General features: G+C 40.6%; 3 protein-coding genes across 5 annotated transcripts in view; all 3 read left to right on the forward strand.

Annotated features, from left to right (window-relative positions):
* atp5pd (ATP synthase peripheral stalk subunit d) overlaps positions 1 to 212 on the forward strand; it is a 3,669-nt gene extending 3,457 nt beyond the window's left edge. The window contains exon 6 of the mRNA XM_084005853.1: positions 29 to 212. Within this exon, the coding sequence (XP_083861979.1) occupies positions 29 to 160 (132 nt within the window). The 3' untranslated portion in view covers positions 161 to 212. The remainder of the gene's footprint in view (positions 1 to 28) is intronic.
* A 697-nt stretch (positions 213 to 909) lies between these two features.
* Positions 910 to 30,200, forward strand: pnpla6 (patatin-like phospholipase domain containing 6). 3 transcript variants are annotated; one of them, XM_084005565.1, is made up of 37 exons: positions 910 to 960; positions 5,057 to 5,145; positions 7,210 to 7,266; positions 7,938 to 8,025; positions 8,141 to 8,223; positions 8,394 to 8,485; positions 8,602 to 8,742; positions 9,059 to 9,218; positions 9,503 to 9,583; positions 9,984 to 10,112; positions 10,281 to 10,361; positions 10,605 to 10,740; positions 10,897 to 10,968; positions 11,596 to 11,696; positions 12,074 to 12,253; positions 13,019 to 13,096; positions 13,280 to 13,485; positions 14,053 to 14,184; positions 14,309 to 14,432; positions 15,055 to 15,168; positions 15,248 to 15,323; positions 15,446 to 15,595; positions 15,775 to 15,838; positions 16,121 to 16,289; positions 16,415 to 16,597; positions 16,797 to 16,915; positions 17,160 to 17,316; positions 17,519 to 17,635; positions 17,777 to 17,846; positions 20,478 to 20,594; positions 22,428 to 22,544; positions 24,361 to 24,509; positions 24,684 to 24,836; positions 26,079 to 26,195; positions 26,315 to 26,402; positions 26,685 to 26,830; positions 28,325 to 30,200. In XM_084005565.1, exons 2-37 carry the CDS (start codon positions 5,098 to 5,100, stop codon positions 28,397 to 28,399), a joined length of 4,170 nt encoding a protein of 1,389 aa, XP_083861691.1. In that variant the 5' UTR covers positions 910 to 960; positions 5,057 to 5,097; the 3' UTR covers positions 28,400 to 30,200. The 3 variants fall into 3 exon arrangements, with proteins under 3 accessions (XP_083861691.1, XP_083861693.1, XP_083861692.1); XM_084005567.1 differs by lacking the exon at positions 22,428 to 22,544; XM_084005566.1 differs by lacking the exon at positions 20,478 to 20,594.
* A 4,439-nt stretch (positions 30,201 to 34,639) lies between these two features.
* On the forward strand, positions 34,640 to 38,409 carry LOC311010826 (ependymin-like; the record flags this gene model as incomplete). Its single annotated transcript, XM_084005470.1, has 6 exons — positions 34,640 to 34,715; positions 35,105 to 35,139; positions 35,245 to 35,379; positions 36,761 to 36,944; positions 37,458 to 37,545; positions 37,995 to 38,409. 6 exons carry the CDS (start codon positions 34,640 to 34,642, stop codon positions 38,143 to 38,145), a joined length of 669 nt encoding a protein of 222 aa, XP_083861596.1. The 3' UTR covers positions 38,146 to 38,409.
* Positions 38,410 to 61,118: the final 22,709 nt, after the last annotated feature.

A 61,118-nucleotide genomic window follows, 5' to 3' on the forward strand; every position in this document is an offset into this window, starting at 1 on the left:
TCTCTGTTCTTTCGTGTTTTGGTCTCAGCTGGATGTATTTAAGAACATGATCCCCTTCGACCAGATGACTATCGAGGACCTTAACAATACCTTCCCCGAGACCAAGTTGGACAAGGTCAAACAACCCTATTGGCCCCACAAGCCCATTGCTGAATTGTAATCCTATTACTGGAAACTCACCTCACAATAAAGTTTATGTATTTAAAAATAAATGTTCGATTTTGTTATTTCACATACATTTGGTTTTCAGGTGTTTATCACAGTTTTTTTTTTTTAAGATGGATCAAAGGCAGTTTGAGATATTATAGGTAAAGCCCACGAGGGGGCGATGTCGTCTTAGTTTTACTTTCAACGGTAAACTTCTTCGTTCAAAATCCCTTTAAAATGCACTATAATGCTGTTGTTAATCTACTCCATTGATATGTATAACCACTATGTTAAAAGATGTGGTACCAGGCAATGTGCTTTGTGGGTATTAAACATTCACACTGACAAGATACTTTTTGTAATTCAATTAGCAGTTTTGAGACACAGTAGAGCACAGGGCTCTGATAAATAGAATTGATGTAATCACTTTATTCACTGTAGTCGATGATAAAAGTTAAATTACATATACATTTACGGCGCGTTTTAAATCAAATACCCATGTCGCAGGTCGATTTCCGAACGATTTAGATTGAATCTCCATTTATAGGTTAATGCTGTGTCAATCATCCTGAAGTTATCCAATCATGGTTCGACTGGTAGCCGCCTCCAATTATCATTGGACGCCTACAATATATTCACATATATATAGTCCATTCGCCCCAGCTTTGCATTTTGATTGGTCCATCGTTACAGCATCTCAGCTGTTGATTGGCCAAGATTTGGGTTGAAGTAAAAGAGGAGGGGCATCATCAGAGATGATTTCCGTTGTATGTTATTTGACAGTCAGTGACGGTTGACGGGAGTACAGCTCAGGTAAATGCTTTTTTTTTTAACAGCTTATATATAATTTAATGACACGGTTTCAGTACGGTTGGGGTTAGCTCGCGGTATTGTGCTTAACTGGGACTTTTCATTAATTCAGTAACTAGTGACAGTCAAAACAAGGGGCCACCCGTTCAAATGTGTCAATAACGGCGGAGCTCAGTCTTGAGGTCAAAAAGGCAAAACGAAAAAAGCAACAAAACACATTCACATTTCAACATGAATCATGGCTTCGAGTTTTATTTCCCCATGACGCAACACGCCACAGTAAAATTGCCATAAGTACCGTCGGTAGCTAGCTAACGTCAACGTTATCCAGTGACAGCGTTAGCCGCGGGGATTACGTTATGGATGGGATAGTCAACCAGGTACTCCCTGTCCTGGATGGATGGTTGATTCTGCTATTTTTAACCCCACGAAGCTAACCTAAGAACATACGTTAAATCACGTTAAACGCCTTATGTTTCACCAAGTGGAACTCGCTCATCTTACACTCGTCCAAATATAAACAATAAGGCCTAACTAATCTATTTTGCCACAATTCCCTATAGGCTTCGTGTGACTGTTAGCTAGCTTGGCTAGCGCTACACCACTGCGTCAAAAACACCCACTACTGGTGTGCATCAGCTAAAATTCGTACGAGCTGTGGGGGTTTATTGAAGGAAAACGCAACGTCTCGATGTGTTTACAACTCGACTGAACAATCTTACCAAAGGATTTACGAGAGGTCAGTAAGGCAACACCTCTGTGGGTGCAAATTATGCAAAACTATTTTGGCTGGAAGGAAATATGAGCTGATGTCGACCTCTGAGTTCACCTTGGTCAGTACTTTGCTGCCGCTTGTATTTTGGAGCTTGTATTTAAGACATTTAAAAAAAGTGGAATTAACAGTTTGGCTGGACTTCCAATGTCAAAGGTGACAGACCAGCATGTGTCTAAAATAGTTGGCATAAGTGTTTACAGCAGCACACTCAACCAAAGTCATGTTTCTCTGTGGCCGTCTTCTTCCACTGTAAAATCATTAAAATATGGATGTAGTGCAGTTTTTTGTACCTTGTTGTGTTTAACATTTTCCACATCTTCTAAATGTTGGGTCCAAACTTAGCATCTTCCTGGAATGTTTGTTATTGTGAACCTCATGGCCCAGAAGGTGTATTGTGTTAGGGGAAAACAGACATGATTGTGTTAGTAGTCGGCCCAGGTCTGCCCCTGGACAGTGGAGTCAACACTAGCATCATTGTTCATAGAGAACAATGGGAATAGGCCTGCATGGAGGGAGGCACTGCTAGGAGGCTAGAGGCTGGATACTGTCTCATCTCTAGAGGATAGCAGGCCTGTCCTTTTCTTATAGCCTTATCTACCACACCATGGTGTGTGTAGAGTCAAAGACATCCAACCTAAAGCAAATTGGACATTTACATTTAGGGCATTTAGCAGACGCTTTTGCCCAGAGTGACTTACAATAAGTACATGTGGCGAAAGATTGTAATGTGTAGCAACAAGTTTTGGTTAACTTTTTTTTTATCCAGAATAGCAAAAGTTTGGTTGGGATTGCTGCACAAGAGACAGGGTCAGAAAGGTTTTACAGCACTTAAGGGACAACAGTAACATCCCCAAATTCACAAGCTAGGGTCAATCTTTGAACAGCCAATTTTCAGAGTTGAAAAGGATTTCCAAATGATGGCTTGTTGCCTGCCAAAGAGCAATACATGCACAATTCAACTGCACAATTTGGCTGGTGTTGATTTCGCCACTGAAAGATTGAGACACATATTGTGGATCAAGTGATGATGTGAAAAGCACAGTTTTCTACCAATGTTAATAATAGGTGCCGCAACATTAATGTCCACACTTCCCATATGAGAGATAATGGCTTTGAAACTGCGTGTCCTGTGTAGCAGCATCCTGTGGTTTGTTTATGACTCACAGGGTTACTTCATGTAACAAGACACTGCATCCTCAACCTTTCAATGATTGAATTTCATCCGTGCAGCAGTTCACCCTCCCTCTCCCAGCCACTTATGTTATAGATTTGAGCAGGAAATATCAGATGAAAGATGCAGCTGATGCCAGCCTGTGTTGTTACCTCATATGTAGGCTAGACAAGCACAACACATAGTCATTGTTAATTATAAAAAAATATTAGATTAGAGCTGAAGCATTTTATGAGTTAATTGCTTACTCGATTGACAGAAAAAGAAGTGACAATAATGTTAACGTTTGACTAAACATTTCAGTTATTTTTTTCAAGCAAAAGAAGGATAAAACACTAAACATCTGTATAACTGTAATGTGATTATCTTTGGGTTCTGGATTTCTGGTCAAAGCAAACAAGATTTGAGGACATCACATTGGGCTCTTGAAAGTTGTTATGGCCTTTTTAAATAGTATTTTTATTATCCTTTATACACTAAGCAATTCATCAGTTATAATTATTATTTACATTATCCGTTAAGTTGGGGATTATTGAAGAACTTGGAGCCAATCTTTTGGTATTTGTGCTTTAAAAATAGTGATGCATATCAAGCCATTATTTTTTACTCTTCATCTACCAATATTTACATGCATTCAAACGTCTTTTAGGGTTACTTGGGGCACAGAACAAGAGGCCTGTTTGTAGTCTATTCTATGGTTATGGTAATGTCTTTTCACTAATTGCCTTGAACTTTTGGTGATTAGCCATAAGGCACTTGCTTGTTTATAGGCTTCTTCATGCTAGTGTTGTAGCCTACTTTGTATGCCCTCAAGCAAACAGGGAGTGTGTTGTTAGCCAGCTTGTTTTCCCTCCAGCCTCACTTTCTGCTGGAGTCGTGAGACCGCGGTGGAGCTCGGTGAGCTAAGCTAGCATAGCCATTTATTTGTCCATTGGCAGTGAATGAAGCTTGTTGTCCCAGCTGCAGCACATAGGCCTGTGTCAGCGAATCATTCTGTACTGGCAGATGTGGGCAGAGAGGTGGTATGTAGCCGGCCTGGATGAACTTTAGGAATTATTGCTTGAGTGCAGTAGCTCAGTGATGAGCTCATTCAGGTTATACAGGGCTACTCCCACTGCTTAGATGAGTGGTTGGACATAAGGGAATGAAAACTGATTGCACAGTAAAGGAACAGGCATTTCATGTAATTTAAAATCATAATATTCTGCTTGTCCACAGCTTTTCTCACAAAGCCCTTAAGTTTTATGCTGGTGAAAACATTTCCATCACTCACACATAATAATATACAAACTATGCTCACCAATCCCCAATACGAGTGGTACCAGTTCAATAGGACAGTAAGAAGATCATCCCGTATAGAGGTGTATGGATAAAAAAGAGGGGAAGGGGTTACCATCTGGATAGGTTTTTATCCGTTGTCTATAGCCTGCTGTGTTTGTGTGTATGACAGAGACAAAGCCTGGCCTGGTGTCCTCGCCAGTGTGCATGCTGTAGGACCTTTCTCAGATTCTAGTACTCAGTTGAAGCAACATATTTTCTTGATAGGATTGCTGAGGTAATATTGTAGTTCACAGGAAATGGGAAAGGTCTTATATAGCCAGACACTGGGCAGCAGCCTTAAAGGAAATGTGTGTAGGATTTAGGGGGACTTATGTACAAATGTAATATAATATTTATGTTTTCATCCATGTGTTATCACCTAAAACTAAGAATCATTGAGTTTTTGTTATCTTAGAATTGATCAGCCGTGTTGTGCCTCCATGTTTATCCAGTAGCCCCCCCCCCCCAAAAAAAAAAACAATGCTGGCTCTAGCAATAGCCTTTTGCTTTTCACCTGAAGGCTACCGTGGTGGACATACTTGGAAATTGCAGGGTGAAACTCTGCTCAATCCTTAGGTGTGAATGGATGTTTGTGGATGTCAAGTAATGGATGTGGATGTCCATGGATGCCCCTGAGAAATTAGGGAGATTTACATTTCTGTATGTGATGTGTATGTTTGAGTATCAGTGAACCTATGTATGTTTTCACCTTTTGATAGACCATTTTCACACCAGACAGTCAACCATTCAGCTTTGCTTTTCCTACTGTGAGGAGTCAAAATGTCTTCCATGAAAAAGGCCTGTTTAGTATGTATGTCTGTCTTTATTTCCAGTGGCGGTTGATGGACCATCCCTATGAAGAAACAGGGTTACAATGGGACAGAGTACCTCAGAACAAGAGGTCCAAGGAGACACCAGCGAGGTTAGTTTGCTCACTGATTTATTTGCATAATGGTAAAACACATGTAGGAGAGCAATAAAACCTAGTTATAAACAAGTAAGTGAACTGTGTGGGACCAGGAGTTCATACTGGGGCTAACAGAAATGGGTGTTACAGAAGTGACAGTGCATGATTTTTACTGCCGAAAACAAATTTAATGATCAGTGAACAACCATAGTGATATTACACAAAATGGAGCATACCAGCCCACCAGCTCAAAACTCTGCAAAAGTATCTTGTAGTAGTTAATGGGAAAATTAACTAAGGTTACATGTTTAATGGCAATTACAATGTGCAAACTAGCAGCACAGCACACAATAGCAGCTCATAACTGACATGCCTTTTCCCAAACTTTGTCCAGATGAATGTGGCTGGTATTCTCAGGACTTCTTTCCCAGCTGAATTTGAGAGTTCAAACAGCCACATCCACAGATCATAATATTCACACAATGACGCAGCCTTCCCCAAGTCACTGGGGATTCTGAACCCTCTGAACCCCCAATGAACCCTCTTCAGTTTGTTGCACTCCAGGTTATCAATTTATTGGAGCCATCACCTTTAGACTGTGTAAAGTGTACACTACACACTTTTATTATTTCCAAACCCCAACGTGCCTCCCTGAAGCCTCTACCTAGAGTATATTTCTGTGAGCACATCCTGTCTATGCACTCACCCATCTGTTCGCCCCACTGTCAATATCCCCAGTGTCCAGCTTAGGCCTTTTACCGCCGAATACCATTAGCTCACGCTAATCAATAAGAAATGATGATAGAGATGCAGACATCTGGCTGAACACTGACAGAAGAATAAAAACACATTACTGTTAATCTTGCAATGCTGTATCTGATGGCTACACACACAAACACCGCAGACGTAAACAAACAAGCTTATCTTGGCCATATGATCTCCACTCCCTGCACTTACGGCCTTGTTTTGATGTCTAAAGAAGTGCTTAGTGTGATGTTCATTGAACCAAGTCTCCTAAATTTAGCCAAATGGAGTAACTGCACCGCTTTCTTTCATTCCTCCGTTTAGCTGCTTGATTTTGGAAGGAAATGCACATGAACAGACCATTTCATACTTGCCCCTCATCGTTCTTGGTTACTTTCATGCTTAGTTGCTTATTTGTCCTCCTCTGCCTCGCCCAAAGTCCAGCTGCATTAATTCTTGTTGTCAGCCCATGGGCTTTGTCTGTATGCAGAGAAGCTACACCCCCTGATGGCAGACCTTATTATTATTCTACATCCATGTGTGACTGACATGAACACATTTATGTGGGTGGAACTCAGTTAGGACTAGATCAGTATTATAGATATGTTTATGTCTATTCTAAGGCAGACTAGACTGCCCCTACCACTGGAGTCAGTTAGGACTTAGGGAATCTATGGGCCTGATATTCAACACAGATTATCTTCTCGTGACTCACACTGTGGCCTTTCTGGAGGACTAAACACCAAGCCTGATCTGGTATTCTTTTATTATCATCTTATTCGTCCCCGCTAACATTAAGAATTCATTCAAATTCTGCATTATTTGGATCTATTGTAGTAAACACAAGCTCAACTTGGCCACAGGACCTGTGCACTCCCTGCAATTACAGTTTTTTTTCCCGAACAATTATGTACAACAGGCCTTGTTTGTCCATCGTTTGTAGCCAGTGAATTTAACAGCTACACATCTGGAATCTTCTGTCTGAACTCAGGGAGCAGAGTAAGGAAGCTGTGATAGTCAGGGTGTTTGGCAACATAGTTGGAAGATACATGTAAGGGCACGAGCAAGGAGAAAGTCAGATATATTTTTCCATGTTCATCCCCTTCTCCTTGTCACTGAAAACAGTTAGACATTTCTGCCTGCAGGGCAAATCCCTTATTGTCACATTCCATTACACTTCAATGGCACTGAAACCTTCAGGCCCACACAGTACTTCAGTCTCAATGCACTGTAGGTTTGCAGCCACTGGGTACGTGATTAAGCAACTAAAACGTTGTAGAAGTTTTTGTTTTTTGTTTGAAATAGTAATTTCTCTGTATTTCTCTGTTAAATTAGGACGGGCTTAATCAAAACATCAAAATATTTGTGGAGGAGGAACTGCAGACGAGCATGGTGAGTGCAGAAAATTGCATTACTGCCTTCCTTGTCAGTGTTGCAACGGATCACGAAACTCACAGTTCATTGATGAGCCATATTGGACAATACAGATCATTTTTTGTTGTTTTGCTTTGCTTTAGCAGCTGTAAGACGAGGCTTGATAATATTTATTTCACCAATATCCTGAAAAATGATTCCAACCACTATGAAATCATTATTACATTATGTATCCGAAGCTGCTTAAAGCTAGTATTAAAGTTTATTAAACAGGTCATGATTCCCTCTCTAATATATTTGTATTGCTGTGTGTATAGCTATAGTTATTCAGGTTTACCACCCAAAACCAAATTCTACAAGATAACACATCATGATAACGTTATAATTTACCTTCAGCCAATTCTCATTTTTACTGAAAAGAGCATGAATGGAGCCTCTGTATTTAGTGGTGCAACGGACCATTACACCTCTAAATACCACACACGTTTCACCATGGGAAAAGAGTCAGAATATAAGAAAATGATATAGCTCAATAATATTTAGAAAGCACACGCATGTAAATTAAATAATGAAGTTGTACTTATAATACATTAAAACTTACTTTTTCAGCCATTAGCTTTTTTTCATTATGCAGCCTTTGACCTTTTACACACATCAACCCGCCTCCTTTGTTCCTCTTTTCTCTTCAGATGGTGGGGATGGTGATCGGGGCAGGCATCACCATAGTCCTCATTGCCATCCTCATCTTCTTCATCTTGCGGAGGATCCAGCTTCGAAGTCAGTAATTACTCAGAACCTTTCCTCACCAAGCATTGAGAACACACAATGACAGTCATACAAAATGCAAACTTGCATGTTTTTCTTCTGAAATTCGCCATTTCTTATATTTCAGACATCGAGGCACAGGAGGCACCAAAATATCGCTTTCGCAAGAGGGACAAAGTCATGTTCTATGGGCGAAAGATCATGCGCAAAGTGAGTGTATGATGGAAAATGACAAAACAGTCAGGTTGCAAATTAGCACTGTAGTTATCATGGGCTGGCTTTGAACTACAGCCAGTCCCATGCCATTGCTCTGGCTTTTTAATCTACTGCAATGGCTATATAATGGGAATACCTTTTTTGACCAATATGTTTCGCAACAGGTCTCGCAGTCTACCTCTTCCCTGGTGGGTACATCCTCTTCTTCTCGGCCACGCCTAAAGAAGAAGCAGAAGATGCTCAACATTGCCAAAAAGTACATCAGAATGGCCGCTCTCATAGACAATCCATCTTCTACTCCTGTCATGGCCAGTTCACTGCTGGTGGTTCACAAACATTCCCATCTCATCCCACTCTCTTTCTGCTGTGCAGGATCCTGCGCTTTAAAAAGGAGGTGCCCATCCTGCAGGCCAAGGAGCCCCCTCCATCAGTACTGGAGGCTGACCTCACCGAGTTCGATGTGGCCAACTCCCACCTCCCCTCTGAGGTGCTCTACATGCTCAAAAATGTCCGGTAGGTTTGTCTTCTTTTGTCATATGTAATTGTGTTAGTGTTCGAAAGTTGATTTGAATGATTTACAAGCAACTCCTGTGAGACATTAACATTGCTCCCACAGACATGCCTTTTGAGGCGTGTGGTGTTGTTGTGCAGTGGTTGCTGAGCAAACTACTCATAAAAGCTCAAGTCAATAACATTCCTCACAACTGAACACAGATTTTTAAAAAAGCCCTGCATTTTCAATATAAAAACAGATTGGTGTTCACACCTGTACACACCTGTGTGCGCGTGTGCAGAAACCGCCTAACCTCTCTGTTGTCCTTCACTGCAGTGTGCTGGGTCACTTTGAGAAGCCCCTCTTCCTGGAGTTGTGTAAACACATGGTGTTTGTGCAGTTCCAACAAGGGGAGTACGTCTTCAGGCCAGGCCAGCCTGACAGCAGCATCTACGTGGTTCAGGATGGGAAACTAGAATTGTGCCTTACTGGAACGGTATGCAAGCTTGTGTGTGCATGCAGGCCCTTTTATCCTGATAACCTGTGAATCGTCATAGATGTTTTTGTGCTTGGGGGGTTATCTGATGTGTAAAAACTTACTTCACCTGGGAGCAAATCTACTAAGGGGCGTAACCATGGCAGAGCTCACTCAACTCATTAGCATCTATTAACATTTGACTCGGATAATCTCATTAGAAAACTAAGGGGATATGGCTGTCAGCAAACATTACTCTCTTAGTAACAAAACACAAGTTAGTTGATGTGTCTTTTTTCTTTCAGGATGGCAAAGAAAGTGTGGTGAAGGAGGTTTACCCGGGAGACAGCGTCCACAGTCTCCTCAGCATCCTGGATGTCATCACAGTATGTCACACTTGTGTACACACACGCCTCTTCAGTACACACACAAATATGATTCAGATAGTCCTGAATAACATGCGGTCGTGGCATTCACTCTGTGTTGGACCCCACCCAATTCCTTGCTTCTCATGTCATTCACATTAACCAGCTGACTCATCCAACCAGCTCCACTGGCATACACGCAACTCATACATTGATCTGTAGTTTAATGAAAATCCTGGATGAAATCATGATTTCAATGCCCATCTTAACTGAATGGTTAACATGATAACAAAATATTTTATTTTTAAAAGTTACACCAAAACATTACTACAAGAACTGACTAGATGAAGCAACCTCTCACATCAGAGCCTCTTAAAATATGAACATTTTCTGAAGTATTCTTTGGGATCTTTCTGTCCAGGGCCACCAGAAGCCTTACAGAACTGTGTCGGCACGGGCTGCAGAGGTTTCCACCGTTCTCCGTTTACCTGTAGAGGCCTTCCTCTCTATATTTGAGAAGTACCCTGAGAGCCTGGTGCGGGTAGTACAGGTGAGTTGTGTGTGTAATTCTGTTGATTCCTTTTTTGGATCTCTCTCTCCCTCCTCCCCCTGTTTCGCTCTACTGTTGGTTAGAAGTGTATGCACTCATAAAACTGAAGTGGTTTTGATAGTCATTTTGCATGTATGGGAAATGACACTTCCTGTGGTATCTGTTCAGATTATCATGGTTCGTCTCCAAAGAGTGACAGTCCTGGCCCTGCACAACTATCTGGGGCTCACCAATGAGCTCTTCAGCCATGTGAGTTTAACACGCACACACAGACCACAGTAAACCAGGCAAGTCATGCAAACATCTGCTGGTGATGTGGTTTGGCATTCGTTAGGAATTCTGCATCATTAGCTAAGTACACATGCTGTTTTTATTATTATTTTGAGTTGCTAAATGCTAATGTTGTGTCTCTGTTTCCACTCTCCCCCATCACACACACATACACACACTATACCACCATACAAACAACTATACATACCACTTGTCCTATAGGAAATGCAGCCCTCACGTCTACCACCTCCGTCTCCCCACCCGACTCGCACCAGTCCCATCCGCCATGGTAAGCGCTTTGGCAGCCTGACTGTACCCGAGGAGCAACGGGAAGCTGCCATTAAGGGTGAAGCCACAGGTGGGGAGAATAAAATAGAAAACAATTAACTCTTCTGTCAGTCTGAGATGTGGAGAAAATTAATTTTATATTTAGTAGGCTCTCATTTTCCTCCAGTGTTTGTTCTGTGTTTGGTTTCTTATTAAATGCTTTAAATGTGCTTTCCTGTACGTACAGGGGAACAAGGGAAGGATGGAGCGTCAGTGCCAACTCTTAGCAGGACCATCTCCATGCCTGTGGACATTGCTGGTGAGAGATAATATTTTATTAATGTTCTTAAGTTTACCAATAAGAGGATATGTTTGAACTCTACCACAAACAGTACTTGAGATGAAATATTGCTGAGATACCCGAGAAAAAAGGCCTAAAACTAGCCCATGTGGCTCTTTTATACCTGTCCCAAAGACACTATACCTGAGGCCTGTACTACGAAGCAGGATTGGTTTCAGTCTTATGGTTCACTTCTTATCTGGTTGGATCGCCATGATACTTGAGGCTGCACACCTTACCTATACCGGGCCAGTTTATGTTCACGATAACAGCTCGTACCAAAGCACTGCCTTCTGATCAATCAAAGCTCCATCTGCAGATTGTGAGATAATATTACACAAATGGAACAAAGGTCCCAAGGCTGGAATTGGACTTGGACACTGGTGTGTCCAACATGGTAGTTTATAGTTGATGAAACCCATAGATAAAAGATTTAGGACCATTTTGAGTAAACCTTGCTACACATTGATACGCACACTTTGGATTATTTAACTATTATTTTTTTCTGTTCAGACATAAAATTCACTGAAAGTTAAGATGTAGTTTTTTCCACTTAACAAAAGCAGAATGCTGATTTAAGACTGAAAATCTAATTTTTGACTGCAGGTATACAGAAAAGTCTGAGATCGGACTTTGACATGGCATATGAAAGGGGACGGATATCTGTGTCTGCAGAGGATGGCAACACCCCTCCTACGTTTACTCGGGTTAGTACACCACAGACTCCTGAAACACAAATGAGATAAGGTTGACTTAATTGACCTCCTTATCAAATTTTGTAACGGCACCAACTGCCACAGGCCATGAATTGCAACAAAGTAATATTATCATTAAGGATTTTTTTCTCTACACTTTGTGATATTAAAATATTTATTTCTTCCAAAACTTTATATCGGTTTTGAACATGTAAGCGTGAAAAAAAATCATATATTTCCAGATTTAATGCTGAAGTCTTAGATGATCATCTCATCTTGATAATTCATAGATACTTCGTAGTTTTTTTCCTTTTTTTTTTTTTTACTGGAGGAAGTCCTACTTTAGATTGAGACTTCTCAAACTTTTTCTTGTATGTGTACCATTCCAGTCTGTATCTCAGGACCAGCGGGAGAGGAGGGTGACCGTCGATGAGGTTCCCTCAGGGATTTATCTGTATCCAGAAGAAGAGCCAGGAGTAGACAATATATTTACACCGATATCCAGTCGATCCAATGCTGCTGTGTTTGAAGAAGCTGAGAAAGAGATCCTCAGACTCATGAAGATTGAGGTTTGTTTTGATTATTTTGCTAATTAACAGGGTGTTAAGGGAAACACAATAAAGCATAACTTCTTGTCAAATCGTTTTCATACACAATGTACACAGTGTATACATTTTAGCATTGAAGTCAAACACAGGGACTGTAAACAAAATGCTTTTTTTAAATCACATGCTTTTTTTTTGTGCATTTTTCAGCTGTAGTACAGCAGGATCTTAACATGCATACATTAGTGCAATGGTCTCCCAGACATCATACTGTATACTGTAAGACCAAATTCTCAGGGATTAAGAAATAATAATAGGCTCCTTACATGAGTGAGCACATTGTTGCAAATATAGTCATCGGAGCATCTGCTGGCAGATTATGATGTGGAAACTGGGTCAATCAGCAGGCCCACTCTAGAGGAGCTGGACCTGGTCTGTAGATTAGGGGAGGGCGGGGTCCAGTGTCATGCTCCGGTACTAAGACATGAGCTGTTCCTGTGTTTTTGATAACGCATAACAAAAATATGCATGCTAAATAAGCTTAAAACACAATTAAAATCCAGAAAAAAACTGTTGAATACACACGTTTTGTGCAATATGTTGTAAACCCTCTCTGTGGGCCTCTGAGTTGGTATTGCTACACTTGATATTTCAAAACATGATGTTGGTGTTGCAAACTAATGTTGCAGGTTAACAAAGTGGAATGAAGACATTTCATCCACAATGTTCCTCCACGTTGTCTCCTTTATTTCTACTTGATTTTTTTACTGTCTTTCTTCTTAAATCCAGGATCCATCGTTGTTAAATGGGAAAGTGACTCTGCATCACGCAAAAGCTGGAGCAGTCTTAGCCAGACAGGGAGACCAGGTACTTATAACACAAGACATACTGGACCCATTTTTCTGAAAAGGAAATTGATGTGAATGCCTTGTAAATAGACTAACTCAATCATTGCAAGAAAGTGTTTTAAAGTGATTTTAAAGTGTTAGGTAATACAGCAGCAGTTATTTTTATCTTTTTGGTTTTTGTTTTCTCATTTCACTCTTTTAGGACGTGAGTCTACACTTTGTCATGTCTGGCTGTCTGCATGTCTACCAGCGGATGATTGATAAGCAGGAAGCCGTCTGCTTGTTCGTGACTCATCCAGGGGAGATGGTGGGCCAGCTCGCTGTGCTCACTGGAGAGCCTCTCATTTTCACCATCAAGGCCATCCGTGACTGTACTTACCTCAAGATCTCAAAGTCTGATTTCTACGAGTGAGTTGATCTCTTAGAATGTAGGCGAACAACAATGACTGTTATTTGTTAATTTTTTTTTTTTTTTTTTACATTCCATATTCAGCAGGAAAAACAAAATATATTAGTAATTATCCCATTATAAGTCCTACAAGGCAATTACACATTCATCCAAAGCCTTCAAATGATCAATTTCTAATAGAAGCTTTCTATGCAGACTGGTTGATTTGATTAGATTTTATTTTATTTTCAGAAAATGTAGCAAAATATGTCTTTTGTCCTAAAATGAACATTGTTTTACATAAATACAAAACATTGCACCAAACAACCAAACTATACATCAGCCAGTAGGTAAAGTGGGTTCACTGCAAACTATGTAATTGCTCTCCTTTACATTCAGTGTTTTTTTACACCCAGGGACACTGAAGCCTATGTCAAAGCAACCCATCATTTTTAAATGTTTTCCCTTATCTTCCATAAATGCTAATTTTTTAATTCTTTAATTTGCTATAAATCATCTGCTTACAAACAATGTGAACACTGTATTGCCAGTATTGCTCATCCTGTGCTGTATGCTGCCCCCTGCAGGATCATGAGAGAGCAGCCCAGTGTGGTGCTGAGTGCAGCTCACACGGTAGCCATCCGCATGTCCCCTTTTGTCAGGCAGATGGACTTTGCTATCGACTGGATGGCTGTGGAGGCTGGCAGAGCCCTCTACAGGTATAAAGAGAATGTAGCTTCCTTTTTATGAAACTGTGCTTGGCCGTTGCCCTGTTTCAACGTCTCATCTCTGTTCTTAGGCTCAGTGTCATGGCTACTGTAATATCTGTGTTTATATCTGCAGACAGGATGACCAGTCAGACTGCACTTACATTGTTCTGAATGGGCGTCTACGTTCAGTTATCCGCAAGACAAATGGCAAGAAAGAACTAGTTGGGGAATATGGCAGAGGAGACCTCATCGGTGTGGTGAGAACATGTTTTTTCAAGTCTCATCCTGCCTGCATGTAAAAAAACCCTCTGCTATCAAAATAAAATATGGAGCTAAAAAGGAAAACAAATGAAAGGCTGATATTTCGAAGCCTTGATGAACTGCTGTTGTGAGTAAAATAGGATTTTATTGGAACAATTTTATCAAGATGTATTTTTTCTACTAGATCAGTTGTTGAATCAGAAATGTATAGTGAATACTATCAAATATTTTTTCACCATTTTGACTGAAATGACCAGCCCAATCAATCTTGTTGTTTGAATTGTCCACCGTTATTTATCATTATTATTATTAATATTATTAGTGCTGTACATTCAAAGTTTCTGTTGCGGTTTAAAATGAAACTGAAAAGGGGGAAACATTTATTTTTTGGTTGTCATGGTTATATAACAGCCATCCTGCCCCGTTAATGATACAGGCGTGCCTTCCTTTGTGTGCGTGGGAAACAGTTTTTTTCCTGCAGTGAAATTGTTTTTTTTTTTTTTTTTTTTTTTTTTGCGCCCTTTGCCACTTTTTTACTGCCCTCATTATACCGTTTTAACTAAAATTATATTTTTTTAGTTCTGAAACATGTCATGGTGAGCTTGCCCCATACTTTAGGTGGAGGCCTTGACCAGACAACCGAGAGCCACCACCGTCCACGCTGTGAGAGACACAGAGCTGGTCAAACTGCCCGAGGGAACACTGAACAACATCAAAAGGCGATATCCTCAGGTCAGCATCTTTCTCTTGATCTGGTTGTGGCTGTTGTGGTGTATGGCCGAAATGGTACTGATTCTTGATGTCTGTTAAGGTGGTGACAAGGTTGATCCACTTGTTAGGCCAGAAGATTCTGGGGAACCTGCAGCAGGGCCGAGTGCCCTTTTCAGGTAAGATGATCATAAGGATTTTTTTTTTTATGTTCACACAAACATACTCCCTCGCTAAGTCTTTGTGAGTCCAGCCTGATTCATTTGATGCTCCATTTGAACACTGTGGTCCTGTTTTCCAGGTTCATCCTTGAGTCTGCCCACTATGGCAACCAGTGCTGATGTCACCAACCCTGCCAGCAACCTCTCCACTGTGGCTGTCCTGCCTATATCTGATGAGGTGCCAATCAATGCATTCAACCTGGAGCTCAGCCATGCCCTCAGTGCCATTGGTAGGCCTCCAATGTTTTCATTTATTCACAACCGCCTCTGTTTAGTTCTTTGTTATACCAGACGTATACATTACTCACTGGGATGATGAAGTAAGGCAGATTGGAATACACATGGTTTTACATTGTTTTTTGTATTCACACACCTTACACTGCCCTTCTCTGTTGTTTGACACTTGCAGGGCCCACGCTGCTATTAACAAGTGAAATAATCAGAGAGCGACTTGGTGCCTCTGCTTTGGACAGGTCTGTTCTTTTTCAGATCGGTTGTGAGTCTCATCATCACAAAAGCTTTTCAACTGCAACTTTTCTCAATTATTTCCTCCTTTTTTTGGCCCTTATTTAAATTTTTTAATTATAGATCACTATGATTTCCACTCAAGCTGTTCTTCCTGCCTTTTTTCTATTACATATTCTTTGGTCCCCTGTCAGTTTCTAGTCTGCTCAATCACTCAGTCAGTGTCTGTTTTTGGTCTATTATCACATGATTTCCCATAACCTCATCCCTGCTTTTTTCCTCTCCATCAGTATCCATGAGTACCGTCTCTCTGGCTGGCTGGCCCAGCAGGAGGACATCAATCGGATCGTCCTGTACCAGACTGACATCAGCATGACCCCGTGGACTCAGCGCTGCGTCCGCCAGGCTGACTGTATCCTCATTGTCGGCCTGGGCGACCAGGAACCTGCCTTGGGTGAGGTATGTGTGTATCTAGGAAAGGAAAGGGGGTACAAATCCTGGCAACAAACAGACCTTTTAGATACAAATGCATACATCTCCTCTATCTGCCAACTTTTGTCTCATCCTCTTTTCTTCCCCTTCAGTTGGAGCAGATGCTGGAGAACACAGCAGTTCGGGCGCTGAAGCAGCTGGTGCTTCTGCACAAAGAGGATGGGCCGGGCCCCTCCAGGACCGTTGAGTGGCTCAACATGCGTAGCTGGTGCTCCGGTCATTTGCACCTCAAGTGTCCCCGCAGGGTCTTCTCCAGACGCAGTCCCAGTAAATTAGTACGAAGCAAACTTTACTGTCATTTCTATCTGTTTCTTATGAGATTGTGCTACATATATATGCTATGTATCTGTGACTACATTGAGCTTTAAAAAAAAACTCCAATCCAAATCACAATTGGCGTTCTAACATGAAATATGTGCATAGAAAGGTGTTGCTTGTACTGTATTTCCATGTGAATTTTCTATGTTTGTTCAGAGGGATGTATATGAGAAGGTGTTCGAGAAAACTGCAGACAGGCATAGTGATTTCTCTCGGCTGGCCCGAGTCCTGACTGGAAACAGCATTGCGGTTGTGCTGGGAGGAGGGGGAGCTAGGTGAGAAGCCACCCACCTGACATGAATATAATGTAATGTGTCAGCAGCCCTAAAATCCCCTTCATGTTACCATTTTGTAAGGTAATGGAAGGGAAGGGTTTTTTCTAATGTCAAAAAAACATTTGTCTTATCTTAACTTAATTCTGATCATGAAAATGTACTCTTTATCAAAGGAACTTCACAAGTTTTTTTGTACCACTCAGCTTACAATATTTGAAGTCATCTAGTGTTTTCCACCGTACAGAGGCTGCTCTCATGTGGGTGTGATCAAAGCTATGGAGGAAGCGGGGATTCCTGTTGACATAGTGGGTGGGACCTCAATTGGCTCGTTCATTGGTGCACTGTATGCTGAGGAGAGGAGTGCTGTCAGAACCAAACAGAGAGCCAGAGAGTGGTCCAAGGTACAGCAAAAAAATCTATATCCATTCATTGAATTTTGTCTTAAAATGGAAACGGTTACATTTACCCAACAACCTTCAATTCATTGTCCATGTATTAAAAGGAGAATTAAATGGTGATAAGCGGAAACCCAACTTTGCAAACAATAATAGGTCATAGACAGTAGACTTGTGTCCGATTTCTCTGTAATTTGTCTTTCAACAGTCAATGAACTCGGTATTCAAAACAGTCCTGGACTTGACCTATCCTATCACCTCCATGTTCTCTGGTTCTGCCTTCAACACCAGCATCTATAAAGTGTTCCAGGACAAGCAGGCTGAGGTGAGGGATTGCTGTACAAAGCAAATTTTCAAGTTCATGCACTAAGGTCTGCCTGAATACAACATGGTAGTGTTTTTAAGCAGTCACTGGGAAAACAATTGTGACATGACAGTGATACTGAAAGACCCTCTGTGCCCCCAGGACCTGTGGCTGCCGTACTTCAACGTCACCACTGACATCACAGCGTCGGCCATGCGTGTTCACCAGGATGGTAAGTGACAGCTGAGCTGACTGCAGTGGCCGCCGTGCCCCTTTATCATATCGCTATTGTGATTGGCAGTAATTATTTCTTTCTTTTTTTTAAAGCTTTATAAGCTCCTTTTGAAGTAGAGTGTTTAAAAGGCTCAAGGTAGTGCTAGCTCTATGGGGAACACACAGAAGGGCATGAGTAATTGCTTATGTCAACATTTAACACAGCTCTTTTAATAATGCTGCTTCGAATGACAGAGATCTAATGTGTGTTTTAATTTTATCAATCTATTTTTCAAAACAGTACACACAGCAGTCCGTAAGAAGTACAATAGCACAGTAACTAAAGCTATAACCTAAGTGGATATATGGCATGCGGCACTGTAGCATTTTTACTTTTTATACAACAAGGCACAACTTGGGGCAATAAACAAAACATGTACTGACCTGTGCATCGTCTAGAGTGACGGAACCGCATGCACATAGATTTATGTTTTCATGTGGATACTAGGTAATTGTGTCCACCAGCTAGAAGACAGGTAGACAATTTAAGTTCCTCACAAAACTTGTAGTATACAAGTAAAATGTAATGATTATAATCTATAAAACATAAGGTTCAGAGGAGATTTTGTAAAAGAAACATATTATGGATGTAAGGGAGTGTGAAATAACCCAACTGTATTGCTTCATTTTAGTTGAAATCACACTATTTTGCAGTAAACATGCCACTTACAATCCTGTTTGGAGTATGCCACAGCCAAGGGCTTCGATTTCACTAAATATGTATGAAAGACAACATTGAGGAGATGTCTCTACGCTTGTGTCCGTATTTACAGAAATAAATGTCTTCTGTTTGACTTGCGTAAAAAAATGCACCATCACTAACATTAAAGTAGATCCTGAAAGGACCCTACCACCAACCCCGCAAATCCAGTGTGCTATTTGCTATGCCATGAAAATTTGTAGCATAATCAGTGGAAGTCCAACTTGTAATTTGTTGTGTTGTGCATCAAATAAAGCCACTGCTAATTTCTTTCTAATGGCAATATTTTGAAATCAGAATTGAGTTATAATTCAGGCTGATCACTGGATTTGAGGGGCTTGCTTATGTTTGCGTCTTGGCATGTAAATTAATGAACTGCTGGAGCAAAGCCTTTTCCTCTCATTGTTCCCGTCATCTTCCTCTCTCACTTATACTGCACTAGTTTCTTCTTTTTTTTTCTTTTGCTTTCTTTCATTTTTCCAATCGTCCTATATATTGATTTTCTTTTCTGCCTCTATTGAACTTTTCTTCGTATTCCTCCTTAACTTATTAATTTTCATACACTAAATTATTCAAGCTGTAGATTTCTCAGTGTTTTTGTCTCCATCACATTTATGTCTAAAACTCCCAGATTATGCCCTATATATTTACCTTAGATCAGGTCTTTCTGCACATAGAGAGCGAGACCACCGATCCATAGGTTACAGCATAGACAAAATAACGTGTAGTCGCTGACCCCCCTCCCATGTCTGTGTCAACATGTAGGATCCAGAACACTCCACCCTGCTTTTTCATCATTGCTCCTTAATGACATCCCACATTGCTCACTCATCACCATTCTGTGCTTTCTGTAGTTTTTCTGGTGTGTTTTTGTCAAACATCGTTGGCTTAGAGCTATTCTGAATGTCACTTTAGCTCCAGTCATTGGAAAAAAAAATTGTAGGAAGAATTGTACGTTGTTTTGATGGGTGTAAGGCACACAGTGTCATGAGTTTTCATTACATCCTGTGGTTTTTTTTCAAAGAGAAAAACTACCCGACTGACAGCCTGAGGTCTAAGAAAACGTATGCACAAATCGCAAATCTTTCCTTTTCCTTTCCTTAATTTGCAGTTTTCTCTTCAGTCTGCATTTTGAAGAATTTAGTTTAACGCCAAACAGCACTTCTTGAAATGACGGGCTCTCTCTCTCTTTCTCTCCTTTATCTTTCTCTCTTGTGGTCTTTTCTGTCTCTCCCTCTCTGCTTGTCTTTCTCCCACCTTGCTTGATCGGACAAGTTACCTAACAACGCTAATGCTATCTTTTTTTAATCTGATTAATGAACACATCAAACCAACATACTGTTTTTAGGTTAAGCCACTTTACCTGCATCTTGGTGTCATTCATCTGACACATTTGTTGTCATTTATATCAAAGCCTGGTTTTGTTTATACTGAACCTATATATGCCGTTTGTAGTCAATGTTATTGTGTTGATATTTTGGTATTTTGTCATCATTCTCAACAAAGTCTATCACACTTCCTTAATCAGCCTTTCAAATAGTTTAATTTAGTTGGCCATAGAGCATACTTTTATATGTAATTGGCTTCCCTGAAGAATTCCCTGCATTTGGTTAGAAACCGTAGCCATAAGTGAACAATGTTGTTGATATTGTATTCCCCTTCCTCTCTGTCTTGCTCCTGGCAGCCTCTTGCACTCTTCTTCTCTATGTTGCGGGCGTTTCTTTCTCTCCATTTCTTTCTCTCTCCCTTCTTATTCCTCTCCTTTTCAGCATTCATCTCTCTCTCTCTCTCTCTTTACTCTGTCTTTCCTGCTCTCTTTTTTTTCATCTGTGACATGAGTCCGGCCCATATTTGATGTGTTCCTCCTTCTCCATTTCCATTTCCTGACAGGTTGCGTCTGGCGATATGTTAGAGCCAGCGCCTCCTACACCCCCTATTTACCTCCCCTGTGCGACCCCAAGGATGGCCACTTGCTTGTGGACGGTTGCTATGTTAACAATGTCCCAGGTCAGATTTTAAACACCCGCTCACCAAAACCTCCTCCCCCATCCCCGAGTCGACAACCAGCCACTATGCTATCTTCCTCCTCTTTCTTGTCCTCACCCTCCCAAGTTCTCACTTGTAACAAACCCCACCCTGACCAGGTGGACATTGGAGCCCATGGTTTGGAAGGAAAGACTAAATCCACTTTTTGTCTTAGAATTGATCCAACTAGTGCCTCATCTTTCACTGGCCAAAAGTACATACTATTTACTCCAATTGGCTTTGAGATTCACACACATAGCACACTTTCTCCAGTTTGCTTGGGGCCACCTCTGAATATAATCATTGACTTACACTCACTTTCTTAATAGGTGTGAGGTTATGTATGTCTTGACATCCATGGGTCATGGAGAGATGCATGTCTTCTTCTGGACCCCTATATTGTTAAACATTTACCTTCACCTTTTATAACTACAAAGCTGTGGCTTGTAAGCATCACTTCACTTGCTTATTTTGATATATTTTTACAGAAATGCAGTTACTTAAAGGAAGGTAGCTCAGCATGGCTGATGTAAATCAAACTAAAGTGGTTTTGATTTAGCTGTATTTTCAGTGTGAGATCGGGTATCAAGACTTGACAGTAGTTTGATTCAAGGAACGCTGAAGCCGTTGAAGGTGACCCTCCCTGGAGATAGAGAATGCCTGCACCATGTCAATACCGCATCTGTCTGTTGTTGTGAATCATTGCGCGTTTCAATGGGCCTGTCCTTTGGACTTAGCTGCAGCTTGTTTCCCATGAGGAGGTATTTGTGAAATTGCTACCATTTAATTTCCATCATCTCTACCTACAAGAACATGTCCAGTCCCTCCTACACAGCACCTGTCCTCTCCCCTGGCTTTGCTTGCTTCTATGTGCATGCCAGTGTTAAACACTGTGAGCCAATCATTCTCATATATATATATATATATATATATATATATATATATATATATATATATATATATATATATATATATATATATATTCATTCATTCTCGTTATTATTTATTTATTATTACTCAGGAATATGTGTTCTGGATCCTGCTGTTGTTGCATTGTAGCTCCTTTACAAATGGAATAAAAACTCCAACAAACATATTGAAAGCTGTAGGTAGTAATTTACCTCAAGTCGTATTTCAGTAAAATACTTCTTCCTCAGCATTTACACATACTCCGTGCACAGATGCACCCCTCGCTTTTCTCTGTGGTGCTCCTTATCCTTCCAACCCATGCAGCACCTGTCCTGCTCCTGCCCCCTGCTGGCACTGAGCTGGACTGCAGGACTGGGCAGGCTGGGTGCTTTCCTGCCATGTTCATGGTGAAGGATCTCCAAGCATTGTCACAACGTCTGCTGCTGCTCTTGCTCTGTCTGTCCATTACAATATTTCAAACTTATTTTCCTCAGGTTATGATTGGTTTCAATTTTAAAATTTAGTATCTGCGGATTATGTTTTTAGAAAGAAGTAAATTCATATGATCGCATGTCATAAAGCGTGGATGTTGGGACACAGCTTGGAGATCCAAACAGCCTTGGTGCTCTGTGATGGTTGCCATTTACTTACCTTACCTTACGCACAAGTCACACAGGGTCTCTGTGCAAGGTAATGAGGTTTGCCGTGGTGTACAACAGAGTCGAAAGGTGGGCAGAATCACAGTCCTAGCCTTTGCAGGGATCGGCTACCTTCTTCTGTCCGACCTCCCTCTGATGTTGGGATTGCGTTCTGTGTCGACACTAACCTGAAAAACATTTAGCAAACATTATTGAGATGTTATCCCTCCCCCCTTCCTCCTCCCTCCTTCCCTCCCTGGTGTGTCAGGCTCTCTGTGGCGCTATGTACGGGCGAGCATGACCCTCTCGGGGTACCTGCCGCCTCTCTGCGACCCCAAAGATGGCAACTTGCTAATGGATGGTGGCTACATCAACAACCTGCCAGGCAAGTAGAGGTGGTACCCCCCCCAACACACAGTCCTCAATGTCCACCAAACCCCTGTCCCCCAGAGGAAGTAGGGAGGTGGAGTGAGGGAGTGATTATAATGAGGGGTTTATAGGCTGGGTAAGTATATAGATGTGGGCTAGTCTTAATGCTAATGGAGGAAAGTCAGGTGGCAGTGGAGGAGTGTGCTGAGTTTTCCCCATCTGAATATTGAGCCAGTTCAAACCATCAATTAAGACAAATTCAGTCTGAATCAACCACAAAAAAATTATCCTAAAACCTGAGTAAGCTCACTGAGGAAACTATTTATCAGGCCCTGGAATCGTCCATATTACTAGATGGGGGAAAAGTCAGCATTAAGAGTTATATGTGGATTCAACTGTATATAATGACGAGATTACACTTAAACTAATACCACATTGAATATGGGATTGTTGTATTTGTCGGTCAAACAGCCTGGTGTCAGAAAGGGGGCAAATTAAAAAGGGAGGCATTGCATCAAATTAAAAGAAAAACAAAACAAACAATTACAGGTTTCTGACATTGAAACCATAGTGTGATTTGTTGCTATTTATTAATGCCGTAAGACACTGGTCTGCTTTGAGATTTAAAGTCTGGTTCCCCTCATGTTGAAATGAACACTTTTCTGTAGAGCTGGGAAATGATTCAATATTATCCTTTATTGTTTTTCAGCAGAATCATGTGGTCATATGATTTTATCATTCTGTTGTCCAAATTAATGACTCCAAGCCAATTGTAGCTTTTGATTATTTTCTATGAGGTTATGTATACATTTGTCAGGTTGTGTAATTTTTGATATCAGGAAATATCCTTCTTAATATTGTGATAATGATCTCCACTGCCCAGCCCTACAATTATTGTTCATTACTCTGAGGCTTCATTTTAAAAGGATCAGTATTTGCTTCCATTTCAACCAGAGGACAAATGAATGGAGTCTGTTAAGAGAGGGAAGGAGCTGTTTTTTGTCTGCGGACCATGAAATGCATCTTCACAACCCAAAAGCATTTTTTAACAATGCACCACATCAAATTTTATTGTAGAAACTTAAGTTCAATCTTTAAGTTTTGGTGCGCAGATGAAAACTCCCCCCGAGTCTCTCTGTGTAATTCTGATCAAGAATGTTCTGATGAAACACAGCTGTATTTCACACAGCTCCGGACTGAGCTGTTGTAATTTCGTTTGTGCGACAGTCATGTCTTATGTCCCAGTGATACTCATTGTTGAGGTTTGTGAAATATGGTGCTTTCAGGGCCCAAAGATTGATCCAACTAAAGGGTGCCTCGTGAAATCAACTGTTTATTTCTGACTCTTGTCCCTCTGCCTTCTCCCTGAAGAGTGTGTGCTTGATCAGCTACATTTGCAGTTGCTCTTGACACTCTGGATCAGTGTGTTGGGCTTGTGTGATGTCTTCCTACTTTCCTGTCTTTGAAAAGGCTCAACACCACAAACATGCTCACTGCCCTCATTTTAACACAAGCAAAGTTGATGAGAATGGTCGCGACCTCCAGCCCTGTGCTCGTTGGCCAGGATAATATACTTGGGAAAAAAGGGGTTTTCTGTCTATGCTAATTGGCTATAAATCCTCTGGAGTGTGTCTGACAACTTAAAGTGGTGTTTTTGTGGTGTAAGTCTGTTTTGTCATTGTGACTCCTAAAATAAAGCTTTAAATATATTATCCTGAGACAAGCTTAATAATACAGGATCCATTTTCTTACCATCTCTGCTGCTGGATTTTGTCGTGCTGTTTTTGTACGCATGTGTGTGAATGCTGGGGAACGCGCTACACATCCAACAGCGGACATTGCGAGGAACATGGGTGCCAGAACAGTCATTGCCATCGACGTGGGTAGCCAAGACGAGACCGACCTCTGTAACTATGGTGACTGCCTGTCTGGCTGGTGGTTGCTGTGGAAACGGATCAATCCTTGGGCTGAGAAAGTAAAGGTAAAGTATGGGTTGACAGCACAAGGTACTGCTAACTCACCATCTTAAAATATAGAGTAGCTCATTTGAGTTTTTAATCAATATGCAGAAGTGGGGATTTTCTCTGCTGAGCAGATTAAGAAATATTTCTGTTGGTTTATTGAATTTAGGTTCTTATACCACCCTCTTCCACAGGTGCCAGACATGGCAGAGATCCAGTCCCGGTTGGCCTATGTGTCTTGTGTGCGGCAGTTAGAGGTGGTGAAGAAGAGTGCCTACTGCGAGTACATCAGGCCGCCCATCGACCGCTTCAAGACCATGGATTTCGGCAAATTTGACGAGATCTATGTGAGTCATATCATAAATATTGCTTGGTGATATCTAGCATTTGCAAACATTACAAGTTAACTGCGATGCCAAATGAGGGCACAGTTGTTTGATGGTGGTTGTTGGTGTTAACATTATTGCAAAGAAGATGTTGCTTCACAGGCATAGATCCATGTGCATTTGATTCATGCCAGCAAGATCACATTGACGCAGTGTGATTGCAGATTCAAGGGGCTCCGACAAATGAAGCCAGCATTGTCCCACAAACAAAAATTGTGGCTTCATCTTGCAAAGTGCATTGGCCAATCGCATACATGCAAGCGCACATCAATGCATACTTCTACTGTTAACATTCCTGTAAAAACTGGTGCCGTGTATATGTGTCACTCTAATCTGGATTGTATAGTATTGTTTCACCAGTGCCTGAAAAGGTGTGAATGCCTGGTAAGTACAATAAGAGCTCCTAGTAGGGAGAAGGCATTCCACCTTCCACTTTAGCTGCAAGCTCTGGCTGTTCTCCTGTTGTGTTTGCATAGAATAATCCATCTGATACCAAACAATGAAGCAAGGAATCTCTGTATGCATGTGTGTCTGTGTCCTTTACGTGTCTCGAGAAGCGATCTACTTCACACATGGCGGTTGTATTGCTGGGGACGTGCAGGGTCAAAGTCGGTGCACGTGACACGTTCAATATGAATACACTTTTAATAAACAAGCAATAGGTCTCAGTGCAGCAGCAGGGGCGGAGCTTCAGACATCAGTTGAATATGTTGTCTGCATGGGGCCATCGCAGGCCGCTGCTCGTTGTCCACAGTCCACTTTTGCTTCTGGATGCTTGATATACTAACGTTACATCCCAACGTTTATTCACCGGTTCTCGAGTACAGGCAGCATTTTCAAGGAACAGGCAATTGACCCGCTCTGAACGGGCACGCCCCCAACAACACTGCAACCAGCAACACCAGGACCTAAGCAATCGACCCCTTTAGAACGGGCTTTCGCTCTGAACGGCTTCAGCCTGAACATGCAATGCAGTCCACCCCAGCAGCACATCTGAAATACAGTTTACAAGATCTCTGTCCTGTTGAAGTATAGAATAATTATACTATACATGATAAAATGCTGCAAACTGCACATTTTAACACGCTCGTCATGTTGCCAACAAAAAATGTTGGAATCTGTTCAGAGTTGCAACACATCATCTCGAAAAAAGTGCCTACTTGCTTTATGAAATGCTTTGTATTTCTGTTTAAACTACTTCAGGATGTGGGCTATCAGCACGGCAAGTTGCTGTTTACTGGCTGGGCCCGAGGCGACATTATCGAGAACATGCTGAAGGACCACCGTTCTGCCGACTACAACGACAGCAAGAGAACTGACGTAAGAGCAGTACACACACCACAAAGGATATGTAAAGTGGTTGATGTATAAATACATACATAAATGTTCCCCATCAACATTATAACGTCGGCCTATAATGATGATTTCCTGTCTCGTAGTCCTGCACGTGTCCTGGAGCGGACTTCACTGACCTTGCAGAGATTGTATCCAGAATAGAGCCAGTCCAAAGCTACGTAGCTGCTGACGGTAAACGCTCACCTGTCAATTCATTATTCTTATCCAGAAATAATTATTTTTATAGTGGCTAAAATACGGTAAATGTCTCCTCCTATAGATATAAAGTTCCCTTTCAGGGTCGTGTCAGATTTAATCAGTGTAATAAATAAAGGGTCATAGCTTTCACCTGGTCTGTTTTATTGAAATACAGTGGGAGATGTCCCTGATATTTTATAGCTGCTATCTAAACCAGGTGGGTCAGTCACACAATAAATCCTCTCTGTAACAAATCCTCTAAATTGTTCCATTCAGCTGAGGAGTCGGACTGTCTGACAGAGTATGAGGAAGACGGGATGGACACGGTGAGAGAGGAGGAAGGCGAGGAAGAAGAGGAAGAAGCAGATGACACTGAGGATCACTCCCCTGGAGAGTGGGCTCAGAATGGAGTCTTTCAGACTGTAAGCAGACACAAAAACATGACGTCACCGTTGCATATTAAATACCGTTTCTTCTTCAGTGCCAGTATCACATTTGTAGGTATGCACCGATTTTTATTTTATTTTTTTTAATTTATTCCCCTTTTTTGTGCCTAAATAACAATTTCAATAGCCTTTTTGGCCTGCTACAGCTACCTTTTTTCTTTTTATAAAGAGCGATTACAAATGCGATAATGAATACAAACATAAATAGGGCTGTCTTTCACCAGAATACAACATTCTTGTGTTTTTATTAAACATAAACTTTCAGTAGTTAGTTGAAGTTTATTTTTCGTAGGATAAGCCCCTTGAGTTGTCACAACTCGTTTACGACGGGGTCCTTCACACAAAACACAACTTAGCACAATACAATAGTAGACTGGAACAAGGGGCTGAACACGGGACTCAAAACAAAAATGAGCGCTATCACAATGTGCCTCCTCTTCAGAATATTAATGATAAAGGAGACAACTACTTAGATGCATGTTTTTCTTTACAAAGGTAAGTATCTCTGCCTTCCTCATTCAAGATGTGAGCTTAACAGCTGCTCACTGAAAAGAAAGATGAACCCAACCACAGAGCGCACAGCGCCCGTTACCTTCTTCTCCAAATCAGCCGCTGGGTATGCAAGCTGCCTCTTGCAACACAACAAGTTAACATGGGCCACTGCAGTCTGCTAATGTCATCAGATTTGCTGATGGCCGATGGCCAAAATCTGCCAATACTGATGTTCAGATCATAATCACGGTGAAATCGCTATTTAAAAAAAAATTCAATAAATTGAACTGTAGTGACACTGTATAAACATTTTCTTTTTTATGTGATGGCGTGGGAGGGGATTATTATCATTTATTAGAATGAGATCATTTATATCATAAATAATATAACATTTATAATGCTTGTAGTAGATCATCAATTGGACAGCCAAATTGTTTTATTAGGCCACCGGAAATCGCAGAGCTTCACGGCCCTTCCACATCCAGTGTGAACCCAGCATTATATTGAATTTATTCCAATGAGTTCCATCCAGAGGTTTCCAGATTGTTTCCAGATTGTTTATTTGGGGAAACGACAGCACTGGTAACTGGTCTGTAAAAATGAGCAGGTAGAGGTATCGGAATCCGGAGAGAAGATGTCAGAATTGTGCATCTTGACATAAAAATAAAAAAAATAATAATAATACATGCACACCATTATGTCTATCCCATTTCTTCTGTTATTCTAAATGGACACCACGTTTGTTGTTGAAACATTATCATGTCCAGGTAGAAAATCGGAACAGAGAGAATTGTCATTTTTCCTCTTCTTATTCTTAGAGCTTTAGCAGGAGCAGGGCTACAAATGTAAAATTGGTAGAGTGGCCATGATAATCAAAATGTTTTATCCACTGATTCATTATATTTGTTTCATATAATGTGTAAATAGTGTGCAGAGTTATGAACAGGTCAAATACAATCCTCCTCTCACTCTCTGCAGGATGAGGAGAAATCTGTGAGACAACGCAGGAAATTCACCAGCGACTCCAACACCTCCGAAGTCTCTGACTGCTGACAGAGGGCCATGGAGGATTAGAGGGAGTCGGAACAAGACCAAGGGCCAAATTACAGGTCCATAAACTGTTGAGGCTAGAGACTTGGATGCCACGCTCAACTCCTGTAACTACTGAAACTCTGAGATAGCTTCTTTTTTTTGTTTTTTTGTTCGGCAGGAAATCATTCATGCTCTAAATCACTGAACCTTCTTTGCATCGAGTGACTTCCTCATCGTTCTCACACCGGCCTTATCTGTTCGCACTCTGACCCCACTGTCAAATATTAACCCAGGTACAGCCTGGAATAGGAATGGTCTTCCCCACTACAAACTGACCAGTATCCCTGCCTGCCATCTCCCAAACCTGCCAAAACCAGGGACTCCCCCAGTAGCCAACACAACACAACAAGAACACTTTAATCTTCAATTCCAGTTCACTCTCCTGGCTTTTCCTCCACTTTAAATGGCCAGAAAAGACCCGTCTGTGTCTTTGAATCTTTACGTGTGTCTCTAATGTTGGTACATCTTCATTGCACTCCAGTACTGACGATTTAACGTATTACACGGTCCTGGACGTTCTTGTATGCGCCTGATGAGTGTGTGTATGTTAGGATGACTGTTTGCTGTGGTTTGAAATAGTAGCAGGACACTGAAAAGAAAAGTAAAACATACATACAATAGAGCCGTAGTTAGCGAGAGTTCTGTAAGTTTAGCTTTAGATGTCATGTAGGAAGTCAGGAATGTAAAACTGGAGATGTAGATTACATAGATTATATGTTCAAGTAGACACCAAAGTAGACTTTATGTTGGTTATGAGGTTGGATTAAAATCCAGACATTCAGAGAGAAAGACGTGTTAAAGAATTCAGAATGTTTTGAAATGAAAGAAAGATAAATGTGTGGACAGAAAAGATTTAACAGTGAGTCAAGTGTTTTTTAATTTAATTTATTTAAAATTCACCCATAATAAGTGAGTAAGAAAGGATGAAAAAATGTGTAATGAAAATTAAGGATGAATGAGACAATTTAAGTAAGCGGATGACTTTGTGACTGCGTTTTTTGAAATTGAGTGTTTCAGCTGTCGTGTTTTAGATGATGCCAGATTAAAAACGTTGCCTTTTCAACCAGTGTTTGATCCACTCACAGCGAGCGGTGATTGTGGAGAAGAGAGTGCTCCTTTGACTGACTTTTGAGTGCCCCGCCTTCACTTACATGAGGTCACATATGCAATATTCAAGGTTCCTGCCTATAACAAGGCACGTGTGACGGTAAATCTGAGACTATACAGGAATGAAAATCTATAAAAGCCTGCATGGAGCCAACAAACTATAGTTTGCTAATACGCAGAAACCCTGAGTACTCTATGACTTCAGATGGACAGAAATTCACCTCATGTAACTATTAGAACTTGATTAACATGGACCTCTTGCCGATTGTAACAGGATTATATTATAATATACACAATGTTTATAGTCATATATGTATATGAGGTGGACATTTTCAGTTGATGCTTTGCTGCAAAACAAGGGAACCTACATCTAAACATAAAAAAGGGTTTCTTCTATAAAAAGGCATTCTGTTTTATTTATGTGTTAGTGGCTTTTTAAAACATGATTTTCTTTTTTTTTTTTTATTTGGGGGTTGGGTGTTTTATTTTAATTAACTTGCTTTAGCTGTTTTGCACTGAAATATTTGAAGTATTCCTTGCTCAGAAGATATTTGGTTTGCTAATAGCCAACTTTGAGATGCCATGGGAATCTAAAGAATAAAAACACAGATGATCATTTAATATGCATATTGGAAAATAAATATAATATGCTATATGTCATGTGGCATTTTATTTATTCTTTCTTATATCTTTTCATGCATGTTATGTCGCAAAGCTAACACAGCTGCACACAATACTACAAATGTTTCATAATGAGCTAAATATATTTTTTCCATAATATTTTATGTACAGAAAAACACACAAATACAATGCAAATGTAATGAATGTCCCTCCATATGTATTTTTTTTTTTTTTTTTTTACCTTAAGCCCTCACCCTTTGTTGATGCAAAAAGGTTAATAAAGATAAGTAAATAATGACAGTAATTATAAGTTAAATAGATATAAAAATAGGTTGAAGAACGTTTTGCTTCAAACATTCAGTCATGTCCAAGTAGTATTATCAAACTCAGGGACCTTAAATACAAAGCAGAGGTGACATTATCTTCAACTCTGTTTACTGTGTGCAGCACTGGTGGTTTTTCAACACCAAAATCAATATTTGAGGCACATGACTCTTTCCAGGTAAAGGGACTTGTCTCATTTCATTTTGAAAACTGAAGGCTGGGCAGAAATTCTTTTTACTTTGAAACCACAAGTTCAAATTCACTGGCTGTTAGTGTTTTCAGCAGCACTAGTCGTATTTGACATCGGCATCAAAGATAAGAATGCTTAGTTGGGAGAGCTTCCATATTATTTTTTTCCCCACAATATCTATTATTTTTCTATGAAATATGTATTTAGTAGAGTTGGATTTAGTATGTGCACAAATTGCTTTCTTATCTTCTCAAATTTTGGATTGCAATTTTTCCTTCCATTTGACTGTGAATTTTCAGGATGTCAGTAAATATTAAACCCTTCATGAAGCTGTCCATGATCACACTTTTATCCAAAGGTGAGTGTGGGGGTCTCGTAAATGCATTATTACTTGGTGACTTGTGCATATGCGTAAACACGATAGTACAACAATAGTATAAAGTTATCTAATTTAAAATAAAAATGTGGAAAAACCTATAGAAGAGTATGTTAAAATATGTGTTCATGAAGTGTCTTTATTTAAAGTGTACCGCCCTGGGCCTTGTGTCAATGATCCCAACTCTTTGTAGCATGTCATTTTGGTCCTGATGTATTGCAGCCTCTTGCCACAGGCACGTGACTCAAACTGTTTGGGATAAGAGGGCGACAATCTTTCATGCCTGCCTCCATGTCCTGGAGGCGTACAAGTGATGGAAGGATGGAAGATCGCAGCACTTTCTCAGCAGAGTGAATGATATGTTGCAGTCTGCCCTTGTCCTTGGCAGTGGTTGCAGCATACCTTACGTTGATGGAGGAGGTAACGATGGACTTGGCAGTATAGAAGTGCATCATCTTTGGCTGTTGCAGGAAGTATATCCTCTGTTGAGCCTTCATGGTGATGGAGCTAAAGTTCAGCTCCCACTTGAGAGGGACATATTGCATCTGCTCTTACTGGTAAAACAAAAAACAATTATCCCATATTGGACTAATCTGTGATAATTAATTAATTAATTAATTATTATTATCAACAATTGACTTGGTTGAATACTGTTTTCTATTTATATTATACAATTTTCATTTTTTTTTAATTATGTCTAATAAAAAAATATAGTAGTATATTCATTTCAAAGGCTAGCCTAGTCTAGTGCTAAATTCTAACGTCAACGTGCAATCATGACAACAACTTTTCTTTATAATAGGATGCAAATTAATCTATAAGGCATGGCAGAATAAAATAATCATTTAAGGGAACATATCTGTAAAGAAAATAATGAGATGGACCCCGTTCAAAAGTTTGCTGCCCATTTTTGTTCAAGTACCTCCTTATTGTCCATCTTGAAACAACCACACCACGTTTTGCAGAGAAGCATGTTTCAGCTGAAGTTGCTTGTGGGTTTTTCTTTGCATCCTGTCCAATTTTCCTGGTAGTTGTGACTGAAATCTAACTGACTGTAGCTTGGTATCATCAGAACCCCTCATTTTCCCACTTCTTTATCATAGTTTGAAGAGTACTGATTGGCATTTTGGAATCTCTGGGTATCTTTTTATATCCTTCTTATGATTTATAAAGTTCAACTACCATTTCTCACAGGGTTTTTTCATGGTTCTTTTGCTTCACCCATGGCACAGTATCCAGCAAAGTCAGTGCATTCCTGGATGAAATGTGCAGGGGTCTCTGAAGAGCTAAATAACTCATTGAATATTTATACACAGTCTCTAAATACAATCAAACAGGTCACAGGTATGGAAACGTACCACTAATAGACATTTAAAACCGTGTGTCAACTTGTGTGTATATTATCAGGCCAAACATTCAGGGTTATGTAAACTTTTCAGGGCGATTTGTGTAATTTCAGTCATCATTACGATTTAAAAAGGTCACACACAAATATGTGATAACAAATCGCTTCATGCGACCACTATCGCTAAATAAAATGTAAAAATGATTTTCCAACAAATGGCCAATATTGCACAAATTCTGCCAGGGTAAGTAAACTTATGAGGCCAACTGTATCTGTAGACAATTTCAGGGCCGACCATCCAAGTATGGAAAAAAGTGGTGGACAGACCGTGCCATAGAGTCACACTGCTGATAAAAAAGTTTCCTTCACCGGGTCAATAAAGTAATCACATCAAACCCGTGCTTACTGTTGATTATGTCCGTGTGCTGTCAGTCTTCAGATAAAGACGAAGCACCTGACTGAGCTCAACGCTTTTATGAGCATATCTGTGTTCACCGGCTGCTATTTCCATTAGAAAATAACTAACCTCTGAACTTTCATGTGAGGTTAATCTGTTTGAATTCCTTTTACCCCATTTGGAGTTTAAACTGAGCTCTGACACAAATCTTTCCATCCTTACTATAAATCAAGATCAGTGGAGTATTATAGGCATACCTGCAAACTTATCACCTCTCAGTTTTAGGTTAAATCATTTTCTTGGTCCTAAAAAGCACTAAGAAAACCAAGTTATTTTCACATAAAGCCCAAACCTACAGAGTATACTGTATATATAATGATAACATAACTTGAGTCAGAAGCACAACTATAGAAAAGTGCATGTAAAAAAACATAAACCGTCATTTCAACTTTCAAATCACATTTGAATGTTGAAATGTGAGAATGTGTCATGTTTGTGAGAGGAGATACTGTAACACTATGTTCCATAAACATGTCATCTAGCAGGGCTTACATTTGTATAGCGTAATAAGTATAATCAGTTCCAACAGGACACCTAGTGTGGTTACCCGTGTGGCTATACGCCTCCACATCAGCTACACCTTTAGGAATATTTACAAAGGAAAAGAGCAAAAATAAGGTGGAAGATAGTTAATGTAGATTACTCTACATTTCACAAAGACAACTGGAACAACAATTTGTATTATATAATATAATTTACATAATCTGACTTGTGTCAGTATTCTTGTTGTCATTGCCATGGCCTTGACTTAGTTGGAGGTCAATTGCAAGTGACTTTCCGAACCTGTAGATAAGGATGGGGCACCTGATTATGGCTCAGCGTTTACTTTACTACATCTTAACAACTTTCACATGATCAGGGCTAATCTGCTCACATTTGTTGTTCTAATCAGCAGGCAGTTTTTTAATCTTAATTAAATTAAACTTTTTATGTAGAATGACAATAATGTAAACATATTCATACTGTAAATGCTGTAAATGCTGATCAATTAATCCACTCGCTTAAACATACTTATTCTATAATTATTACAGTTGGCAATGAAAGGATGTGATAAAGCAATAGCTAAAAATAAAACCAGACAAGACCAAAATGTTGATGAAATAACCCAAAAGTAAGGAGGAATGCACTCTACCATTCACTGGTACTTCAGATGAATGCAACCTTGATGTCTGAGAAAAAAAGCAGGCGGACTTATTCTGTGCACCATGGAAAAATTCACAGCTGCATTCACAACACTGGAGCTGTAGACTTTACTGGACAGTTTCAATAAAGGAAGCTTTCTAGCTGCTATCATTATTGCTATCATATTTAATGTATTTATGCATTTGAACAAAAAAATAATAATAATATAATGAACCGCAATTATATTGGCTAGCATAATTTTGACATGAAATTTTCATCCCATGCCTAATGTGTGTGTGTGTGTGTGTGTGTGTGTGCGTGTGCATTTAGAGTGATAATCACGAGGTACAACAGCTAACAATGCACTCAGATATAATATCTCCAGAATATCTGATGAGCTCGGTGCTTGAACATGAAACACTGAAATGTGATGCATCGCCTAATCTTATCAATGGTCTCACCAACTTTTACGAAGCAGGGCTGTTAACCAGCTGGTCATATTTTCCCTCGTGGAGGCAGCCAAAAAGAATACAGAGGGGGGTTGGACCGCATGGCGTGAGAGCGACCCGCTGTGAGCTGGTATATATGGGGGTGCGGGCTCTCTCCTGAGACCAGAACGCTCACAGTTTCACCTCCTCTGGCTACGAAAGCGTCACAACATGAAATTCATCAGTGTGCTGTCCTGCCTCAGCCTGGCGTTGGTTGCTGCTACCGCCCAGGCACCAAAGCCCTGCGGTGAGTAGAGACACCCCACATGGTGACCATTTGTACATGACAGATACAAATAAAGTGGCTGTAAGATGAGCATCAAAAGAAAGAAAAACAGCATTAATAATTGACAAGGCATTGTAATACTGTTGCCTGTGACTGTGTTGATAGAATTACTTTTGTGTTTTTTTACATTTATTTTGTATTTACCAGAAAATAAAAATAAGGCTGTTTCTTTATCCTTAATATTATCTGGAATTAAGGGATACAGACGTGCCAGATCTCTAATAAAGACAAACCAGACTGTAAAAGTATTTCTTTGCCAACACAGAGTTTATTTACACATTATGCTTTAGTTCTATCTCATAACTCTAAGAGAACTGACTTCTGAAACACTTTGGCGTTCTCTTCAACAGTTGCTCCTGGGCTGATGAGTGGAGGCTTCACTCTGGTGAGTCTGCTCATACATACAATCCCCACATATAATCTCTCCTGGATCAACCTGTCAACTGATCCGTGTCTTTCCCTTCACTTTCTGCTCTGACTCTTTTTTCAGATGGATGCCAACGGACTCTACATGTCCACAGGATCAATAAGCTATGATGCTTTTGCTCAGAGGATGCGAGTTAAAGACTACGGGCTCGTCAACAATCAGACCTCTTCAATGGACCAACTGATGCTTTTCAAAGAGGTATGTTACCCTGGTTAAATTGTTTCTGGCAATACCTTTCAGGATTTCTATTAATCTAAGTTGTGTTCATTCTGATTTGGCTTTCGACCTTTGCTGTGAGACCACCTTGCATATGGCAGCTTATCTGTCGCCATAACCTAACCGGTACTGTAACAGATTAATTGGCTAACCTGTCATTTCTCTATAATTCTTCGAAATCCCTTTTGCTGTTGCATCATCATATATAATTACTCTTTTTACAATACAATGTCCCATAACCATGAATGGTGGTTTGTAAATATAAGCTACATTCAGAATTTACCCCTAACAATGACAAGTAATAGATGTTGTGAATACATTCAGTATTTTCTCCCAGTTTATGCAAAAACCTTTCATAAATACAATTGTTACACAATGCAAAAGCATATAAAACATGCCAATCAGGTGCTACAGATGTAATATTGTTGTGCAAAGGAAAAAATATATTTCAGGTACATATTTGCATTGATTCTTCTAAAGGAAAACATGACATATTATCAATTCATCTGCTGAATATTCTTCTAATTACATGACTAATTTTACATTGATATGAGGGAAAAGCAGCAATTTCTGAGATTCAAGAGAATAAAAACAGAATATTTTGCTTTTTAAAAAATACATATATTTATTTTCTTGATGAATCTTCTTGCCTGACAATGCATGGAAAGATCACAAATATTAAATTAGTTATTTGCTAGAACAGTAGACATTTTTAACAGTGCCTCGCCGGTTAACATGACATGTTGTCAGGACATGGTCAAAGCATTCACTGACAAATACAACAATGTTTTAACACAATGCAACCAACTTACAGAATTGTGTCTAATATAGGTCCCGTATATCTTCAATTTACCTGCAAAGTATAAAAATAATACTTAAATCTTACAATGGCTACATGTTGGTGTGAAGGCTGGAAGCATACGTTCTTTTACATGTGAACATTCCATTTATTATGATGCGTCCCCTGCTTTTTGGTCATCTAACATCGCATTTTTCAATGTAGAACTTTATTCAAATATCCAAATGTTCAGCTCAGTTAGGACATGTGCGATATCACTTTTACACTTTTAATACTTTCAGAAATGAATACATTTTCAGAATTGTGTCATCTTTTTCGTCATCCAGCATTCACACAGCATTTTTGTCAGAAATGGCTTTTTCTAGTTCTGCATTGTCTCAAGTTTCCCTTCCCCATACTGCCCCCTGCTGATGATTTCCCTGTTACTACCAATTGACAATGACAACAATAAATAAAAACAGCTCTTTGAAATTGACGATAAATTAAAACACTGAAAGAAACTAGTACTCCCTCAGGATTTTCAGAGGAAATGTTGTCATTCTTTGTCTATCTTTGTTCTTTCAGGAAATCTACTATGAGATCAACTGGAGCAAATTTTCTTGCAAGAAGAAACCATTGGATACCAAATTCATTCCCATGCAAGTTCCCTCTGATGCTCAACTGCTGGGTCAGGTTTTCCTGGGCTCTTCTTCCTCCTGGGGAATGGGCGTACTGGCCAACAACTGGTATGGAAGACTCCCACAAAACGGTAAGAGGAGACATTGTATTCTAAATGAAGGAATCTGGTTTTATTAACACTACACCCGAAGGGATGATAGTTCTTGCTCCAGTGTGCTATGTCATCGATTTGCCTGATTCTAGTGCTGTAATGAAAGTGTGTGACTGTGGCCAACAACTTGCTACATGGAACCAACAATCCATAGAAATTACATCTACAATTAGAAAACTACAATTGAAGATCAAAGCTTTAAATTCAAATATGATCTCAGATATCAGACAGAATGTGAAAGAACAATTCATATTTACCACTTACACTCATTTTGAAGCAAATTGCATTGCATGAATGTGTGTTTATTAATAGTCCCTTTTAAAAGTTTTAGGCCACCTAATTTGTCTTTTTTTCCACCTGCCTTTCGTGTTGCAGTTTAGTCTGAATGCCTTTAACCATGCAGACCATTTTAAAAAAAAGAAGGTGACGTTTTTGTGCAGCACAATGTTTATTGATAGACCCTCACATGTGACTCATGCTTCATGCCATCAGGCCAGTATTCGGCCGTCTTCACTGAGATTGGCTGCATCCCTATGACTGTGTCTGTCTACACTCCAGCATCTGGATGGACGACGGTCAGGTGAGAACCTGAGCTGACAAAACCACAGGAGCATAGAAACAGCAAAATAACCAACATCACCATTAAGGCCAATGCAACTATTAATATTAATACTGTATTATTATAATTATACAATATAAAAAAACAAAGTCAATTTAATTATAGAGCAGTCTTTAATATGAACGTTGAGTGCATTACAGAGGGATGACCACAGTGAACAGTCATCTCTTCATGAAGACTATTTAAAAGCTAAAGTAAAGAGATTGGTAATCTAATGGTAAAAAGTCATAACTATTATTATTAAATACTACCGGTATAATTTTATTATTTTCCTGAAGAGTGATACACACTTTGCCATCTGCTGTTCATCGTCAGCTGTTCTTCGTACATGATATATCGTACTTGTTTCATCTGTGATCATCTAACAGTAATGATGATTCTCAAAAAGTACATTTTTGTTTACGTTGCAGCACATACAACTGGGTTTTGGGCAACACAAACCCCATGGACTACAGCCCTCCTTTCTTCTGTGCCAAGTCTAAACTGGAGGAGACAGAGATGCCAGATACCGTCTTCTCTGCCTTGCAGTCTCTGGCCATGCAGTCCAAGGAAGAAGAGTAAACCTCTGAAGAAGCCTCTTGGATGAGACGCGAAACATAATCAAAACTGCTCCGTCAGGGCATCAGAGCTAAATATGATCCAAAAGATTCAGTGACAATCATAATATCTTTGTAGATTAAAACATCTCCAAAGATGTTTTAACCTGTTAATCCACCAGACACCACCGTCTTTTACACTCTTGACATGTAACTCGACACTGTTTGTCATAATGGGGCAAAACCATCACACCTCATTCCTTGGTCTTGCAAGTTAAAGGACCTCATAAGATGGTAGGATAGTAAGAGAAAATCCAGACTTAGATAGTGAAAATTAAAAGTTTCAGTAACAATGTAAGAAGCTGTATTCCTGCTATGTTTCTATTATCTGTCATGCGCTTCAATAAAATTAAAAAATTAAAAGCATTGAGTAACACTGTTTTTATTTGGAGTTGGGTGCTTGAATGAATAAGACAAAATAAATAAAATAATAAAAACATACCAGACAGTTTGTTTCATACTGAGACATGGTGCATACCTGTGGCACTTTATTCTGTGACGTCATCTCTAAATAATTACACCACAGATGACACCAAGCTCAGCCCAATTATATGTCTTCAAAGAGTGAATATACCTTTTTTTAAAAAGAAAGTGTTCATTAGAGGTGCTTTTATTTTGACAAAAAAAGTAATTTATTGCTGTCTCTAACTTCAGTTGATTAGAGTCAAAATAAACAGCATACATCTATATCCTATGGCAGTTCCAGCAGGAAAAACACACTTTTAAATCACTTTAAAATGTAGAACTTTTACTTCCAGGGCAGCATGCTGACCAGTACTGTACAGTACCAAGTACTTTGCGTACCTAAGCCTGAATACATGTCCCATAGATGTTTTTAAAGACTGGACATCCCACTTTGTTATGTTCATAAGAGTTTCTCCTGTTACAGTTAGTTGGATGTTTGTCTGTCCTTAAAATCCCGCTTGTAGAAAACTGCAGTACTTATTGTCCTACAGCAGATGGAGGCAGCATTATTCTTATCTCGGCTGTCCATGCTTTGGTGCACATAATTAAGTTAATCAACCTAGATGAGTTGCTCAACTACCCGAGGAGTTAATACTTAATTCCCCCCCCCCCTTTACAATGACTAAACAATAATCGTGACAATACTTTATGACACATTTTAATGTAAACACAGATAAGCTCCCATCAGGCATGATGCTTCATATAAACTTGTTTTGATGTATTTAACAAACATTATGAAACACTTGCCCTTATGTCTGTTTACAGCAACATTACAGTGAGTCATTAACACAAGTATATATGACCCACAAATGCTACATTGGGGGTTGAAGTAAAGTTTTACCCAAAAGTCAATTTGGGACTTAAATTAAAGCAATTAAACTGGTACCAACGTGATAACACGCTGCTGATTCACTTTGCAAAGTTAAAGTTATCACATGTGAAGGGAATAGTTATCCATTAAACGTATCCTTTGAATCTATTTGAATGGCAGAATCGCTCCACCGGGTCTACTTACAGTGCAGGCTGTCTAACCCACTGAACATCAATAATAAGAGCATCACTGTTTACCACGAGGGATTCTTCACACTTATTCCTCCCTCAGGCATTTGCGAGTCATCTTCCAATTATGAACGTTGAGGTGTTGAGAGGTGGCTGCCTAACCCCACTGTCAAAAACTACTCATCTGTCCGATGTGATTAAAGAGATGAGAAGCTCTGGAAGCTTTACGAGCAATAATAGCCTCGCTACTCTGTTCAATTATCGGTCTAGTAATTATCTTAGCATGCTCGGACTTTGACGTCAGCCCGCACAGGAAGAGACGGATTGTTAACACCCCATTGTGAAAAGGGAATTACAATGTTAAAGTCAGTTTAGCTTCCTATTTTACCAGATTACACTGACACTACATGTTAAAGTGGGAGATGCTGTGTGCCGATTTATACATTTTGTGCCCGACTGCCAGTCAAAGACAAAGTCAGTGGAAAATCAAGGCAATTTCAAACCTTGTTGCCTTAAACGTATCATGTGAATAGGCCTAAAATAAATGTCATTCAGCAACTGAAACTGCTAAAAACGTAAACACAAAGGCGATTTAATTTACAGTGAATCAGTTCTAACTGGCAACGACAAGTGAGGATGATTTTAAACCAACTATAAACTAGGGATGCAGTGGTTCTCAATATAATATTGAACCGTACGGTACGCCATGCACGGTTCAATACGCTCTTGTGAATTGAGGTATTTTCGGTTTTGCAATAAAAATTCACATAATTGCACGTTTCCATCCTTGTATTTCTCTCTGAATTGGCTATGTTGGAGCTTTAGAGGAGCACTTGAACGCAGCATGTGTTCATGTGCTGCGATGGGGAAACGCCTCCCTGCTGAGAAAATATCCAATGTCCTGGAAGCAGGACGGCTGAGCAGGTAACACCATCAGTTAAAAAACAGTTGTCTCTCGTTGATGCCTTCCAACAAGCCGAATCTATCGGTGCTGAAAACACAAGAACAGAATAAGTGCAGTTAATTGCAAAAGATTTGCAGCCCTTTTCCGTAGTTGTGGGTGTAGGAAGGTATGTGCGTTATTAATATACAGTATATCACTATGTATTGATATATCCTTTACCAGTCATCAAGGCAAAGAAGCACTTTTACATTTTAACGTTTTTTTTTTTACGTATTTATTTATATTATAATACAATACACTTGAATGTGTCTGAATGTAAAAAAAACTTAGCTTGTAAGCAAAATAAAGAAATAATTTTGGAATTATATAAATAGCATTCTTTTTCTCCTGCGCACAAAATGTGTACCGAAACAGAACCGAACCGTAACCCAAGAACCGAGTACGTATTGAACCGTGAGCTAACTGCATTGTTGCATCCTTACTATAAACCCTGATTTATATAGGATTTAAATAAGCAAGTTGGACTGACAATGAATGTGCTCATATAGTTATAGTACATAGAGTGTAGTATGCATGGTACTAGAGGATTAATCCTTTGCTTTTAGTGATCCTCCACACAATCATCCTTCTATCACCAGCAATGAGCTTACAATGACAACCTTTACATTACAACATCCTTACTGCTATACCATTTAATGTCCAATACATATCTCAAATGCAGTATGCCAGTATGCAAGTGAGCTTGATTTTTAGGCCATTTTGACCCACAATCTCAGCAGATTTATGCTATCTATCAAAGTGGTATGTGCCAAATTATCCCAAAGCATCTAGCCTAGCACCTATGTACAACATGTTAAGCATAATAAATTAGGCAGATTTTTCAGACATCAAAAATATATTTATGAGCGGCGCAAATTATTCAAATTTTTTAAGCAAATGTTTAATTTAAAATTTGCATGACGCTGTGACATGAAAGCCTATCAGTGTACTCCTCCTGTCGTCACTGAATCAGAAATGGAGATGAAACACATTCATTCCGTTCTCACCTGGAGCTCTGCGATAGGACCTCACATTAGTACAGAGACTGAACCAAACTATGCGTATAAACCACACACTCTCTATTGTAACAAGGTTGCTGCCATATTTATGCCGAGGTGATGTTATAAGTGTTTAAAGAGCAGCTATAGTGTTAGCATAGCCAACCTCCAATCGATACGAACTCCATTCAAAAATCAATAGTTGTGTGCTTGTAGTCTTGTGGACAGACCTAACAAAACATGACTTTGGACTTTTTACAAATTGTCGTCAATGTAGTTATTTTGGCCTTCTTTTTGATCCGTTTATTGCAATTAAATCCCAACAAAATTGTTTATTTTGGGTTCATAGCACTGGAGGAAACCAGCTGACGCGTGGCTTACTAGTCACAGTGAATACAGCTCAGTAAAATTCACAGAGCACCTCTGAGTGATGTTATGAACTCAGTAGTATCTGGGACTTCTAACATGTACAAAGCAGCCAGGATTGATGAAACACTAGATGTCTACGTTGAGGTAAGTCCCCCCCCCCCCCCCCCCCCTCCTGTCTAGCGAGACAGGAATAAACAAAAATGATCCCACGAATAATAATAATATTAATTTGGTGTGACTGTAAATCCAAGCACAGTTCCAGTGATTACAGGATGTCTCATCCATCAGATATGCATCAGATATGCCCAAATGCAAATTAGTGCATGCTGTTATCTGGAGAATTTTAGTGACTTATTGAGCAGCCAGTACTTTTCCTCGATTAGAGTCCGCCACGCTGTGAGGAGTCAGCTGAGGTCGTTTGGTTTGGGTTTATGCAAGTGGAATAATAGTGTGAGCAGACGTTTTTCCATTTCAGAATATCTGGTCATGCCCCTTACGCAACCTGTCATCTTTTGGCTATATTGCATGATGGATGGTTGTTGAGCATTGGTGGCAAATGGTTAGTGTACAGTGAAGCTCTTGCAGTTTGATGCCAATACCCGAAGTGTACATACAAAAGAAAATGTTGCTTATGTAATGTCATGTGCTTGTTCGGCTGGTTATCCAGGAGGAAAAGGCCCAGAAAAACACGTTGCATTGCAATAGCTGTTCAGTGTCTTTTGTTTTGAACTTAAATGTGTCTTGTGTAACATTGTTCTATTTTAAGCAGCTAATTGCACCACTACATATTTTAGTGTTTCATCCCCAAACAGTGTTAATTGGGCGTGAGGATGTCTGGGTAATCACTCAATAAAACACTGCCACATAAACCAGACACTATTTATTAACCCTGATTCAGGAGAAACCCGATATGTGACACGTTCTGATGGGTTAACTTTCTGCTCTGAGCAGCATGTACCAGGAAAGAAAAACGTCATCGATAAAGGCATGCATGGACCCACTCATTCACCCATCACACACACAGCATACACCTCGAACACCTCTTTTATCACTACTGGGTGTACTTATTGAGTGCTCATCCAGCCTGATCAAAGAGCCTTAATTACAAGCATTAGCGAGTGACGACTCTACTGAGTGGGTACTACTCATACAAATAAAAAGCAAGGTCACAGGTTTTAATGTGTGTGTGCGCGTGTGTGTGAGAGAAAGAGAGAGAATGTCTGTGTGTGTGTGTGTGTGTGTGTGAGAGAGAGAATATGTGTGTGTGTGTGTGTGTGTGAGAGAGAGAGACAATGTGTGTGTGTGTGTGTGTGTGTGTGTGTGTGTGTGTGTGTGTGTATGTGAGAGAACGTGTGTGAGAGAATGTGTGTGGGAGTGTGTTTGGAGTGTCACCTGCAGTGTACATCGAAGCTTGAATGTGCACGTGATGCGGTGGCTCCTGGTGCCCGGAACAGTGTTAGTTACACCCCACTATTCAGCAGAGGATGATGGATGTCGGAGGGTCAGCCACCAATTATCCTCTCTACACTGATGGGAGAGGCTGGCCCTCTTCTCAATGCGGCACGATCTCCTCCCCTCTTTTTCTTTTCTCTTCCTTTGTCACTCTTGTTCCCTCGGTTTCTCATAGTTTGTTAATCTCTTAGGAAGAAAACAAGCATAATAAACGGTTATTATTTGTGGAGCAGATTTTTCCTCTTTATAGACCACATGTGGGGTAAGCTCATAACAGCTTTAACTTGACTGGAAGTGTGTAAAAGGTCACACAAGGTAATTTACATTACATTACATTTTACATTTGCATGTTTAGCCTTTCTGCTTCAGCTTCAATTATGGTCATAGAGTTCCCCTTAAATCTTCTCATTTAACACTATGCAAAAAAACAAATACGTTTCTAAACACATTAGACGTGTTGAAAGTATTGCTGAACACGTGAAAAGACATGAAATGTATAGTACTTTGTTATTAAACCGTTTTTCACAATGTTTTGAAGGGGGCTGAAGTCGGAGCTCAATGCGCCATCGTGCTTATGTCATAAGACTCTGCCGTACTCTGCCACTACTGTCGCGGTATTAACTGGAAGTGTATGGTGTATCTGTATCTGCCAGTATTTGCTCTTATTATTTTGCTGTATTCAGAACTCTTCTGGGTGTCAGCAAACACGTGGCGGTGTAACCCCCAGCCAATAAGTATAAAGGCTCGGTTATGCTTCCGCGTAGTGATCACGCAATGGCCACGCAGTTGCTTGGAGACCGTGATGGTTCTGCGTTGGGTTTACGTGTCGAAATGCAATTCAATGCCACGCCGGTAGAGGGCGCTATGTTTTTTGTAAAGACTGACCAACCGACCGAGACTCTTGGTATATCGTCGTTAGCCTCGTTATAGCCTATTTGTTTAGCTTCCGACTTTAAACATCCACAATTTTTCAGTGTTTTATTTCTTTGTGCAAAAGCGACAAGGTGCAAACAATAAAAGTATTAAAAGTTTAAATGGCTGTTTATGAGTGGAAACCGGATAGCGGTCTCCAGCGGATGTAGTTAGCGGACCAATCACAGCCAATGCCGCTGCGTTGGTGTTGCGTTGGTGTTGCGTTGCCTTGACGCGCGTCTAGGATTTTTGGGAGGTACACGTCAGGCCTTTGCGTTTGACGTAAGGGGGGTCCGCAAGGACGTAAGGGGTCCGCAAGCCCCCTTGCGTTGTGTCGACGCGGAGGCATAACTTGGGCTTTAGTGCCCGTTCACATTTCCACATCAAACACCGCAGCTTTGTCACGTCCTTCGGCGTACCCTGGTATCACCAGTTGCATACATCTACTGGCTGTGAGCAGTTTAACTAAAGAGTGAAAATGTTGCTGAAGCCAGGTAACTGCTGTTAACGGCAATACAAAACAAATTGCTATAAATCTGCTCACTCCTATTTTTTATGGAAAGAAGAAAACAAAAGATAAATCAACTTTACTCTACTTGTGCTGTGTTGTTTTACACTGGAATTAGATTGCTTGTACTTGTGTATTTTCTGTTCCTTTTCACCTTATGTTAGGATAAAAGCAGAGTGAAGGGATAAGGAGGGAATGGCACTTGTTTGTGAATTAAGTTTTTATTTTTAATTAATTAATTAATTACCGTAAACAGTACCGGGAGCCAGTGTTCTTGAATACTGTCCTGCTAAATGTGGTGAAATTTGTATTGTCATTCAAGGGGAGAAGAAAGCAGAAGTTAATGGGCAATAACACACTTTATGACTTTACTGAGTAGCTTGTTCTGTGATACGCGCTTGTTTAAACAGACTCCAACATACTGGCAAAGCATATGGCCATGGATATGTTTATGTACATACATGTGTACAATCCCAGGCTCAAACACAAACATGACAGACTGCAATTTGAAAAAAAGAAAAAAAAAAAAAAGCCATTGCTCAATTTGCGTCATATGAACACTTACATAAGGAGCTGGTGAAACGGGTACATGATGCATTGGTGCTACACGGCTCCGGTGACCAGACGTGGAAATGAGGTGTGAAAGCCATAGGTTAGGATTGGAGGGCGCAAATAGAGGAAACCATGCCATTAGTCCTTTTTCATATCTGTTGAAGTTAATTAGCGTTATTTATACTGGCTGACGGTACAAAATGTCCATACAGTCCCCGAGAGAAAACATATTGTTCCCCTTTCCACTGTTATCCAAGAAAATCTCGCCACATGGGTACTCCATCTGGGCACGTTACCTTCTCACAGAGGGTGACTTTTATCAAAAAGTTCAATAGGATTAAAAACAGCTTTTCCCAAAGTGTATGATTAAATTAAGCCATAGGCAAAACATGTTGACAGAGGGTTTTAAACTAATTACATGCCTGTTTCAAGGTCTGTCTCCCAGTGTGAACTACTGTAGTAAGCTGTGCCAGCTCTACATATACAGTAGATATTAAGTCACTGCAACAGCACAATCCACATGCTTTCCAAAGTACTTGCTTCACCAAGAGTTGTTGTTTTTTTTCTGAGATATTTAGCATTTGAGTCATATGATTTGGACAAGTTATAGACAAACAAAAGTGAGAATACAAACATTGATACAGAGCTATTGAAACGAAAATGATTCAAACTTAAAAGAAAATAGAAAATGTCTTTTAGTCACAGGACACAGGACGTGGCAGATCTAATTTAGTTCTTGGCATCTGTATTCGGAAGAGCATATTTCTCCAAGACCAAGGAAAAATGTTTGCCTCAAACGTGTCTCCATCTGGATATTCAATGTGTGTAGAATGTCAAAGCTACAGAGTGTAGCGCAGACCAAACGTTGTTGTTATCGTTTCTGTTTCTGTTCAGAGGAGGCCTTAAAGGATTCAAGGATAATTTATTGTCATTATGCAACAGAGGAATGTACAAAGAAATGCAGTTGTAACCCATTTGCTACGCAAGAAAAACATGACAGTTAATTATTGTGGTGCATTTTTTTTTTAATTTGCATCAGAAGGAATGTAAAAAACAGCAGCAAATATATATCAGGAAAACATTGTCCATCAACTTTGACTATGTTTGTCCCACTGGAGTCCTGCAGGAGGCCCGCGATGGAGCCGGGTATCTGTAAAGATGTGGGGGCCCAACAATCACTGACCCCATGTTGTTGGGTTATCCTGAAGTCTTATTTCATCCATCTTAATTTCCTGCAACCAGACATCAGACAGCCAGGAGCAGACTGGGTAGTGAAGTAGTATTAGGTCCTAAGTGGGTTAGCTTAGCTTCCATAGGGTCTCTTCCTGGGGCAATTGACTTTGGCTTTTGGTGGCGTTTGGTCTGGCTGGGTGATTGGCCGTGGTGATCTCAAGGTTCGCTGTACTTCCAATCCCCAAGCTTTCTTTTCAGATGTTGATGAGTGCATTCTGTTATATGCCATTCAGTGCTCTAGTGATAATCAAGAAATAGAAGATACTTACTAATGATTAGCAATTAAGCCAAAAATGTAGCAAGATTCATGGGAGCTACCGGTTGCAACATATGCAAGTCCCGCCGTAGCCGGTCAACATGACACATCAACAGTGAATTGCAGTTAAGCTGCACGGAGCTGGTGCAGACAGCTGCTTAAACCTTTTAAAAACACTTAATTCAAACATTCACACAAGCATCTGAGATTCACAGTGAGGGAAAGTGTCACCTAGACCACATTAGCCCGAGTCTGATTACAAGCTTTAAAGGCTCCTGGCCCTGACCTGTCCTCTTTAACAGAGCAGGCGCCGGCAACAGAAGCAGATACAAACAAGGCCCAGAAATGCATAGTCTTAATTGATTTGTGTGGTAGTGTTGTGTTATCATCATCTATAATGACAAAAGAGAGGCAAATTAATAATTATTGAGGCACACTGGAGGTCTGGAGAGGTCTGCTCTAATTCTGTCACGTTTGTGTCAAAGTGTGTATGCGATAAGTGTGTGTTTGTACAAGTGCAAACTGGACGTAGCCGCCATGGAAATGAAAATCACCCACTACACCGCTGACACTAACACACAGCCTTACATGCAACATAAGGCTCCAGAGACTTGCAACAACCTTAACATAAGAATTAAATCGATGTTGAATTTGTTGAAAGTCCACGCTGGTGTTGGTTCTTGTTCCTCAGGTTTTTTCTTTTTTAAAAAGGTCACTCAGCCACACTCAAAGCCATTGTTTTAACTCTTGACAAGCCATTACAAAGGTTACAGCAACTTTTTTTTTGGCAGGCAAGCAGCTAATAATGTTTCAAATGGTAATGAGTTACTGCAATTTGTAAAGTGCAGGCTACTTAGAATAGCAGGAGAAAAAACACATTATCCACTCCTCTCATATTTTCTCTGCACACAATAACAAAGGCAGGAGAGAGTTTAACGTGGCACTCACTGTTGACGGGCCTGTTCAACAAATGCACACACCGTGCAGACGTTGTTGTCCTAGTCGCTTTGCTCTGTGGCTCACCATTAACCCATGTGGTCTCCGGTTCACACGGTGCAGGGTTTCTGTTGATTTATGTTCCTTTACTCAGCCGAGAGCGCTATCACACAGTAGTGGTGAGAGATCCGGTTCGACATCTGTCATCCAGGGAACATCACTCACGATATCAATGCGGCATAGCAAATTACAACCTTCAGTTGGACTCCTGTTTGCATTAGTGTGTGTGTGTCTGCTGCACTGGGTTTCTGTTTAAATTAGCTTGAAGGGAGAGTGTATTTAAGCATGATTGTTCTTGTGTGTTCATGTTGGAGGATTCTGTTTTGATACTACCAGGGGACCTGGGCCATTGCACGCTGTCGGGCCAGCGGGTAAGCCCTGGTAAGCCCATGAATTTAAATGATGACAGCATGAGCTGTAATTCTTTACTCAAACTGCCAGTCATTATTGAGTTTGATTGTACGTAAAGTAGATTTGATATTATCCTCTGATAAGAACATTCAGACATCAAGCATTTTCCTTTAGATTGAAACAGCTACTTAATGTGCAATAATCACATCAAATACATTATAGCAATAAATAGCCCATTAAAAATGTTCATATGTAGGCTTTTTAGATGTAACATGAGCAAATGAGTGGTCGAGAGACGGACAGACGGACATGAAGTTACTAGTAACGTTATGTGAACTTGCAGTGTTTACAGTTTACAGTTTCAGCCAATTGGCTAAAAGGGCGGTTATCCCAACTTCAGGCTCTTTAGGTGGGCTGGCTTTTAAGGTGGACCATTTCATTTTAAAGCTAAACTGCCATTCACTGCTTGTTTATGTGGATGTGCTTGTCAGTCACATGAGGAGTAGGCAGGATGAAATCATTTTCAACGTTATATATATACGTTTTGCAACTTGTGCTTGGGGCAGCCCAACTTGTCTGACCATTGACTTTGTGAAGTTAGCTAGGTAGCAGCTGCGTAATTCACCAGATAATGGTAACGTTAGCTAAGCACGAAACTAGAGAATTTTCTGCGAGAGTCGCACTGACACAAGTTTGAGGACAAGCGTAGCTAAGTGCACATGAGAGTGACAGCGAACTTGATTCGTGACAGTGGCGGCGAGCAGCTCCCGTCACATAGCTTCCTAGCTGACAGTAAGTCAAGGGAGTCCCTCAACTGCCAGCAGAGTGCCACTGTGACTGGGGTGCCACTCAGCTTGGCAGCTACGTGACGGGTGCAGCTCACATTCTCAAAGCCAGAATGTGTTCTAGTCATTTTGATGCTCGTCTAGTGTTGGCGTTACAACACTAGTCGGCTACTTCATCCCCCTCCCTCACAGCAAGTATTAACAACAATGTTTCATTTATATTTGTAAGGGGCCGGACGTCTACTGAATTTTCCTTAGCAATAATTTTGATCAGCAGCAGCAGAGCAATAATGTAATGCACAGTGGACTATAGGACAGGTCAGTTTTTTTAAATAAAAATATCACAACTATTCATTAAAATACTGCTTTACACTCTACTTTTCATAGAACATAGATATGTGCAACATGTATTTAATATATAGACAATTTTGAACATTTTGAACATTGAACAATTTGGCTGAAACTCAGACGCTGTTGAAGTCCAGGGGTTTGTAAATTCATTAGAATGACTTTATGCGTTATTGAGGTTATTGAGGCTGCATGCATATTTAGATAGTTCACTGACCCAAACAAAAGACACAAAAAGAGGGAGGAGTAATCATGGCTGTGTGTTGACTCAGCAGGGATAACGCTAAATAAAAATTTAAAAAAGTTTATCTACAGGAGAATAAATATTTAAAAGCTATACAGAATGCTTGAGAGCCTTAATGCATTATATTTGAATATAGGACCCCCTGATCCCCGCTTTTTATGGGCGTGTCCCCTTTAATTTACGTGAATGCTGCTGTTTTTGGAGCTTTCCAACAAAAGCCCCAGACCAGAGGCAACCTGGCGTTGGCTTGGCACTCACTGTTTAAGATACAGTTATATTAAGAGCACTTTATTTTCCAAAACATAGTTTGTTGTATAAAAAAATATTGAAGCATTCTTTGAGAAATAATAATTCTTTGATAAAATGTTTTTTTTAAAATGCACTTCAACTGAAATACACAGTTCAAAATAATTAAAACAAAAGATTTGTGTAAATTAGAACAGATTCGGTAAAACAAAAACCCTTTATAATCCTTCGGGCCCTTTACTTTATTGAGATAGTGGGCCCTAGTTTCGTAGACCAGGCGCAGTCAGCTTTCAGCGCACCTGCGCTGCGCAGACGGGGTGTGTCCGCCTGGACTTTGCAAGTTTCGTGCACCGCGCAGGCTCGCGCAGGCTCGCGCACGCAGGCTCGCGCAGGCACACCTCCCGTCTCGCCCACCTGCGCAAGTGGGAAAGAGGGAGGAGAAGAAGGCGTGAGTGGGAGACGAGGAGGAGACGAGGCGTGGACTGGGATTAATACAGCCGATTCAGATCTTCACCAATCAAATGAGCTCCTCTCCTCTCCTTTAATGCGTTAGGGGAGGTTCAGTGCAAGTTCCGTCATTTGACAACCCGATGACAGAAGCAGCGCCGCCGCTCCCACCATGCTCATCACGCGCTGTGCGCGCGTATCATAATAATAACAATGCCCATATTATAAAAAACAGGAGAGAGAGAGGGAGATGTTTTGGTCCGAGAGGCTGAGTTTCCGTTACGCGTGCCATCCGCCTTTGATCTGACGACAGATGTGATGGGACAATCTATATAGATATAAATTCACGTGTTGATTCAATTAGTTGCATTAAATAGTGTTTGTTGTGATTATGTATTGCATTTAAATGTGCCTGGAACTGTGGAAACCTGCCTGTGAGGTCTCGGTGACGTGTGCGCACTGCGCGCCGCCAGCCAAACTTCCACTCCGCCAGCTGTGATTCGCCTTGAATGAATGGACTTTATTTACGCCTTGCGCCTTGCGCCAAGAGTAGACCAGGTTGGAGCTGGCGAGCTTTCAGCGCAGTCTCGGCGAGGATTTTTGCCACGAAACTTCCGCTACGCCAAGCTGAATCTGTGACGCCTCCCCCTGCTGCGCCGCCACACCCATCTTGGCGCAGGCGATCCACCAAACTGCCAAACTGACCGTGCGCAAGGCTGCGCGGGTCGAAACTTGTATTGCGCCGGCTCCGCCACCCTGCGCTGCGCCACGAAACTAGGGCCCAGTGTCTTGATCTCCTCCGCGGCCTTTCAGCACCCAGGACAGCACCAAAACAAAAAACAACCACCCCAAAGGGTATAGATACTGTACAAAGAGGTGAAACTCAATAGAACGTTCCATTATAACGCCTGTGTCCACGGCCTCCGCCATTTTGGACTGAAAGGCATTATCAAACCTTTCATGTACTGGGAAACTGTCCGATTTTGGAGTGAAATAAAGGTGTGTTTTAAGCGTTTTCATCCAGCACAGACATGCCCCTCATTAAATGGGTGCATGATGATAGCAGCTTGCTAGCTAATTTTATTGATGGCACACGTAATTTAATTTGTGCTCCGTAATATTTATATGGTTAAATGTATGAAAAAAAATCAAAGCAGACAGAAAAACGCTTTGAATGTGCCTTACCAGATGCCCGAACCACCTCCTTTCAAAGCAAAGGAGCAGCGGCTCTACTCCGAGTCCCTCACAGATGACTGATCTCTAAGGGAGTTGCAGCCAGCCTTGTACCCGCAATCTAGTTCTTTCAGTCACGACCCATCCCTCATGACCATAGTTGGTGGATAAGGTGATGGTTCCTGGAGAAGAATGCTTTGCGTCTGAGAATAACATCGCACAGAAATGAGTGGAAACCAATCGTGGTTACTGTTACTATAATGTGAATCATCTGTCATTTGTAGGACATGGGATAAAACATGAACCCTAACAATAATCCCCTGAAATGTGTTTGTTTGTTTTGTTTTTTTGTCATATTTTTTTCTGTTTCTAAGAATTCAAGAGGACAAACAAAGCAGGGTTTCATCTCAGCTGGCCAGACTCAAGCTGCCGTAAAGGTCACAGGTCCAAAATAAAAACACCCACCATTACCGAGACAGTCATACAAAACATCCCATCAGATGATGGAAGAAATAATGGACCCAGCCCATCAACAACCAACCATCATCCACTCGTTAGTCTTCACATATCCATTTTAAGTTCTGTTTTCATGCGTACGTGTTTGTCCCCGTACATGCAGCTGCTGAAATAGCCCGCTGAGTGGATGTGTAATGGGGAGCCAAGGTTAAGAATGGGTGGCCTCCATTACCTGTGCTGCGTCTGCTCCCAACCAGTTTTGTTCAGATGTTCTCCACTGATATGACACATTTTTTTGTACACGTGTGCTTAAAAGAGGTGAGGGTTGATCCAGAGCCTCAGCTAGTTTGCGGATGATCTGTGTTCACCACGCACACCGCCTTCCTCGAATAATGTTGCCATTTTCCACTCGTGTCTCGTTTAAGTGTTTGTGAGATCCACAGTGAGCTCGTTCATTTCATATATGCATTGGTTTGCATGATTCATGCATGATTCATCACTGTAATTTCCTGGAGCTGTAATTACACGGGCCATGTCCATGACATCCTTTTCTTATAAAATCATAAAAAAATCCAATAAATGTAGAACCATACAGTAGTACCAGAGTTTACGGTAGGGTGGAATTAAAAGTAATTATAAAGCAATGTAAATACACTGTTACTAGTCCATGCCTGTCCAATGTTCAAGTTAAAAATGTATTCTCAGCAAAATGTATTTAAAGCATCAAAAGTGAACTTCAGCATACAGAACCGGCCCATTTACAGTGTTATTATGTATAGTATCGGTAATAATATAGTTGATCAAGATAGAAATAATTAAAATCATATCTCACCAGGGTAAATATGCGTTGCATTATTATGGAAAACCTGAATCTCAAATTTTCCACCTGACACCATCAGGTCCAGTTTGAATTTTCCTCATTGCCACGTTCCATTTTCATCACAAAAAAAATCCTTTTTTATATAGAGTCTGTGTCCATTCCACACAAGAAAAACCCTATCCAGATTTATAAATGTCTAAAGGGCCAAATTCTATCTAACACTAGCTGCTGTGGCTCACCTCGGTGCATGACCAATGCATAACATTAGCAACTGCTTATCAGCCACATTACCATCTTCATCGTATCCCAGCTGCTCGGTGATCTGGAGCCAAATTTTGTCCTTTATTTAGTTGCATTTTAACTTTTTTTTTTTTTTTTTTACACTTTTACATACTGTTGGAAGTTTTTTGGGATGAGCCATTGCCTGTATCTATGCGATCAACTTGAATGGGTCAACTTGAACTCTGAATGGGTGGCTTTAAAGCCGAAGTAAGGGGGAATTACCTTTTTAACTTTTGCCTTGTCATTCACGAACATTTAACTAGACAATATGCCATCTTTGCATTAGCTGTAAGCTAAGCTAGCAACAAGCACACCAGCAGTGTGTCTGTGTCTGAACTCACAACACACCAGAAACTCTGGTTATTTCCCTAAACTCACTTTGCATGCTGCCTGAAAACACAGTAGGATTGATTCATTCTGTGCTGCTTCTCTTGAAATTTAACTCAAAAGCATGCAGCAATAAAATTAAGTTCTCTCACCAGGTGTGATTATAATAACTTCAAAAGAAGAATAAAAGGTTGATGCACCCTGAAAATGTCCTCACAGAATTTGTGCACGAGAATCAAATTTCTCACCCATTTAATAATAAAACAATACACGCACCCTTGTATGACATACACACGTCCATAGGGAATTAAAATACCATCCTCCAGCCTGTGCAAATCCTAACTCGTCCTCTAATAATCATACTGGAAGTCTCATCACTACACACACAGAAGGACAGTCGACACTCAGCAGATGGTGTCCAGTCTCGCAGTGGAGCTGCATACATATGCAGGCTATAACTCAGCCAAATCCTCTACAGTCCGCAGCCAACTAACTAGTATTTACACGGAAATCACCCACCTGCACTCACAATTCAGCCACAGATGGTGCACTTTCTGCTCAGGGAAAGCAGACGGGATGCGACCACCGATTCTGTCAGCAGCCGCATGTTTCTTTACAGGCATAAGGAAGAGACAATCAGAGGCGGAAGTATTTTCGTCCCAAGGGCAACGGCCTTTTGTGTTGTTCGTTGTCAAGGTGTTTCAAGTGATATGATGGTGGCAGAGTGGCCTAACAGTGGTGCAGGACATGAAAAGAAAAGTAACCTCATTTTCAGTGAGCGTCTAACACGCAAACTCTTCTCCTTTCTGTGCATGAGTCATGTGGAAGTGACCAGTCGTTCTTCTAACCTGTACTTGATGCCACATGTTGTGAGGCTGTTTTCAGTCTTTGTTCTACTCGATAGATCGTTATGGTAATTTACACTGCTCACCTCAACTCCATACTGCTGTATGTCGTAGACAAAGATCAACTTCTATGAAAGCACCACCTGCCGACCGATTAAATGTCTGTGCTCACATCAGAGAATAATATTACACAAATATGAATACATTTCAATCATAACCCAGCTCAAAGTGAAACAGATTACTGTTAATGCTGAGAGAACAGCTGGCAAAAAAAATAAATTAATAACGCGGAAATTAATAGCCGTGTAATTTCCCTGCCCCATAGGGCAAGAGAACTGACTGCTGATATGTGTTAGTATTCAGCTAAATGAGCGTGTTGCTTATAATGCATTCTTGTAGCTTGTAGATGTCTCTTTTAGCTGAAAGCCCAGCGTTGTCTGCTATCTGTAGAATTAGATTCCAGTGGTGGGCGTGGATGATTGTTTCCAGAATGTTGTCCAAAATGTATTGAATAAAGAAAGATGTAGTTATTTACAAAATTCATAACGTGTTTTCATCCAAGGAAATATTCTGCTTCGTCACTGGTTCCACCTTTGTTGGCGTTTACCTTTCAAAAGCAACATTTCCACTTTGGTAAAAAAAAAATGGTCTGGTGTCCTGCATGCAACACTCACCTGTATTGAAGTGGTGGTAGCAATTTAGTACCATAAAATACATGTATAAAGCCAAAATAACGAAGGGGGTAAATATTCTGTTATATTATATTCATGTCATATATTATGTATGGCAGTTGTGACCTTACAGTCCAGCAGATGCAATGCCTTGTGTTACTTTGCTATGGAGACTTTTCTTTATTCTGTGGTTGATCATAAGATATTGATGTAACCCTTCTTACTGTTTTTAATTATGTTTTTATATTCAGGCTATCACAATTTCACATTTCGTTGTTGTGTTTCATGTTTTTCCTTTTTTAATATTTTTATCTTCAGGCTCTTACAATTTGACAAAAAGTACAGGTTGTTACGACCCGGCTCGTGTAGGGAAAAGGGAGGCAACATAAAAAAAGTTGTGAGTGGTTCCAAAAAGTTATTTATTAACAAAAATGAATAAAATTGTGAAACAATGAATCATCCAACAGAGAAGGGCCGACGGGTGCTGTTTAAATCAATAAATAAGGAAAACCGAAAGAGACTCTAACTTAGAGTATTTGGACCTAACTGTCTTGGTGAACCGAAATCAAAATAAAACCTACCTTGCTCCTCTAACTACCCAAACCCAAAATACAACCCAACAGCACCCCTAATCTAGCATCTAACAAGGAGCAACCAGGTGTTTCTGAAATACAACAAACCACAATAGAAACAATTTACCATTGGCCCAGTTTACCAGTACCGCTATTAACATAACGTCCCGACAAATGTCTCTCTCTCTCAAGGTGGCATTCCCACTACTGCACCGGCAGGCTTCTTAAGCGCCGATTGGCCGCTCGCTCCCTCCAGGCAGTACCCCATTCGCACACACACACACACACACACACACACACACACACACACACACACACACACACACACACACACACGCACACGCGAGCCACACGAAAGGGGGCAGGGCGCGGCTGCAGCGGTAACACAGGTATTTATTGTGTATCCGAGAACTATCTTATAGCTAAGCTACTGTTACCCAAACAGGAGTAAATAGTACATTTGTGTCTGTGTTCATCATAATGAAGGACCATTTCAGCCAGTGCAACAGCGTTTTTAATCATTTTCAAACAACAACAGAGCACTATGGAAGAAAGGAATGAGATACATCAAGCTTTGATACATAGACTTCTTTGTATGATCATTTCATTGTCTGTTGTGGTCTTTTCTCGGATTTGAGAGTCATAAACAAATAATTACAAACTTTATCTTTTAATGCCTTTGCAAACACTCAAGCCCTGAATAAGCCAAGCTTTGTAGAAAAAAAGATCAAGAGCTGTCATTGATAACATAGGCACAAAAAATGGCACAATTACTCACAATAACAAATTCAAGCTCAGCAGCCAATTGTCTTTCCTCATACAGTCAAGCTGTCAGATTTCTTTTTTATCAGTGTGATGGATGATGTAATTCCCCCTAGTTAAACACATTAGGACACACTGAAGTGAGAAAACAACTGAATTATTGTTGGAAATGATTATTTTTCATCGAGGTAACATAACTCCCCTGCAGTGATGTGTACAAGTCGTGTCAGCTGAGGTTGAACCTTGATTCTCTGCCTTTCCAAACTGGTGATCAATGTTTCAGGCCTCCATCAAGGCCCTTTTTGAGCGCCATAAAATGTAAATGAAATGAATAGAGCATATTGGTCATTTTGGGTTCCCAGTCATGCCACGAAAGTCCTTTAAGCGTCCTCATTTGATCCGTGTCACTGGCTGGTAGTAATTAATTATTGTGACTCAAGAGAAGCAACTTGGCACAATAATTCATAATCGTTTCCACAACGAAAATGAAATGCATTTATTCAAGTGGGGCAGAAAAAACAAATCAATATATTTTCTAAGTACCATCTTTCTGTTTTCTACAGATGATTCTGCTTAGATCAGCCTAAGCACATCACAAGTGATGTGGTGTGGATGACAGCAATGACGATAACGGCGCCTCTTTCCTTCAAGGTTGGTCATGGTGAAAAGTATTCTTACTCTTGAAAATGTTATTTTATTAAGTTGCCGAAACAACACTGGCCTTTCGATTACAATTCACCCGTCAACCAGAGATTGCGATAACCCAATATAGTCCGTCATTGACTGAATTTTATAAACGACGACTGAAAAATTTTAAGAGAATGATTGACTCCACATTTAAATCCACCGATGTCTTATAATTATATTATAAGTTTAATAGTATTAAAATTAAAATGACTGTTAATAATAGATTAGACGGACACAGAGAACCACCACCAGTGTCAACAATTCAAATGCACAAAAATTCTCAATGAATTTCAAAGTATCGCATTCTGAATTTTCGACCTTCTGTATTTGACTACTTTTTCTTCAGTTAAAGTTGTACTCTGTAACATTTTCATCTATTTAATTGTCTTTTAAGTGACTATCAAAGAGTGAGTTAAAACAATGGTGATTGATCAACTTCCAACTGCTGAGTCAGGCTCCCTCTAAAGTGTTTGATCGGTGCAGCAGGTACATTTCATTACTGCTGACTCACAATGGAGGATCAACAGGCAGAGAAAGAAGACCATTCAACTTCCAGTCCCAAGAAAAAGAAACAAAAAACGAAATCGTAGTGAAGAATGGCAAGCAATCAAGAAGCAAAGTGACGAGAACGAGGGAAAACAACGGTCCTCCTTTCAGAGTGGAGCTTTTGAAGGCATCACGCACATGAGAGACAGTGAGGTCCCAGAGGCTCGCCTGCAGTTACATCTACCGCCAAAGAGGCTGCTAGAAGCACCTTATCTCAAATCTTATCAAGTACAACTTTAATACAAGCAGTCAGATAAATCTGAACTCTTTTTATTTAGTCAGTGTTTATTTAGACAGTGTTTAAAAAAAAAATTGGACTACAAAAGTTGACAACTGAGCAGCTAATATTAATAACAAGAGCAACAAGCTAGCAGACTGCAAGGTGTCGTCTCTCTGCTCCATGCACACAGTGTGTATAAGCCCCATCTTTGAAAAATATTAAAAAGAAAATAAGATATACAGTAATATAATGGCTCAGATATGAGATAGTAATCCAAGGAAGTCTGATTCTGATTATTGAATCTCAAGCCCACAAATCTCTCAACATGCTTCCCAAAATGTGTTTGAAGCAAAGTGCTTGTTGAATCCTCAAACTGAAACTCCCCCTGACCCTACATCTTTCTAACCCTGCAATTTTGAGGCTGCATTCAAAACCTTTTGGAACTTTCTGAATATGACAAGCATGTAAACTTAATAAAAATGTATCATTTGCTCTTTTTTCTTCCATCCATCCATCCATTTTCTTCCGCTTATCCGGGACCGGGTCGCGGGGGCAGCTGCCTGAGCAGGGACGCCCAGACTTCCCTCTCCCCGGACACTTCCCCCAGCTCCTCCGGGAAGACCCCAAGGCGTTCCCAGGCCAGCCGGGTGACATAGTCACTCCAGCGTGTCCTGGGTCTTCCTCTGGGTCTCCTCCCGGTGGGGCATGCCTGGAACACCTCCCGAGGGAGGCGTCCAGGGGGCATCCAATACAGATGCCCGAGCCACCTCAACTGGCTCCTCTCGATGTGGAGGAGCAGCGCCTCTACTCCGAGCTCCTCCCGTGTGACGGAGCTCCTCACCCTATCTCTAAGGGAGCGCCCCGCCACCCTGCGGAGGAAGCTCATTTCGGCCGCTTGTATCCGGGATCTTATTCTTTCGGTCATGACCCAAAGTTCATGACCATAGGTGAGGGTAGGAACATAGATTGACCGGTAAATTGAGAGCTTCACCTTTCGGCTCAGCTCTCTCTTCACCACGACGGACCGATACAACGACCGCATTACTGCAGCCGCTGCACCGATCCGCCTGTCAATCTCACGTTCCATCCTTCCCTCACTCGTGAACAAGACCCCAAGATACTTAAACTCCTCCACTTGAGGCAGGAACTCCCCCCCAACCTGGAGGGAGCAAGCCACCTTTTTCCGGTCGAGAACCATGGCCTCAGATTCGGAGGTGCTAATCCTCATCCCGGCTGCTTCACACTCGGCTGCAAACCGCCCCAGGGCATGCTGGAGGTCCTGGCTCGAAGGAGCCAACAGGACCACATCGTCTGCAAAAAGCAGGGATGAAATCCAGTGGCTCCCGAACCAGATCCCCTCCGGCCCACGGCTGCGCCTAGAGATCCTGTCCATAAAAATAATGAACAGAACCGGTGACAAAGGGCAGCCCTGCCGGAGTCCAACATGCACCTGGAACAGGTCTGACTTACTGCCGGCAATGCGAACCAAGCTCCTGCTCCGGTCATACAGGGTCCGGTCTTTTTTCTTTCATCACACAACTACTTTTATCATCACAAGAAAGAGAAAACATCATCCTTATTTGTACAAATGCTTCTCGTCCCTTGTATGACAGCAGCCAACTCTCAAACGTTTTGCCCCAAAGCAGCTCGATGTTTTAATGCTGTGTCATTTCTTTGGTCTGAACACCACTCAAGACCATGTGAATGATAAATGAATGAATAAAGTTTTGCTAGGGATTGTTCTGTCATATCCAGTCATATCTCAATCATAATTTATTTCCTACAACACATGCATGTGATCTAAAGCGTGAAGGATGCTAGATAGTGATTCAGCAGAAATTGTTGTTCTCTTCAGTGCTCGGTAGTTTTACTTTGGCTGTTTTTTGAACTGTGCATGCAGATATCCAGAAATCCGTCATATTGGTTCTTTGAAGGATGAGGAATGTAAATATTACTAGTTAAATGATGACGTTCATTAGGCATTTACTGAGCCTTCAGGCTGCCGCACCAACGTTCATGAAATATATTTGAACCTCTCCTGCCGGGTTGAAACTTCGCTCGGGCGTGTTTAATTTTTCGAAGGAGCGCAAAATCTGTCATCAATGTGTGTGTGTTCCTCTAGGTTATTCCTCCCTGGAAATGGGAGCAGGTTTTTTTTAGACACACAAATATCAGCTAGATAAATACCTTACAGGGGGAAAGAGGCTATTTGTCTGAAGAAGAAAAAAATGGGTGGCTGTCATTATCCAAACCACTGAACAGAAATCCCTCTCCTATCCCTCCACAACCTCTGATTTCAAGTGTCGGTAACTAAGCAACCAAAGGCCACTTGATTATCATTCATGTGGTAAACCACTTAACTTTTTACAGAAAAACTATTTTCCTGGCTGACCCGCCCCGCTTAATTCCCAAACATAAATGCTGAGGTTGAACAACGGAGGCTGGGACTGCCAGGATTGTGTGAGAATAACGGTAAATACAATGCTCTGCTTGTCTGGTAGAGTGAACAACGAAACTGCAAATCTATCATTACACCACAATATATTTGTGACACTAATTGTTTGTCACATGTCTTCATCCATTATTTGGGCTGTGTGGCTTTGACCCTCAGACCTTTTCTAATTGCTAATTGTGTTTCTATCTGCAATTACATTCAGCCTTCTGTTCTGCTAATAATGAGAATAATGCCTCATGTAACAAACCTTATTGGAAATAAATTGTCCCTCTCAAAGCAAATTCTGCAAACTGTTTTATATTCTGTAAGTCTACATTGTCATGCAAATGCTCCCTCTAATTACTAATTTTTCATCTTTTATTCACTTGCTCTATGCATCTCTTTTTTATTTTTTAAATCCATTGCTATTCTTTTGCCAGTTTATTGCACACTTTACATGATTGCTGACCATTTTCCAGAGCATATTGTAAATGTATGGCATGACTTCCTTCCAGGCAGCAGTTTTGATTTCAGTGTGCAAGTCATATCTGCTTCGTGACTTGAAACGTTCCTTAGATCACTTTCATTTGTTAATTACCTATATTTATTGTCAAAGCAATCTTCTGGATGTGGTAAGCCGCCTGCATCCGCAAGCAGAGACCGTTTTGAAAGTTGGTTCAACACACAGAGGCATGATTCTTGTTTGACAGAGGCTCCGTGTACACAGTAATCAGTGAAGGGCCTTTATGTTTGTGCTGTAGCAGCGTTATCAGCTTTTAGGTACTGCAGCTACAAGGACTTGACTGTGTTTCAAACAGACATGTATAAAACAAGGACGTAGACTCTGTGACATCACACAAAGGTTTCTGAAGAGCCAAAGTGGGCGGCTCCCACCATCACCATCTTGGTAGTGATGACATCGGCTGATCCAAATATGGGCAAACAGCTGGAGCGTCGATGGCGCTAAGGGTGAATGAAGCCTGGTTGCTGAAACATGCCCACTTAGCTTGAAGCTACCTAAGGCTAAGCTAGGCTGTAT

The sequence above is a fragment of the Eutrigla gurnardus genome, assembly GCF_963514095.1.
Source record: "Eutrigla gurnardus genome assembly, chromosome: 3".
In the NCBI taxonomy this organism is placed as follows: domain Eukaryota; kingdom Metazoa; phylum Chordata; class Actinopteri; order Perciformes; family Triglidae; genus Eutrigla; species Eutrigla gurnardus.

Coding starts and splice junctions, on each gene's coding strand:
- pnpla6 (XM_084005565.1), top strand. CDS start 5,098: ATGGGACAGAGTACCTCAGAACAAGAGGTCCAAGGAGACACCAGCGAG. Junction 15,324..15,445: donor GGGCCGAGTGCCCTTTTCAG/GTAAGATGATCA, acceptor CCTGTTTTCCAG/GTTCATCCTTGAGTCTGCCC. Junction 24,837..26,078: donor GCAAATTTGACGAGATCTAT/GTGAGTCATATC, acceptor AAACTACTTCAG/GATGTGGGCTATCAGCACGG.